Source organism: Mustela putorius, unplaced genomic scaffold (genome assembly GCF_011764305.1).
Source record: "Mustela putorius furo isolate JIRA1106 unplaced genomic scaffold, ASM1176430v1.1 tig00000738_pilon_pilon_pilon, whole genome shotgun sequence".
NCBI lineage: Eukaryota > Metazoa > Chordata > Mammalia > Carnivora > Mustelidae > Mustela > Mustela putorius.
In genome coordinates this window covers 6,081,689-6,139,433 of record NW_025421463.1, presented here as the reverse complement: position 1 = coordinate 6,139,433, position 57,745 = coordinate 6,081,689, and the positions used below count along the sequence as shown (strand labels likewise).

At 54.5% G+C, this 57,745-nt stretch overlaps 1 protein-coding gene and 1 pseudogene across 3 annotated transcripts; one reads left to right on the top strand and one right to left on the bottom strand.

Annotated features, from left to right (window-relative positions):
- The first annotated feature begins 2,147 nt into the window (after window positions 1-2,147).
- LOC101680525 lies at window positions 2,148-19,150 on the top strand (annotated as a pseudogene).
- Window positions 19,151-37,171: 18,021 nt separating this feature from the next.
- PDGFB (platelet derived growth factor subunit B) lies at window positions 37,172-57,494 on the bottom strand. 3 transcript variants are annotated; one of them, XM_004743279.3, is made up of 7 exons: window positions 56,418-57,494; window positions 48,413-48,509; window positions 46,021-46,113; window positions 44,616-44,821; window positions 43,146-43,290; window positions 39,110-39,263; window positions 37,172-38,743 (listed from the first exon to the last, which is right to left on the bottom strand). In XM_004743279.3, the coding sequence occupies exons 1-6, from the start codon at window positions 56,478-56,480 to the stop codon at window positions 39,136-39,138; spliced, it is 732 nt and encodes a 243-aa protein (XP_004743336.1). In that variant the 5' UTR covers window positions 56,481-57,494; the 3' UTR covers window positions 37,172-38,743; window positions 39,110-39,135. The 3 variants fall into 3 exon arrangements, with proteins under 3 accessions (XP_004743336.1, XP_004743334.2, XP_004743337.1); XM_004743277.3 differs by having other exon boundaries at window positions 37,172-38,600; XM_004743280.3 differs by having other exon boundaries at window positions 39,110-39,260.
- Window positions 57,495-57,745: the final 251 nt, after the last annotated feature.

Below are 57,745 nucleotides of genomic sequence, written 5' to 3'. Positions count from 1 at the left end.
GTCCCCATCTGACCTCCTGGGGCCCCTCCCGGCGTGGCCCACCTGCTCCAGAAACGCCACACCGCCCACGGGACTCTGTCCCTTTCCTGCATCCCGTTTCAACAGCCCCCACGAGGATTTCCAACAGGATTGGAAGACATCCTGGTCCTGCCCTACCCCCGCGGCAGGTGGGTGAGGGACACTGATGAGGAAGCAGGGTGTGGGCAGGCATGTCCTTTCCGGGGCGCACCTGAGGCCCTCAGGTGTAGCCAGAACCCCAACTGCTGTGTTCGAAGCTCAGCTTCTGGCTGAGAAGGCCGAGGGCCCAAGGGAGGGCTGGGTCTGGACCGAGATTCATTTCCTCCTGGCCTCCAAGCACACCTGCTCCTGCAGCTTGCCAAGCCCACGTCTCTGCTCCTTTTCCTGGGGGACGCCCCACGGTTACCTCATCTCTTCTCAGCTGCCCCTCTTTCCCTGGTCTGTCTCAGCCTTCCAGGCCCCCAGCCGGCCCGGGACAGCCTCCCTGCTCTCCACGGTGCCCGCCTCACCCCCCAGTGCCACAGCTCCTCACTGAGGCTGGTTGTGCAGGAGCTCGGCGGGACCCAGGGCCTCCTCCACCACCTCTCCATCTATGACTGGGCAGACAGAGACCGCTAACCCATGGGTTCCTCGGGGCATGGCTGGAGGTTGACCCTCTGTGTGTCCCCAAGACCTGGCATGGAGCCAGCACAGGACAAATTCTGCAGCATGGCCTGCCTGAGATGGCAGATGGAATCATCTGGGCTGGAATCCAGCTCTACTGTTACATGCTGTGCAGCCTAGGGCTAGTTCCTCAACCTCTCTGAGCTTTCTGTTTCTCCTGTGTAAAAACTGGGAAAAACGAGGCCTGTTTCATAGGGTTGTAGTGAGAATTGCTAAGACAATGTATGCAAACTTAAATATGTCAGTAGAAGGTGGTTATCTCTCATTTATTCAGTAAATACTGGTTGAACACTTACGATGTGTCATTGATGCTGAGTTCAAAAAGGAAGAAACCGAGTCAGCAGACCCCAGGTTCCCCAAACTCCCATTCTGGGCTCTTGCTGGGTGTGTCCCCTCCCCCTGTTCCTACTCTGTCTAGAACTAGCCTCCAGATGATCTAACTGTCCCGTCACCGGCCTGCTCAGAGGCAACCAGGGGGCACGGGTGCCTTGAGTGCCAGGCGCTGGCTCCTGGGGGTGGCCCTCTGTGCTTGCCTCCTGCGATCTGGCTCCCACATCTGTTTCCCACCAGGTCTCCTCTTCTTTTGTGACACCAAATTCCACTGCAGTCACGTGGGTCCAGTTCCCATGCCGGGAACACGGTGGGCTTTCCCATCAGCGAACCCTTGTGTGAGCTGCGCCCTGACCAGAACGGCCACCCACTTCATCACCTCCAGATAAACTCCTATCAGCTTTTTCCTCTTCCTCCGTGTGGCCTCCTTGATGGCCGGGGTCAGCCCTGAGCCTCCAACAGTCTCCACTAAGGGTCCTCCAAGAGCTCTCTTCGTGCAGAATCCCAGGGTCGGAGGGCCTGTGCTTGGTCTTGCACAGTCAGGTGCTTCCCCTTACAGGATCTGGGGAGGAACAACGGCGTGGGGAGACATGGGGATGACACACTAGCCCATCGGGTCCCCCTAAGCCTTCAGTGGAGGTTACAGAGCTGGGTTTGGTCAAGGCTATTGAGGGGAAGCAGGGGGAGCCAGGCTAACCTTGAGGGGGGCTCAGAAGTGGGGCGACTCAGCAGAGGCGCCATCGGGAAGGACTCTTCCTCCCCAGGAACCTTCTGCTGAGAAGGAAGTATTATTTAACCGACATTGTGTTGGGAGGGGAAACACGGGGTCCCTGGAACTCAGCCAGCCTCCTGCCTTCAGGCTGTTTGGCTTTGTTTGTTTTTTTGGCCTTTTTTTTTTTTTTCCTTTTTCTTCGGGCTAATTGTTCTCATTAAATCTTTTTGTCCTGTTTTGTTTTTTACGAGGCTGACAATGCTGCACGGTGCTCGGCGCTGCTTCCTGTGTTTCTGCCCCAGCACAGGCCTCCGTGGGGCCTTGCTTCCTGTTGTGCGCAGTCACCATGACGACTCAAGGCCCTGGTGGGCTCCATGGGGTTGTAGGGGGGGAGCCTGGCGGGGGGGGGGGGGTGGGCGCTAACATGGTTGACATCACCGGGTAAGGAGGCAAGGGTCCCATCCGGAGGGGGTTGAATGGGGGCCGGGCAGGCAGTGGCGGGAGCCTGGTGCATTGCTGAGGGGTGACTCACAGCCTGGGAAGGGGAAGAATGCCCTCACATTCTTTTGGGAGGTAAACAAGGTCAGGGAGTGCGGCTAGGATCCTGTTTACCTGACCCTGGCCCCCCGGGGGACCAGCAACCAGTGCGGGACAACACACTGGAACAGAACCAGCCAGACCTCGGGGGCTAAGGGAACAGGAGGGAAGGCCAGGAGAAGGTGAGGGGCCAGTAGCTCTAGCCCAGACACCCTTCAAGAGGGCTGGTGGGAGCCAAGGCAAGACTGGGATTCAAATTACAGCTCTGCTAAGTGACAGTTCTGTGCCTTTGAGCAGGTCACCTGGGCCGCCACCACCCCCAGCCTCGGTTTACCCTCTTTCTCACGGGCTAATCCCCCTGTGTCGATGGCTATGTTCTCCAGTCCCATGGGGGCTGGCATGGGGTGGCCCAGGGGCTGGGCACAGCCTAATGTTCTGCAGGCCTCTCTGTCCCCCACCTGCCAACAGACCTCCGTCCAGGGCTAGGCACTCCAGACTCCTGGGCCAGCAGAGGAGGGCTGCACTGCACCCTCGGGGTGATGCCCCCACGGTGCAGCCCCGCTGAAGGGCCAGGGACAAGCTGGGCTCCGGAAGGAGGAGGTGGGTGCATAGCGGCAGAGGTCGAGGCTCCTGCAAAGTCACAGGGCTGGAGTCAGGGCAGCTCAGGCTGTCCCCGCAATCACTGCATCATCTCCTTCCAGTCTTCCCAGAGCCCCACTTCCTATTCCTGAACCCCCCGAGGGACAGCTTCCCCCGCTCATCACAACAGGTCTGGAGGAGGTGAGCCATGGGGATGTACTTCTGTCAAACTCTGGGATTCACTGGTGCTGGGATCCTTCGAGGACAGCCAGCGAGAGGCCTAGAGCAGACCTTCCAGCCCTTGTGTCTCAGAGACAAGCCTCCACTGCAAAACAGACCAGCTACCAAGAGGAAAGGGCTGCCTTTCTGCAACATGCCCCCCAACTCCTGCAGTTGCAGGGGGGCGGCACCAGGAGATGGTCCCTAGCAGCCACAGTGGCATTGAGGCCACCTAGCCTCATGGCTGAGAGTAAGGACATCAGCGTCAGGCTGGCCTGGATCAAGTCTGGCTTTGCCACTTGCCAGCTGGGGCGCTCAGGCAAGTTCCTCAGCCCCTCTGAGCCTCAACTTCCAGATCTGGAAAACAGCCTCTCCCAGGGTTTTCTGTGAGATTTAGTGAGCGAATACACATGAGAGACTTAGCACATAGTAGGTCCTCAGCATCATGCTGAACCCACACAGACCCACTGCGTCCTGCCCTGCAGTGCCAGAGCCCTGGGTCCCTCGGCCCGGATGCCCACCCCAGGGCAGGAGCCATGCTCAGCACATGCCCTGAGGTTTTCCCATAAGGGGGTTGGACTTGGGCTTCCCTTGACGGGGAATATCCTGTTCTGGGAGTGGGGGGAGGAAGAGGAGCGGGAAGGACGCAGCCGCTCCACATTCCTGGCATTCTTGGCGACAGCCCCGTCCAGCTGCTTTGAGCTGCCACTGCCGGGCACTGGCTCAGGTCCAGGCTGTCTCGGCATGACAGGACAGCCTCCCACTTGGGGTGCCCTTGGGCTAGGGGCACTAGGGGACCCTTCTGGTCCCAGTCCCACTCACCCCATGCCGTCCCAGAAGCAGACAAACCCCCACTCTGTAAAGAGAGGTTTGGGGAGTCTGGAGACAGTCGTGTCAACAGGAGAGGGGTTCAGCTTTTGGTTCTACCTTCTGGGGTCCCCCCCCAGCCTGCGCCTTTCCCCCCAGGGAAGCTCTGGATAGTAGCCAGAGGACAGAGGTGGATGGGTGGAGAGGGGAGGGGGAGAGGGCGCCTGGCTTCCACCTCTTGTGGCTGGGACAGTCATTTTCCTTCTCTGAGACTCAGTTTCTCCATCTACAAAAGGGGAGGGCTGGCTCCCTCCTTTAAGCAACCTCGGCCCTGCTACACTGTGGTGCTGTGATCTAATGATCACTGCAGAGAACCTCTTCTTCTGACCAAGGGCAGAAACCCAGTCGATCCCTGCCTGGAGTCTGGCCTAGTGCAGGTTAAGTGGTTCTCACTGTTGACCGGGGACCACCTGCTGCTCCATCCGCAGCAACGGTCTGCAGGCTTCTGAGACCCAGAGAACGGGAAACAACACAGTCCCAGGGTGGCCTCGCTCCAGACCCTCCTCCCTGGATATGTCTTGGGGGTCCTAGGTGGGAAATAACTCGTCCAAGATCCCAGGCCCACTTAGCCGGACTGAGCTGACTCAGGACCTCCCGCATTTGCAGCTCCTCCCAAAGCTACCCAGAGCTGAGTTCATTCATTTCCATGTTTCCCTGTAAACAGCCTCTGGTTTCAGACCGTGAGAGCAAGAGCAGTCTGGGAAGGAGCCCGACAGGGCAGATCCCCAGGGGTCCACGTCAGAAATCTCCACTCCTAGGGAGACTAAGCCTGTGAGCAGGTGGCCTCAGACACAGGCACCCCCTCTGCTCCCTGCACTGCTCTCTGCAGTTGGGGGGCTCGGCAGAGTCACAGGGGCCCAGCAGGGAAGGCACAGCGGCTGCTCTGGGGTGGGCACGTCTGGGGTCCTGCCTGGGTGCCAGTCCCCCTCCCCTTCTCCTCTCCTGCAGCTCAAGGACCACCCCCAAGCCCCTCGGCCCCATCCTAGAGGCTCTCCACTGCCCTTGAGGCCCATTGCAGAGTTCAAGAGCTCACTCTGACTCTGGGGACAGAGACTGGGGAACCTGGTCCAGGCCACTTGGGGAGGCAGAAAAAGCTCTTTGCCCAAGTTAGGAGTCGGAAGATATCCCTACGCTTGGACCTCAGCCCTTGCATGACTGCTGGAGAGTTGGATAAGGTGGTCCCTCCGGGCCAGTCCCACTGAGACCCACAGCCGTCCCGGGATTCTGAGATTCAAATTCCCATGCCCCACCCCTCCCTGCAGACCCTTGACCACATTAAACAGAGGAAGCACCATTCTGTCACCTGCCCTTCCCCGGGACCTGCCCCTCACAGTGCAGCCAGGGTCCTGCTCCCAACAACCCCACCTTCCCCATCACTCGATCCCCCTGACGGCCCAGACACGCCCGAAGCCATTGCCGCCACGTGGCCGGGGCCCCTGTCTGCTTCCTGCCTGCTCGTCCTGTGTGTGTCTGTCCCGACATCTGTCTGTCTGAGGGACCACAAAAGGAAAAGGCTGGAACACACCCTGCTGGGTCCACGTGACCAGTGCACTCCTCACCCCCGCTGGGAAATCACCGCCATTGTGGCGACTGGGAGCCACGCGAGTGTGCGCCGGCATGTCTGCGGGCGTGGTGCGTGCATGTGGCGGGGGAGGGTGACACGGGGTGTGTGTCAGGATTTTGTGTGTGTGGAATAATAGGTGAAATGAATTATGATAAACTGAGCGAAATGGGCGGAGTACTAGGCAACCATTAAATATGATGCCTTTGAAGAATCGTGATGACATAAAAAATTGTCACAGTTTAAGAGTTAGTTAAAAAAAAAAAAAGTGCACCCAAAAGAAGAAGTGAAGCGAATACAGCAACCGCTAATAATTGTTACCTCTAGATTGCTAGATTATGAGTAATCTTGTCTTTCCTTTATACTCTTGGCTATTTTCAACATTTTCTGCAAGGCGCACTTGTTTTTAACCAGAAAAAGGAAAATGAGGTAATATAAAAACAAATTAAAGAGGAAGCAGAAAACAAACATGATTTAAGATAAAAGAAATGAAGGCCTAGTGGAAAATGCTAAGTTTAAGACAAAGCCAAATATTCAACTCAAGACAGCGAGCGCTAAGGGAGCACCTACTTGGTACCAAGGCTCTGCTGAGTGTGGAGTTATGGAAATGCTCAAGATATAGCCCTCCCTGGTGACAGCACTGTCCATCAGGAGGGCGGGACAATCACCAGTCACCGATAACAGACACAGATATATTGCAGTTCCCCCCAGCCCTAGAGGGTACCAGAGAAAGAGAGAAAGTGACAGGTGAATCAGGAGGGCTTCGGGGAGGAGGTGACTTTTTTTTAAATATTTATTTATTTGAGTTGGGAAGGAGTAAAGGGAGAGAGAGAGTCCTCAAGCGGACTCCCCACTAAGCACAGAGCCAAACTCGGGGCTTGATCCCAGGACCCTGAGATCATGACCTGAGCAGAAATCAAGTCAGCCACTGGACCGACTGAGACCCCAGGGCTTCAGGGAGGGCATGCAGTAATGGAGGGAAGCACAGTGGGTGGCCAGAAGACCACCCTTTGTCCGGAGCAGGCATGACACACAGGTAGCAGTTCACCCCAAGTCTGCGGTGCTGGGTTGAGCTCTGGGTTCAGAGATTCTGAAGCTAAGTGGGCACTCACAGGGAAAGAAGGCAAGGATTGATTAGCAATTCATTCAAGAACTAGTTGAAGACCTACTGTGTGCCACACACCATCGGGGAAATCCTGCAGTACAGCTTCCACCCCAATGGAGGAAAACAGGCATTTGAACAATTAGAGAATAAAAGATCCGACATGCCGGATGGTAAGAGGCGCTACGAGGAAGGACGAGGCCAGGGCAGGCGGGGGCTGATTCTATGTGACGGTGGGACATCTGATGGGAGGAAAAAGGAAGTGAGGTGTGGAATCTTGAGGAGGAGAGCTTCAGAAAAGGGGAGGGGGACAGCGCATGCAGGCCCCCCGGGGAACGCAGGGAACACGAGGTCAGAGGAGGACCCATAGGTCCGTGTGGGGCTGTGGTGGGGACCTGGGCTTTTCCTCCAAGCGACAGCAGGAGCCTTAGTCAGGGGAGGGCTGAACAGAGAAGTGCACAAACTGACTTGAGCTATAGTAAACCTGCTCTCTGGCGGCCTGGGGTGGGGGGCAGGGAGGGGCAGAGAGAGGTGGGGGCGCCAGGCTGGGCTGGCAGTGTGGGGGTGGGGACAAGGAACGGGAATCTCAGTGTATTCTGAAGTGGGGAGTAAAGGTGCTGGCAGATTCCAAGACGTGTGTCCCAGCTCTTGAGAGGACGGGGCTGCGACAAGTGAGGGAACAGAGGGAGGCAGCAGGCACTGAGGCTCGGTGGACAACGGCTGAGAACCCCAGGGACGAACCTGAGACATCCACCTGGTGTCGCAGAGCAAGCAACCAGACCCGGGAGTCTGAAGCCCAGGTCCCAGCTGGGGACACACATTTGGGGGTCATTGCCTTGTGAATGGCAATTAACCCACGAAATAGGAGATTCCCCCCGGGAAGGGATGGACACAAAGAGGAGGTCCGAGGATTGAGCCCTGGGCTCCCCCAACCACTTATTCTTTGGGGAGAAGGGAGGGGACCAGCAGAGGAGCCACGGAAGGGGTGCTCAAGAGAGGAGTGGGGCAAACACGGCTCCTGCAGAGAGGTGGGTGCGAGCCTGGTGGGAGAGGCTTAGGCTAGCAACAGTGGAGAGAAACTCAGAAAGGCGAGTCAGGACAACTCTTCCCAGGAGCCTGGCTATACAGGGGAGCCTCGGTGTCCCAAAACCCAAGCAAGAGGCTCAGGGGGCCCCAACGTCATCCTCCCACAACCCTCCCCAGCAGTGGCCAAGGGACCACTGTTTACTGGAGGGCGGGGGACAGTGGCCAGAGCTCTCGGTCTGGGCTGGTATCCACACACAGGTGCTCAGGGCCGGTCAATGTGCGGGTGGAGCCAAGGGTCAAAAAAGAGAGGGACCTGGGCCAGGGCCACGTGCCAGGTCATGGCCAAGGCTGGCTCCCCACATACCGCCGTGTTCCAGGAGTGGGAAAATTCTGAATCCAAACTCTTCATTAAGAAGATCGACTTCTCCCTCTCTGTCTTCTCTGCACTGGGGAGCGGCTCTTCTGCCACAGGCCTGCTTCCGCTGAAAATGGATGCCTGGGCCAAGCCGGCCCCCACCGCCTTCTTGGTCAGGAGAGCACCTCTCGGCTGTTGAGCCCATCACTGTCTACGGCGGTGCTAAAACCACCAGAGACACCGACCGATGAGAGCCTAGCAGCTTGGCCCTCCCAAAGGCCATGGCGCTCCTGTGCCTGCTGGTGGACTTTCTCCTCCTCTTTGCCATAGGAAGGAGCCATGCCCACCTCCCATAGGTCTTATCTGCCCTGTATATTCTTTCCCTATGCCTCCCCAGTTAGCCCGGGAAAAGTGCTTGGCTCAGGGTTTGACAGAGGGAAGACAATACTGTATGAACAAGGAAAAAAAAAAATAATAAGATCTGCTTCTCATGGAGAAAGAGCCTCTAGCCTCTTGAATCCCACAAGCCTCTATTTCACGCAGTTATGCCACTTGGATATTGACTTTCAGTACGCAGACTTCCATCTGGATCCTGGCCCCGGAGCCTGCCAGTGTTAGGGTTGTCCTGGAGCGGACAGCATGAGTCGTGGTGTGAAGACAGGGTTGTCTTTTGGTTTGGTTCAGGTTTTGTTTGGTTTCTAAGATGGGAGAAAAACTAGCATTCCCTCCCAAAGAGCGAACCCAGGGAGGGGAAACCCATGGAGCAGGTTGAGTGCCGACTGCGGGAGGGCTGGGGGTCCGGTGCACGCGCCCGTGTGTAGGATCGCCCCGCTGGAGACTCACAGGTACCCCACCCACGACACTAGCTGGGAAGGCAGCCTGAGCAGGTGCAGGGCCCAGCAGGAGGTGGGTGGAGCACGTTGATGTTCTCCCATGATTCCTTCTGCTATTTCAGTGCAGAAGGAGCGTCACCGTGGGCTACAAATAAGGGCAGAGGGCCCTGGAGGTTTGCGGAGGGAGGAGGTTTGAAAGAGCCCTTGTGTATGGAAGGGGAGCCAGGGACCTGAGAAATATAGCTGCTCTGCCCAACAGCATGCTGGCAGATGCATTCTCCCAAGAGGGCCACAGCAACATCTTGAATCCCACAAGCCCTTCTAGAACCTTCCACTCTCCCACTAAGGAGCAGAATCTAATTCCCCATCCCCTTGAACCTGGGCAGGTTGGTGACTCAGTTCCTGGCAATGAATGCAGTGCAAGTGATGCTGCCACACTTCTGAAGTGACACGGGAAACAATCGCATCGTGTAGGACACTCCCGCTGGAGCCCTGGGCCACCACGTTGTGAGGAAGCCCAAACCAGCCCATCCAGAGAGACCGCAAGGAAAAGCTCTGAGGTCACAGAGAGGGAGCGATGTCCTGCCAGTCCCCAGATGCTTCAGCCCTAGCCACCACATGACTGCCATTCTCTGAAACCCTGAACAACCCAGCTGAGCCCCCAGCCAACTCCATGACCCCCAGAATCCACAAGAGATGATAAAATCATAGTTGTCTTAAGCCTTTATTTTATGACCCAGAAATAGGTCATCAGAACAAACACTAAGGGCCAACTTGAGACCTACAGTCATGAAATTCAGGTCACCCTCCCTCCCTTGGCCTGATGGCATTCAAAACATTTCTGCAGGGACAGAAACACAGTGGCCCCCAAGCTTCCGTCCATGCCTCCAGGGAGGAGCAGAGGATGAAGAGGAAATGTCGAGGGCATTGGGTCCTGGATGTCAGGCTAAGGTGTTTGAACTTGACCCTGGAGGCTACTGAGAGTACACTTAATTAGAGGTATTTACCTTCCGTGCACCTGCCAGGCCCTCTCTGGTTTTATCAATACAGAGCACAGCCTCTATCCTCAGATGAAGCAGGAGCGGGGAAGAGAGGAGCCTTCCCAGAGGCCTGGGGACGCAGCAGGCTGGGTCTTCAGCCCTTTCCATCTGAGGTACACAGACAGTAGAGTAGAGAAGGGCTGAAGGGAGCCTCGTTTCCCCCATCTGGAAAATCCACTCGAGGCCTCTAAGTGGTCTTCTGCTTCTGAGACTGAAGGTGCCACAGGGACATGTTTCCACGGAAACCTTGTCTGCACTGCCCTGGGCTCCATCCACTGAGCCGGTCAGGCAGGAAGAGGAGGCCTGGCCGTCATTATGCTGTAGGCCTTGTTCGGGATTTTTAGGTTCCAAGTCACAGAAAACCCCACTCAAGGTGACTTTGAAAACTAAAATCTGTGGGCTGTGTAGTATAGTGAAAAGCACATGAGTATTTGAGGTTTCAAGCAAAGCTGGACCCAGCCCTGCAAACAGGGTAAAAGGACCTGGCTCCTCTGCCTCCATCTCTTGGCTCCATGTTCTGGCTCCTGTCCCACGCTGGCTCTCCCTTGGGGCTCTCAGTCTGGCCCCTAGTTGGGTCTGGGTCTACCTTGTCTTCACAGCCCGCAGAGAGAGAAGGTCCACCTCCCTGGGAAATTAAGTAGAGGTCTCTGTTCTGATTGGATGGCTTGAGTCACGTGCCCATCCCTGAGCCAATCACAGTAGCCATGAGATGCCCTATCGTAATTGGTTTAAGTCAGTCAGAGCCCACCTGGGGCAGGACTGCGTCCACCCCTGGAAACATGGGGTCCTATCCCGAGGGAGGGGAGGGAATGGGTGCCAGAGAGGGAACCACTCAGCTTTTGCTACGTAGGACAGATTCACGAGACTCACGATCAAAAGACGAGGACCTGGGGCGCCTGGGTAGCTCAGTGGGTTGATCCTCTGCCTTCGGCTCAGGTCATGATCTCAGGGTCCTGGGATAGAGCCCCGCATCGGGCTCTCTGCTCGGCAGGGGGCCTGCTTCCTCCTCTCTGCCTCCTCTCTGTCTGTGTCTCTGCCTACTTCTGATCTCTGTCTGTCAAATAAATAAATAAAATCTTAAAAAAAAAAAAAAAGACGAGGACCTGAGGCATGTCCCTCGGCCCGCTTGCAGGACCTCCTGGAGGGGGCGCGCTCTGTCAGAGAGGAAGTGGTTGAGCTCCGGAAAGGGGGGAATCTCCTATCAAGGCTATTTCCAGTACCATCTGCCCATCTGGCCAGCCTGGAGCCCCGGCATGGGGACAGCCACCGTTGGCCAGAACCCAGGGCCTGCCTGAGACACTTGGGCAGCTGGGAACTGAGTAAGCTGGGAAAAGTGCAGGCTCAAGAGGGCTGGGGCGGGGGAGCCATCCGACTCTTCCCTAACGCCAAAAAAGGGAACAGGAAAGGTCAGCTTAGGCTCCAGAAGGGATCCAAACAAGTAGCGTGACAAAAGCAGACAGCCCCGTCTGGGCTCAGCTCGGCTGGGTCTTTCCATACCTTGCTCACCCAAGTCCCCAGGGAGCAAGGCTGGGCAGGGATTACCCCATTGCTCAGATGGGGAGGCTAGGCTCTGAGAAATGTAGCTCACCCAAGGTCACTCAGAGAGGTGGGGCAAAGGCAGAATATGAACCTGAGCTCTCTCAGGCCAGCCTCCTCCCCCTACCCTCCTTCACGTAGCTCAGCTCTGGGTCAGGCCCATCCCACACAAGTAATGTGAGGAGGAGGCCGCTGGTTGTCCAGGGGGACGTTCAATCCTCCCATAGCCCCTACTGTCTGCCAGGCAGGAAGATAGAGAAAGGGAGGCTGCAGGGTCCAATTGGCCCAAGTTCAAGTCCACCCTCTAGCCACGCTTGCTGTGAATGTGGGCAAGTCAGTATACTCAGTACGAAATGAAGAAATGAACACTTCCCTTAGAAATCGTGGGGAGGAATGACTGACATCACGTATGTATAGCAGCTAGCACAGTGCAGCCGGTGGCAAGTGTTATATTCTTCCTCCCATCGCGGAAGGAGTTTGTAAGGTTTAATTACAATATCATAGCAGAAATGCTGTGATCTGCTGAGCCTGATGCTGCAAGATGGAGCCCGAGGAACTCTTCCAAGTAAACACTGAGAAACAGAATGGGGGTGGGACTTTGGTGAGAAATTAACCTGCGGTACAGACGCAGGGTTCCTCGCTTTCTGGGAGAGAGTCGGGCCCAATTCCAGCGTTGTCCCCCGCTGCTGGGCAGAAGTCCAGACACAGCAGAATCTGTTTCCACCCTTTCCCTGGGGACTGAGGACCTGAGCAGGACTTTCATCCCCTGAGCCTGGACTCAGCAGGGGTGAGTAGGCTGCAGACACGGGGGGCATTGTCTGCCCTGGCAGGGTTAGATCCCACCGCTGCCAACCCCTCCGGGGCATAGGGTCTCCATGGACCAGCCCAGCCATGCGGGGTTGGGGGGAGGTGGTGTTTGTCCCCCAGTTGCCACTGGAGACCCAGATTCTACCACTGGACACTCTGTCCAGTGTCCCGACGGTGACCCCAGAGCATCCCGGACCAGCAGGCTTGGGTGGGGCCTCAAAGAACAAAGCCGTCTTTCGCCGCTGGCAGCTGGGTGGGCAGAGTGCGTCAGCTCGTCGGCCAGCCAGCGAGACCTGGAAGTCAGCCTCGCTGCCCCTCCCCCACACTCCATCACCATTCACGTCTTGTTTTTGTCATGGCACGATATGACAGATGTTGCTTGTCAATTGTGCTGCTGACGTCTCTCTAGACCCCAGCCCTTGCCATCCAACTGCACAGCCGCTGCCCTGGTCAGCAACTCCACAGCACCCCCTCCCTCCTGGGGTCTCACAGTCTGTCCTTCCCTCTCAGCCAGGGGGAGCTTTTAGCAATGCAGTTCAACCACATCAGTCCCTGGTGTCAAGTCCAGTGAGTATCTGCAAAACATACAACGCATTTCCAACATATGTAAAGAACTCCTACAAATCAATAAGAAAAAGAGAGGCAGCAAGTGAAAAGGAGCAGGAGACTTTGAGCAGGCTCTTCACAACAGAGGTTCTGCAAGTGACCCATGAGTCCACAAAAACAGCATTAATCATCAGGACAATGCAAAATGAAACTACAACGAGGTATCACTGCACACCCACCCAAACTGCTAAAAGGAAAAGTGTAGAAACTATCAAGTGTTGACAAGGATGTGGAACAACTGGGACTTCCCAGAACACTGGTGTAAAAGGGAGGGTATCTGGTACAAGCTCTTGGGAAAGTGGTTTGGCATTGTCTCCCCTCGACCCAGCAATTCCACCCCCGGGTTTAGGTTTAACAGAAATGCATGTAGACGGCCATTGAAAGAAATGGACAAGGGGCGCCTGGGTGGCTCAGTGGTTTGGGCTGCTGCCTTCGGCTCGGGTCATGATCTCAGGGTCCTGGGATCGAGCCCTGCATTGGGCTCTCTGCTCTGCAGGAAGCCTGCTTCCCTCTCTCTCTCTCTCTGCCTGCCTCTCTGCCTACTTGTGATCTCTGTCTGTCAAATAAATAAATAAAATCTTTAAAAAAAAAAAAAAAAAGAAAGAAAGAAATGGACAAGATCAGGGGCGCCTGGGTGGCTCAGCGGGTTGGGCCACTGCCTTTGGCTCAGGTCATGATCTCAGGGTCCTGGGATCGAGTCCCGCATCGGGCTCTCTGCTCAGCAGGGAGCCTGCTTCCCTCTCTCTCTCTCTGCCTGCCTCTCCGTCTACTTGTGATTTCTCTCTGTCAAATCAAGAAAATCTTTAAAAAAAAAAAAAAAAGAAATGGACAAGATCATTTGTTGCAGCTTTATTCACAGTGGCCAAAGGCCAGAAATAACCCGGATATCCATCAACAGTGGAAAGGAGGAAAAATCAATGAGGGACAAGTACAGCAGCCACATGGACACATCACAAAAAGTGTTGAGAGGCAGAAACTGGACACGACAGCGGCGTCCGCACCGTGGGATTCCATTTATGTGAATTTCAGAAACAGACAGAATTGAACAAGTCAAGATGGTGGTTATCTTTGTGGGGAAAGGAGATACAGTGCCTGGGGTGGGCGGGGGGGGGGGCAGGGGGGATTTCTTGGATGCTGATGATGTCCTGTTTCTTGATCTAGGCACTGGTTATGCTGGTGTGTTTAGGAAAACTTATCCAGCTGGACACTGAGTGATGCAGGCATTTTTATTTACATAGTTTGCTCTTCAATAAAAAGTTAAAAAAAAAAATTCCTCCATCTATACGGCCCAAAGTCCCCCATGGTGGTTCCCAGCAACTTAATGTCCGTCCCCAGGACACGCCATGCATCTCTCTGTGCCTGGAACTCCCTGATCCAGTTGGCAAACATTCTGCTCTGGGATTGCCACCACCACCAGGAAGCCCTCCCTCCCGGCCCCAGACAGAGGCGATTTCTCTGTCCTCAGAGAGCCATGGGCACCTTCATTTCGGCCCTTATTCTTCTGATGGTCAAGTCACAGCATTTACCAAACTCTTGTTGTGTGTCAGGCACATAACGCTTTGGATAAACAGTCATAAATAATAGGTTACACCAATAAAAATTAAATGATTGTGGAAATAGACACTGACAAATAACATGTATGCTGGGGAGGGAAGTCCAGGAAGTCAGCGGAGAATAATGCCCGGGGGGCTGTGGGGGGGAGTGGTTTGGGGGTGTTGCAGGGGGGAGTCTCTAGGCTGAGGGCACCCTGCAGACTGAGAGCTCTAACCCTTGGCTGTCTGAGGGGGACATATCTACGTCCGTGACTTCTCCTGGGGCCCAGGAGCATGGCACAGGGTGGGGCCCATTAGGTGTCTGGCAGAATTTTAGGGATGAATGAGGCACTGACTGAATGTTGAGAGGCAGGGGTTTGGGGGCCTCCAGGACACCGGATTCCCCTTTACAAATGCGCACCTCCAGCTGGAGCGTCAATACCGGAAATAAAGTTTGGGGTTCCGGAAGCACAGACCCCACCAACGCCAGCAGTGAGCGTGCAGAGGCCTGGGCCGATCCTTCCTTCCTTGGTTGGTTCTCACAACTGGTAAATATTAACTAAGTATGAATTGCGTGCCAGGCTCTACAGGAGGGGCTGTTCCCTTCACTGCTCATTCATTTCCATTTCCCAGGGACTATTTCAACTTCTGGGATTTCTGGGCTTTAGGTCTCTCCCTGCTTCTGGATGCTTCCCCATCCCATACCCCAGTCCCTATTGCACTGGACCCGGCAGGACTCTCCCGCAATCACCAGGGGAAATCCCAGGGAACCTTGGGTTATACTGCCTGCCTGGCTGTTTACAAGCCCAAACATGATTTACAGGGTGGTGGTTCACCTCACCAAAATAATGTCTGCTTTACCAGAGAATTCCCAATGCTATATTCGTCTTCCCCACGGGATGTCCCAGACACTGGTGGCGGAAGCACGAGCAGGTACTGTCCTCACAGAAGCAAGTTAGGACAGCGTGTGCCCCCCGAGAGACAGCCAGCCCTCCCCTTGGGGTAACGCTCGGAGTGCGTTAGAACCCAGCCCTCCGGGGACCATGCCCGAGATGTTTCCCGTGACCCTGCTTGCAGCAATTGTGAAGTGAAGGCACCCGGGCATCCCTCACCAGGGAAATGGCTGAGGAATGTGAGGGATGCAGGTGGAGGGGAGAAGACTTAGCCCCATCTGTAAAACAACATGGGTCAAACCCAAAGACCTGGTTTTGAGGGAAAAAAAGGAAATAAATAAAATGGGGCATCAGACATGATCTCACTGGTGTAAACTTAAAATGGATATATACTTCCCCAAAGCTGCCTGCTTGCCGAGGGCATGTATTTATTTAAGAACATATCATGGGGCGCCTGGGTGGCTCAGTGGGTTAAAGCCTCTGCCTTTGGCTCAGGTCATGATCTCAGCGTCCTGGGATCAAGCCCCGCATCAGGTTCTCTGCTCATTGGGGAGTCTGCTTCCTCCTCTCTCTGCCTGCCTCTCTGCCTACTTGTGATCTCCGTCTGTCAAATAAATACATAAAATCTTAAAAAATAAAAACAAAAACAAAACAAAACAAAAAGAACATATCGTGACTACATTTGAAGAGGAGTCTTTGGAGGGAGGGGAATAGGGTTTGGTTCAGGGATGAGGGGAGACACACACACACACACACACACACACACTTTATATAAAATTTTTAAAGGCCCTGCATGGACAGTGAAAGCATATGAAGAACAAAAGATTTTAGTTAACGGAACAATCTCCACTTGACATAAAAAGTAAAATTATATTTAAACTGGACTGCTTCTGAGAGGAAGTAGAAGATGTACTTTTTCGTATTCCTCCCACTAAGTGCAACTAAAACCCTAATCACAGTATATAAAACAAGCCCGAGGAGGCTCTGAAGGGAGGGAAGAAGAAGGCAGACTAGCGAGGGATCACGGGACCCGAGAAACAACCCGATGAGTTTCTGTTGTTGGAATTTTTTTTTTTTTTTAATTTGCCTCATATAGCTCAGACTTTAAGCTCAAGAAGCCAGCAATCTGGAAATGCCAAGGGGATTGGATATTCACACACACCCCCCAAAAAACAACAAAGCCTACTCTATCTAGCCAAAGAACCAGAAAAGAGGCAGCTAGCAAGACAGAAAAATTTTACACAATAATTGATGTACTCCGGCCAAACCCTTCAGAAAAATCTGTGGCCCCATCCGTGCCAGCAAGACCACGTGGGAAACCTAGTCTTCTCCCTTCAGCAGTGTATAAGGTGCTCCAGTCTCCCTGCCGGGATGCTATCAGGGAAGGGCCAAGAAGGGGACTGGGACTTGCCTCTCCACCTACGCAACAAGAGGGAAACTCATCAACTCTAGCACGAACAGAGGTCAAGTGGGGAATTTGGACTTCTAACCCTATTTGGCAGCAATGAGGCAATTCTCCCACTTCCCTACTCCAGAAGCATCCCGGGCAACTAGCTAAAGCAGAAGGCTGCACAAGATACAGAGTCTCATCACATAATGCCCAAAATATCCAGGTCTCGCTAGAAAACCACTCGTCAAGCCAAAAGCCAGGAAGATCTCAAGCCGAATGAGCATAGATGCCCACACTAAGATAAGCGAAGTGTTACGAACACATCTGAAACCAATGAAAACAAAAGTCTCAGCCAAGAAACAAAAGATATAAACATTTAAAATACCATTTACAATTGCTCAAATAAAATAAAATGCTGAGGTGTAAATCTAACAAAACACGTCCACGGGGCTTGGCATGCTGAAAACTCACGGAAAGCGGATGAAAGAAATCAACAAAGGCAAAGGCATGGAAAGACATACTATGTTCGTGAAGACTCAGCAGAGTAAAATGTCAGTTTTCCCCAAATTGGCATATGGACTTCATACAATTCCTGTTAAAACTCCAGTAAAATGTTTTGATGATAGAGATAGACAACATTATTCTAAAACTGGTGTGGAGGGGAGGTATTTTCCATTCTGGTGAGATTTTGGGGGAGGGGAAAAGGTGAAGGGTGGAAGGTGGCTGGGGAAGGGGGTGCGGAAATATCTGGCAGAATTGGGGTCCCGGAGCCCCCGGCTTAGTCCAGAGGAAGCGAGACTGTGCTTACTGGTCAGTCGAAAAGGACAGACGGGACCTTCTTCCTGGCCTCAGGTGCCCGCAGGTGAGGCCCTCCCACATGCCCAAACTGATCTTATAATCAACAGATAAAGTGAGGAAGATGCAGAATCACTTTAAACACAGGTGTCAGAATCTCTTTGGTCACGAGGGAGGGGGAAGATGTGGACATGAAGTCCAACAGATGTTTGTCTGTACTCAGCTCCCTAACAACAAACCAGCCCCTTAGGAGAAAACCTTACCTTGCAACTGAGATTAAGCCCTTCCGAGAATTCTTCAAGGAGAACCCAAAACTGTGCCACCGAAATTGCTAGATTGTTGAAGTAAACACTGAAAAGGGTAGTGATTCATGTGTCACCCCAGGAAAGAGACTTGCAAGAAGAGATCTGCACTCTGGACATGCTCCATGGGGTGGGAAGAGAAAACATTCCTGTTCTACAAAGACATAAAGTTCATTAGATGCTGATAAAAAGTTGGGTAGAACTCTGTGGACTTCAAAGGAGAGAGCGGCAGTATGGTGTAAGCTCTGTCCTCGATGTGGACAGGTGTCCGCGGAGCCGTGGGAAGCCACTCTCTGAGACAGAGGTTGCAGGACACTGTGAGCTTGTGTTTCCTCATGAGAACTTACAGTCAGCAGTCCAGACCCTCTTCTCTAATAAAAAAAAAAATTTTTTTAAATACATGTTTCTGAATTAAGTCTTGAGAAATGCCCATTTCCTGCTGGCTCAGATGTAGCTCCCTGATGGCATTTGATTAAACAGCACAGAGCCCCTCGTGAGCCCACACTCAACTTTTTTGATCTGTTCGATCCATCATTGGTTTGTACAGGAGATGAAGAAGATAGGCTCCAAGAGGGAAGATGGCTTAGTATCGAAGAGCGGGTTGACCCTCCTCCCAAGCACAAAGACACACATTTGAAGGCACCGTACAGGTTAACCCATTATGTAAATTGGGACCAAAGTCAGCTCCTGGAATGACTGAAGTAAATGGGGACATTACTGCGATTCTAGAAGGTAACCATGACTCAGAAGAGGACAGTCACTCTGTGCCTGCAGTCACGTAGGCAGAAGCCATATCAGGTGTCTGGAGACAGCCATGTCCAGGTTAGCAGACCAGGGGTTGGAAAGTCCATCCGCAAATTGACTAGGCATTGCCACGTGCCGACTCGCTTTGGATTCGAGGAAATCCCTGCTCCTGGGGAGAGATGGACCGTTACGAAACAGAAGCCTTCCTTGAAGGGAAACTGAAGGCAGGTTCTTGCACCTTCTAAGCAAGAGGACAACCTCTTGCCACCACAGAACCTCCGTGAGCTTCCATGAATTGAACACTGGAGTCCCAAGTGCAGTTTGGGCGCCAGTTACCGTGTATATTTCAGGCCTCCGCAGTCACAGGACTCTGGGAACGTTATGAAGATCCCAGTTCTTGCATGGTTTTTTGAACTATTGCTTACTCTAACCTTAAATAGGACTTTCCCTTTCAGCCTGCCATATATCTGCTGGGCAGTGGTCTGTAGGTGTCCTGCATGGGATGGAACTGATAGCTCCCTTTACCATTCATGCTGCAGGATTTTTTTGAAAGAGTATCATTATGCCCCAAAAGTTAAGAGTTCACTGGTTAGAACGAGAACCAGTCAAGGCAAAGAATGCCCCCGAAGGGCATTCACTTGATCTGCTTTTATGTGCATCAGACCATGTGCTATTACATAGCAAGGACGCATATCCGTGTTAGGGTTTTTCCAGTACAGTGTATAGGCTTAGTGTTAGTATCTGTCAGGTGCGATCTGCTGTTACTTACTCAGATAAATGTGGGGCCCCTTGAAACAACAGAAGACAGAGTGTTCAGTAAGGCTGGAAAAACATTTTTTTGTCCATTGAGCGAACAGTTTGGTTTTTAATGACTGTAGTAATTGAGTGAAACAACTTCACAGCAAATGCTATTTCCTTTTTTTTTTTTTTTTTTTAAGATTTTATTTATTTCTTAAGAGAGAGCATAAGCAGGGGGGAGGGGCAGAGGGGGTGGGAGAAGCAGACTCCCCACTGAACAGGGAGCCCAGGAAGAGGGGCTGCTGGATCCCAGGACTCCGAGATTATGACCTGAGCCAAGGGCAGGCACTTCACCAACTGAGCCACCCATGTGCCCCAAAGAATTCTATTTCTTACTGAAGAACAAATTATTACTATTGGATGAGTATTTCAACCGTGTGACTAATCTTTGAAATTGTTATTTTTTCGAAGAATTTTTCTACAGCCTTCCAACAGTAGTGCTGTTTCTAGTTACTATAAATCAAGCTTTGGCAGTCCAAAAGATAAAGACTGCCTTCCTTTGAGAAAAAAAGAAAAATGCAATTTCCTGGCCATAAGGGCACAGTGAAGTTCACTGAAGTGTTGAATTTGGAGTCAGTCTCGTGTCTCTTCTGCAAAAGGTACTGTTCAGTAAACCAGGTTTCCTAGACAGTTGCTCCTAAAAATTCAGGCTTATAAATCTGGTAGTAGAATTTTATCCCAAGGCCTTAGGTATTAATTTTTTTTGAATGAGTGTTTTAACTTAAAACACACTGGGAAGAGCTGCAATGTGGTCCTGTGTGTGATTTTCTTAGGTTAGTACGTGCAGTCTACTCATTGATGAAAGCTGGATCTTTTCCTGTGCCCGTGATGCGTTTATGAACCATGAAGAAAGTGAGACTAGAAGATGCCCAGACAAGTCCAATGGTAACAGCAGTGGTTGCCGAGTTGAGATGATTGTTAAACTGCAATGAACAGTTTGGATGGCAGGATATAGCTCTTAGCTGTAAACTCTCATAGCTGAATTGCTTAAGTACAGTTTGTACAATTTCAGGGCAGTTAATTTCTAATGGAAAATCTGAAACTCTAATTGCAGGCTTCAAAGATACTGTGTAATCATTGTATCTATAAATAACTTCACTTAGCACCTTTTGGTCACTTAGAATAGTATGAAATACTATTTCAGTGAGCTATTTTGGAAGTGATGCCAAGTGCTAGTGTTTGCTTCTGAATATCGAGCTGAATTTACAGTTCTCTCCCAGACATTTTGCACTCGTCGAATCCATTCTTGTGTCTTTTTGTTAATGTACTCTGGACCACCGGTCAGTACTCCTTGGTTTCCTTACCCTGCTGTGACAGAAAGTTCTTTTATAAGCTGTTGGCTACTGCCAAGGCTACAGAAAGGAAAAGCTGTATTTGTAGGCAACATTAACTGTTTGACCGCTAATGTATGTTTCTTCTCACTGTGGCTTCTTATGGCTTCGTTTTTTTGTTGTTTTTTTTTTAAGATTTTTTATTTATTTATTTGACAGACAGAGACCACAAGTAGGCAGAAGGCAGGCAGAGAGAGAGGGGGAAGCAGGCTCCCCACTGAGCAGAGAGCCGGATGCAGGGCTCCATCCCAGGACCTGGGATCATGACCTGAGCCGAAGGCAGAGGCTTTAACCTACTGAGCCACCCAGGTGCCCCTATGGCTGCTTTTTTGTGCTAATAAAGTATGTTTGACATAAAAAATAAAATAAATAAAACTGATATGGAAAAGCAAAGGAACCAGAATCATCGGAATAATTTTGAAAAGGAATGAGAGGATCCAGTCCATGAACTTTATCAAAAACCTGATATAGAAAGCAGGTAAGACATCTTACATACTTATAGTAAGAAGGACTTGTGATACTGGCAGAGCAAGTGACACAGAGATCAGTGGAAGGAATTAGAGCACCCGGAAACAGACCACACAAATATTTGCATTACAATATGCAAAAGCAATTTGAGGGAGGAAAGGCAGACCTTTAAGCAAATGGTGTGGGAGCCACTAAACATCCATAGCTAAAAAACAAACAAACAAACAAACAAACAACCCACAAAGACCCTCAACCTTAGTCATACCTTACACAAAAATCAATCCAAATAGACCAGAGGCTTAAATGTGGGAGGTAAAACTAGAAAACTTAGAAAAAAACTTTGGAAAAAAAATTAATTAAAAAAAAAAAAAAAGAAAAAAACTTGGGGATCTAGTGCTAAGCAACCAGGGCTCATACGGAGTACCAAAAGCATGAGCCATAAAGGGAAAGATTGATGAATGGGACTTCATCAAAATTTAAAACTCTTCCTTCATGAAAGGGTCTTTGAAAAAAAAAAAAAAGATTTATTTCTTTATTGGGGGGATGCAGAGAGGGAGAGGGAGAGAGAATCTCAAATGGACCAAGCAGACCCCCTTTCCCCAAGCGCAGAGCCCAACCCAGGGCTCAGCCTTACCACCCTGAGATCATAATCTGGAGTTGAAATCAAGAGTGGGGTGCTTACCTGCCTGAGTCACCTGGGCTCTCCCATGGAGGAGTCTCTTAAAAAGCCGAAGAGCCAAGGGGCACCTGGGTGGCTCAGCTGGTAGGGTGACTGCCTTCAGCTCAGTTCATGATCCTGGAGCCCTAGGATCGAGTCCTAGGATCGAGTCCCAGGATCGAGTCCTACATCGGGCTCCCTGCTTAGCAAGGAGTCTGCTTCTCCCTCTGACCCTCTCCCTTCTCATGCTTTCTCTTTCACTCTCTCAAGTAAATAAATAAATTCTTTAAAAAAAAAAAAAAAAAGGCTGAAGAGCTGAAAGCTCTTGATTTTGGCTTGGGTCCTGATCTCAGGATCATGAGATTGAGTCCTGCGATGGCCCACACTCAGAGGACAGGTTGCTCAGGATTCTCTTCCCTCCCCCTGCGCTTGCTCACTCTCTGTCTCTAAAACACATAAATAAATCATGAAGAAAAAAAAAGCTGAAGAGAGACTACAGGCTGGGAGGAAATATTTGCACACCACTTTTCTGACCAAGGACCAGTGTCTAGAACCCATGAGAACGCTCAAAATTCAACAGCGAAAAGAAAAAAAAAAAAAAAAGGAAAGAAAAAAATCCAGTTAGAAAATAGGCAAAACACATGAAGAGACATTTCACTGAAGAGGATATGCAGATGGCAGATAAGCCCATGCAAATATGTTCAACATCATTAACCAGGAGTGAAATGCAAATTAGACCCCAATGAGCTATCACTCCACAGCGATCAGAATGGCTTAAATTAAAAAATGGTGACAAGACCAAATGTTGGCGAGCATGCAGAGAAACCCATCACTCACACACTGCTGGTGGGAACATGAAAAGGTACAGCCACTCTGGAAAATAGTTCGGCAGTTTCTTTAAAAATTAAACATGCAACTGCCATTCAACCCAGCAATTGCACTCCTGGGCATTCGTCCCAGAGAAATGAAGGCTTCTGCTCACACCAAAACCTGTACAGGGATGCTTATAGCAACTGTATTCGTAATAGCCCAAATCTGGAAACAAACCAGATGTCCTTCGACAAATAAATGGCTAAACAAATTGCGTATATCCATTTCATGGGAAACGAACTACTCAGTGACAAAAATGAACAAGTGACCCACACAGCAACCTGGATGGCTCTCCAGAGGTTATGCTGAGTCAGAAATACCAATCCCAAAAAGTTACATACTGTATGATTCCATTTATATAATATTCTTGGAATGACAAATTGCAAAAATGGGAAAGAGATCAGTTTGGGAGGGAGGGGTGTTAGGGAGGGGGCGGGTATTGAAGGGAAGTGGGCGTGGCTATTAAAAAGGCAACAGGAGGATCCTTGTGGCCATGGAAACGTTTGGTATTTTGGCTGCATCCATGTGAACATCCTGGTTGCGATATCGTACTATATAGTCTTGCAAGATGCTCCCAATAGGGGAAAACAGAGAAAGGACACAGGGGAACTCTCTGCATTATTTCTTTAAATTGCATGTGAATCAACAGTTACCTCAAAATAAAAGAAAACTTTCAGGGGTGCCTGGGTGGCTCAGTAGGCGAAGCATCTGTGGGATCGAGCCCCGCGCCCATAGTAGGGCTCCCTGCTCAGCGGGGAGCCTGCTTCTCCCCCCCCCCCCCGCCCCCAACTCCCCTTGTGCTTGTGCTGTCAAATAAATAAATAAAATATATATTTTTTTAAATTTTGTTTTAAAGTTAAATTTGCAAAAAACATTAGCCAGAATCACCTCCCTCTTCACCTCCCGAGCCTACACTGCATGAGACCTGGGGCTGACGTCCCGTTTCCGGAGACTGAGCTGCCATCGAATGTCCAGCTGTGGCCAGGGAACCAGGGCACCAGCCCCACAGCCATCACCACCGAGGGAACCTAGAGAGGGGAGCGGGGACCAGATGCTCGCAGCATGCAACAGTCGTTTCCCGTGTTGACAAGAAGGGAAAATGTGGATACCAGAAAAGATGAACTGGTCAGCTAGACATAAACCGTGGCAGACCTCCAGGGTGGACAAGGCCGGGGATGGTGTGCCAGGACGAAGGAGGAATAACTAAAGCGCCTGAGACAGCGCGGGTTCTCCAAGGGAGAGTCATGGGGGCTGGCCAGATGCTTGGGTTTGTCCAGGCCAACTGGCTGGGGACTCCGAGGAAAAGCCAAAGACCCTACATGTGGAAAGAGCACACAGTGGCCATGCCACTCAGACAGCCTCGTGCTAAGACAGGGAAGTGGGGTGGGGCTGGGGGCGTGGCCACTGGTGGAGTAAGTGGGTGGGTTTGCGCGCGGTTGTGATGCGCCGTGCATACCCGTCCACGTGGGACCACACGCGTGCTTCTGTGACTGATCACTAGAAAACGCCTGGGTCTGCGAACTGCTTTGGGTTTCTTAGCAGTGTCTCTCTGTCCTTTCTGTCGCTGTGCCCCTGCCCGCCCGCGGCTCCACCCCCATCCCAACTACTTCCAGAATTCTTCTTCCCCAAACCTTCCCTAGAGCTAGAAAAGACCTCAAAGGATTGTCTGGTGCTGACCTTGAGACCCCGAAGGTGACATGGCCTACCCCTGTTCTACAGCCCAGGGAGCTGTCGCTTCGAGACAGGACCTGGTTACCCTATTGCACAGGAGGCCGGGATCAGAACTCAGGCACCCAACTCTCTGCCCGACTTCACTTGGTCAGGATTGGGAAAAAGAAAATTCCCACTGCACCCGGAGAGAGGATGGTTAGAGAGCCCTGCCCCGACACCTCTCTCCTTCCCCCACAGCTGGCTCAGTCACATTCAGCCAACAGTGCAGAGTGAGAGCCTGTTGTATGCCAGGCACGGCTACAGACTCAGAAAATAGCAGTGAGCAAAGCAGACACAGACACCCTTGCCCGCTTGGGCTCAGATTCCCACCTGCACCTCTGGCCTCTCCACCCATCCTCTACCCTTCGTCCGTGGCCATCCGAGACTCCTGGAGACACAGGGGGCACTGTCGCCTGCAGGTCTGTGGGCTTGAGTTCCTCTTCATGAAACACCTATAATGAATTGTGAGGTTATTTCCAAATAGATCCACATACAGTCACTGAATGGTATGTTGTGTTATGTTAATTTGATCGATGTAAGATTCTAAAATAGCACAAATTTGCTAACCCTATTTAGGTATTTCTTCATACTTTGAATATAACCAAAAGCCTCAACAAAATGGAAGTTTCCAGGCCTCTCTGGACCTGCATTAGGTTCAGGGACAGCAGCCTGATCGGTCCCACAGCCTCCCCTGCCATAGGCCCCTGATCCTCCCAGTATGCTCCTTTCTAGAATGGGGAGGAAAAAAATCCTGTCCTGCGAGTAAGAGGGCTAGGGTTCGAGTCCTGACCCCACAGGTTACTTGTAAGACTTTGAGTCTGTTCCCTCTCCCTTTGTGGCTTCAGTTTCCCCATCTGTGAAATGGAAACAGTATGATGACCCTTTCAATACCAACCTTATGATCTTCCCAACTGGCCTTCAGCTCCCCAATGTCTGTGTCTCTCCCCAACTCATGGTCCTCGTGTGCACACAGTAGGTCTTCAGGAAACAGGTAGGATGCAGTTTCCAGGTCGCTGACCCTGTGGCCATCAGGACCTGGTCCTAGAGCCAGCAGGTTTTCTCTGGGAGCTCTGGCCACCTTCATGGCTCCTGGGCCAGGACCCCTGAACCACAGGCAGGAGCTGTGTGACCCCATCACACCGTTCTGGTTCAGGGCGTGCCCAGAAGATTCACAACCGGCTCGGGACCAGGAACTCTGCTGAGCTGACCCCGAGGTTTCCCTTCTAAACCCTCCTCCGTTCTTGCCTCTCCCAGTGTGGCTCTTGGACCCACAGAGCTGGCGTCACCTGGGGCTTGTTAGAACACAGAGAACCCAAGTTGGCGCTTGGAGTTGAAGTACTCCTCCTGAGTCCTCACATACCGTCTGTGTCCTTGTCTGCCCTGGAGGTCTGCCAGGGATTCTGTCCAGCTGTCCAGTTTATATTTTCTGGTATCTACATTTCCCTTCTTGTCAACATGTAAAACATTTGTCTGCTACAGCGTCTGGCTCCGGCCCTCTCAGAGGTGACGGCTGTGGTTCTGATGCCCCGGCCGAGTCGGAGGCTGCCTTCGGACAAAGCCCCTAGGGGATTCTCCCACACATTTAAGGTTCGAGAAGTGTTAGTTCGTAGCCAGGAAACCCAAATCCGTCTACCCAGCCTGACATATTTGTTCAGTCACTTAATTAATCCAACAGTGATAGGTTTGCTATGTGAATTCCAGCACTTTTTACTGCCGGGCTGTCCTGTTGGGGGGAAATCTAGTATCTCCCAGATGAGCATCCCAGTAGCTGCTGGGCTCCCCCGTTTGCAGGGCCAGCCCCCACGGGGTCAGTCCAGACCCAGGACTCAGGCCCTACCCATCTGCTCCAGGGGACTGACCCAACCTGGCTGTGACCAAGCGGTCCCATCAGTTGGGGTCCAGCTGCAATGAGCTCAGATTTTTAGAGAACGAGAGGGAAGGAGAGCACGAGTAGGGCAGAGGGAGAGGGAGAAGCAGTCTCCCCACCGAGCTGGGAGCCCGAAGCGGGACCCTGAGCCAAAGGCAGACACTTAACCGACTGAGCCACCCAGGTGCCCCAAGCTCTTTAAAGGCCACAAAGCCAAGACATGTCTCCCCACCTCAGCTGAGCCTTCTTGCCTCCCAGTGCACACACGCACACACACACACACACCTACGCACGCACGCACGCACACACGCACACCCTCACACACCAGGCCCTGGCTAAGCCTCCTGTGAGTCAGAGGGTGACTCACAGGCACGCCCCTCCTCCCCTGATCCTCAACGGGGAGACTGGGAAGGTGGGAGGGGGAAAGAGGTGTTTCGGAGCCAAACCTGAGAAAAGAGACTTTGGACCCAGCTGGGCTGTGACCCTGCCAGGGCCAGGGTTGGGGGTCTGGGCGTTCTGCCTGTGCTAGCCTGGGAAACAAGGCAAGTCACCGAGTCAGCAAGTCCTGGCTCACGAGCCCCACAGGACTGTGCTGGGGAAGTCCCTGCAGTGCAAGGTGGCGGGGGGAGACGGTGTTGGGTGGAGGGGGTATGACATGAGGGGGTGTTGGGTGGAGAGGGGATGACATTGGGACAGGCTTCAGCCCCAGCTTCACAGGGAGTTCTTGGTGTGGGAGCCATTCTGACTGGCAACCCACTACCTCCAGTGAAACCCTGGACACTCCCATCCCAAGCCTGAGGGACAGAGTCCTCCCATAAGGGCCTGTATCCACCCAGGGAGGTGTTTGTTAACGGGGCAGAGTCACTGTCTCTCCGAAGATGAATGTCTACAACCTTAGGCCTGCCAGAGGCCGGACCACACTGGTTTGCATGTCCTATTATCCGCCACGCCCCCTGCCCCGCCCCTCCCAGGACGTGGGATTCCTAGAACAGGGGAGGGGTGGGCTGGGGGGAATGTGGGACCCCAGGGGGGGGACCCTTGGAGTTGGGACACCCACACCACTCACCCCCTTGAGACCAGGGACCACCCCTCCCCTCCATTTTCCTCTCTGGGTAATTTCCTGCCTTTGCTGACTCTTTGGGGCTCTTAAACCCGAGCATAGGGAAGAAAAGGGGGGTGCCCTGAGGCTGCCCTTGGCAGGGCTGGTTGGAGACAGGCATCAGGAGGAGGAACCTTGGGAAAATGGATGCTTCCTCTTCCTGCCTGCTCCCCAGCTGCTGGGACAGATGCCTGAAGTCCCACTCCCCCACTGAAACCCCCCTCCACACCCAGGGTCACGTTCTGGGCTGAACCCTGGACCCCATTCTCCCACCCAGCCAGGCATATCTGGGGAGCAGGTGAGCCATGCCTGACTGGAGACTCCTGGGCAGGCAGAGGTGGGCAGTGGGGTCGCCTGGGTCTGGGAGCTTCTCCCTAGCATTGCCCAACGGCTTCCCCGGCCCCGACAGGTGGCCGTGGAGCAGGGCTGAGCGGGGGGCCTCAGGCAGCCCCCACGCCCCTGCTTTCCGCTTGATTAGCAGAAACATTCCTGCATCTGTCTCGGGAAGACAGCCTGCTCCCATCGTCAATCACCCAGGAAACGCAAACACATTCCGGCTGCGCCCTGACCTTCTTCCCACAAAGTCATGGGCACCCTCAGGGCTCCCCACCCCCACCCCAGAGCCAAGGGGACAGGTGTGAGGGAGAAGCCCGCCCCAACTCCCGCCCCACCAGACCTCAGCTTCTGCTAGAGCAGAGGAAGGTCTGAATCAGAGCCTTCACTACCTCGCCTCCCTCCTTACACACACACACACACACACACACACTCTCTCTCTCTCTCTCTCTCTCTCTCAGGAAAACACAGGGCTGCCAGCTAAGCACAGATCCACTCAGCCACGCCCACAGACAGCTGTACGCACACAGACACGGACCACCGAGCACGAACCACAGAGGAGGGGCCAATGCACATACAGTTTTGGCCCCTGCCTGGCTGAGAGACTAGAGGGCAGCAATCCCAGCTCTCCTGTATCTGGCACACAGTAGGTCTGCAGTGACTGGCACATGGCACTGGTCACATTTGGACCTTCCTTGGGTTGTACCTATTTTTTCCATTGTCTTCTCTGCCTCCTAGGATATACGTTCTGCCTGGATAAGATCTTTCTCCCATTCACAGATGCACCCCAGCACCCAGCACGGGGGCTTGGCACATAGTAGGGACTCGAACATTTGTGAATGACTGGGCAGCCCTGCCTGGACACAGCCCCACCCACTGTCCTGCAGTCACCACCATCTGACCCTACAACCCTCTAGCCTCATCTCCAGTCACCTCCTGACCTGTGTCCTAGGATGTGATCCTGCCCACCCCACCTCTGGCCCCTGCTGATCCACCACAGGCTAGCCTCTCTCAGGGTCAAGTTCAAGGTGTCCTCCAGAATCATCCTGGGTCATGCCAGTCTCTCCCGACCTGTGCATGGAACAGGATACTCTCAGTCCATGTTAGTTAAGCTTCTACATACACTTATTTATTTGACACCCCACTCTCATTATTCCCCCTTTTTCAAAAGACGAATCCAAGGCACAGAGAGGCTACCGAGTGCGTGGGGGAGAGGCAGAGGCAGCTGGGTCCTAGAGTTTGAGCGCTTGACGGCTTGACCAACCTGTGGCATGGCCCCCCAGGAATCCCCCTCCTTCCCCGGGATGGGGCGCTGGGGCTGGGGCTCTGCTCCCCAGTATGTCTCCTTGCTTTCTTTTCTCTGGCTGCAGCCAACTTGTTCCTCACCCGGGGAGCCCTGGTCTCCAGGAGAGAGGCCCACAACAACCCTCCTTCCCAGCCGAAGCCCTCATGGTCCACAGAGCAATTTCACAGACCGTGTCTCATTTAATCCTCCCAAGAGCCTGGGGAGACAGCTGTCTCTCCATCTTATACATGATGGGACATCCAGAGAGTCGCACGTCTTGCCCGCGGGTGGAAGAGAGTAGGAGATCAGATCCAAGTGAATATTTACTGGGCTATGAGACCGTGTGTGCCATAGGAAGGCATCAGTTGCAAGTACAAGAAACGAAACTCCAACTGATACAGGCTGAGGGAAGAAAGAAAGGGGTTTCATTTTCTTCCATTCCAAGAAACTCGGATAGAGACCTTGGCATTGCCAGGTGGCTTGACGATGTCAGGGCTGGGGTTTCTTTAACGTCTTTATCACCTCCTCACTGCAAAATGGCAGCTGATCCCCAAAGCATCGTGACTGCATTCAAAGCAGGAAGAAGGGAGAATAGGGAAGGGCCATGTCCCTGTAAGTATCTGCCTTTTTATTGAGGAGGGGCCCTCACTGTCACCTTCCTTCCGTACCCAACGGATCTCCTCTTGCTCCCCCTCAGTAAGAGTAGGGTCACGTGGCCACACTTAGACCAACCACGGGTCCGAGGGAATCAGATGTTCATGAATGGGATGGGCCCCTCACGGTCCATCTTCCGATGCTGAGATCACAGCATTTCTTTTCTTTTCTTTTTTTAATTTTACTTATTTATTTGACACAGAGAGAGAGATAGCAAGAAAGAGAACACAAGCAGGGGGAGTGGGAGAGGGAGAAGCAGGTCCCCTGCTAAGCAGGGAGCCTTGTGCGGGGCTCCATCCCAGGACACTGGGATCATGACCTAAGCCGAAGGCAAACCCTTAACGACTAAGCCACTCAGGCGCCCCGATCATTTCTGCTGGTCCCATAAGTAGATCAGGGTTCTGTTTATCAGGAAAAGGGAGGATGGCCACCGGTCACGTGGGACAGGCAAGGTGTGCTCCCCCAGATACCATGCTAAGCAGTTCACATGTATCATCTCAGTGGGGCCTCACACAACCCTATAAATCTAGGACTCTTTATGCCAGTTTTACAAATGAGGACACAAAGCTAGTGAGCACAGAGCTGGTCTGTGTTTTTAAACCCTTCTACCAGACCGCCAGGTCGTGAAGGACTCAGACCCCCGGAAGCAGGAAATTGTTTGTAGGGACCGCTGTCAGGTCCGGCTCACCACCCACCTCACCACACACCTGCTGCCCCTGGCTATGCATGGGGAGGGTCGGAGCGCCCGAGTGCGCTTGTTCAGACAGCCGACTGCGCCGCTGTCTGGGGACCGTGGGCGTGTGCTCGCATGGTGCTCCTCGAGGCCACTGTGCTGGAGGGAGCTTTGGCCAGGGGTGAGGGCTGCATCCCCACTTCTTTTTCCTTTATCCACCCAATGTCTGCTGGTGCCAGGCACCAAGTCGGGCGTCAGTGGGAGTGATGAGGTGGGTACAGATCGGTGGCTCAGGCACAGAACCTGCCCTCAAAGAGACATCTTGCCACCCGGCGTCTCCTAATTCAGGGAGATCTGGGGTGGAATGTTTGAAGAGGTTCAGAGGAGAGAAAGCTCATTTCTGATCCAGAAAGCTCCAAGGGCAGTGGTTTTTTTGCTCCTCCTCTTTTACTGGTGAAATACACATAACCTGAAATCTACCATTGTAACCATTTTTAAGCAGCAGGTCAGTAGCAGTCTTCTGCGCATTGGTATCCTTGTGCAATATCAGCACCATCCATCTCCAGCACTCTTTTCATCTTGCAAAAGTGAAACTCCATGCCCATTAAACACGAACTCCCCATTTTTCCATCCCCCAGCCTCCCGGCGACCCCCATCCTGCTTTCCGTCTCTGTGAATGTGACAGTTCCAGGGACCTCACTGCAGCAGCATCAGGCCATCAGGCAGCATATATCGTTTTGTGTCTGGTTTATTTCACTTAACATCACGTTTCCAAGCTTCAGCCATGCTGGAGCAGCTGTCAGAGCTGCCTTCCTTTTTAAGGCTGGATAATATTCCCTTATAAGAATATCCTACAGTTTGCTTATTCATTCATCCATCAACGGACAACTGGGCTGCTTCCTCCTTTTGGCTACTGTGAATAATGCTGCTATGAACATGGGTGCACCAACACATTATGGAGACTGATGATTTCAGTTATTTTGCATATATACTCAGAAGTGGAGGGGCTGGATCATACGGTAACTCTGTTTCATCTTTTGAGGAATTGCTGACTTTGAAGAGGGGCAGAGATCTGGGCTGGTCGACACACCCTGTACTAACCTAGAAGAGATGAAAGAAGCCTGCTACGAAAGGAGACAGGCATTTGGTTTTGGTGTTTTATTTTTTTTTTTTCATCGTTTTGCCATCCCCCCCTTCTGAACCCCACTTCATAGGTCTTAGACCCATGGATCACCCTCCTGCCTAGAAACCAGAAGGACCAGCCACCCATGTTCTCTGACTCCCTTGCAGATGGGGCTTCAGAGCTCACCAGCCCAAGAACTGGAAACAAAACTCATGCTGGGAAGGAGCAGAGCACCTCCCTGCTGAACCCCTAGGACAGCAGTGCCCCGTGCTGGGCTTCGGGTGTGGGCTGTGCTGCTTGCAAGGGTGTCCAGAGTGTTGACCTCATGGGCTGTCTGAGAGGATTGTTCCTGTTTGCAGACCACAAGCCCAGGTCTTCTGCTCACTTATGATTTATGAGTCACCCAACATCCTTTGAATATCCTTTTTGAATATCTGTTCTTTGAACATCTTTTCTGCGTAAGTTAACGAGAGCTGGTTTCTGCCACCCATAAGGAAGAACGGTGCCTTATATAGAAATTGGTGCCCAGAGTGGTTGCAGGCGATGGATGTTGAAAGAGATTCAGAGAAGCTGGGATTGGGCATGTGTACTGCTTGGGAGCCAAGACACTAAAAATTCAGCACAGTAGAAGGGATCAGCTCTGGAATACTCTGGCATGCAGAGGGAAACAGGAATTCAGAGTCCCCACCAAGAGTCACCTGGAATGAAGATCCTGCCAAAAGCAAGACAAAGACGGGGTCCATCACCTTGCAAGAGGTGAGGATGAGACTGTGCGTAGGGGCAGCTGGCTCTCATGGGGCTGGACCACTGAGGAAAGAGAAGATAAGCCCCCAAATCCTAGACTCTTGGCTCAAGATCTGGATCACACACCAGAGAAGACCCTGAATGTTTGCAGCCCCCGTGCTGAGACAGCAGAAAACGAAACCCTATGTTTGAGCCTGCAGAATGGTGAGCTACCTCGGTGGCTGCGGCCACGGCCTCACCGGCTCGGCTCCTCGGAAGTCGGGCCCTTGACAGGAAAAGAGTGAACTTGGCATTTGCATGGAGCCACGTGGGAGAGTTTGGGGTTATCAGGAACCCCCGATCCCCGCCAAGACCCCTTGCAGGCTGAAGCAGCCTGTCTTCACTGTCCGATAATGCTGATCTTGCCTTAACGGGGCAATTCACATTTAATCCCCCCATGTTTTCAGACCACAGTCCAGTCCCCAGACTGGGCAGGACTGAATATCAACCCCAAACCAAAATCTGGGCAAAACGTTGCTATTTCATAGGATCAAAAAATCTTTCATAGGATCAAAAATCACACACTGAGACAGTGTGTGAATGGATCCATTGAGCTCAGCTTATACCCAGCGGCCATTCTGGATTCCGGGTGTGGGTCTCAGCTGGGGGTGCCTCTCATTGTTTCCAGGGCTGGTGTTGGGTTGGCAGGTATGCTGCTGAAGGCTGACTCAGCGGCGGCCTGTGCTCGCTGGCATGGAGGAGACAGAAGTGCCCAGGCATAATGGAGAGACAATGCTGTGGATTAACCACGGGTGACCCACTGCACCGAACCACAACCCTTTCACCAAGACACCACAAACGAACCGCCTTGTGGCTGCAGCCCAACAGCTTTCAGAAGGCCTCAGGGTCCCGACTCCTCATTTCTCAGGTGGAAAACCAAGGCCCTGGGAGGTACAGACTCCGCAGCAACAATGACTGCCAGGGGTGGCATGAGGGTGGGGGGCACATCCTTCTAAAAGTAGCAGGACCAAGCAGCCATCCCAATGGTCTGCCCGGCGGGGACTCATGGGGCTAATGGATCACAAGTTCCCCAGGACAAGAATGGATCAGTGACCCCCAAGGACGTGTGGCTTTTATAACCAGAGAGAACTGGATCTGGTAAGTAGGAGCCTGACTTGAGCCCCTCCCCCACCCAGACAAATACATGCGATCCTCTCCTCCACCCCCAGACTGAGTCTGTCCGCTCATCTCCCTCACACTACTCCACAGAGACTATGGCCATTTTACAGGAGAACCCAGCTCCGGGGAGCAGGGGGAGCGGGCTTCAGCCTCACTGAGTCTTTGTTTCCTCATCTGTAACACGAGGACAATAACATCTGCCTGAAAGGATTGTCGGGTTAATTGAGCGGAATAACGGGACAGTGGCTGGAATATAAACTCACATTGCCTGCAGCTGAATTTTAATCCCTCTGTGATTTCGTGTTCATTCTTTCGTTGTTGCCACTGCACTATCATCAGCCCTGTGCCGGGCACTGTTCAAAACTTACAACCCCTACCAGAGACTGAGGGAAAAGTATGTGGCCAGGGCAGGGCTTGGCCTCGGGGTCTCTAACCTAGTCAATAGCTCAGCAAGTTCGCACCATAGGAGGTAGCAATGCTGGGATGGGGACCTAGTTGTGTTCTCTCCACTGTAGCACCAGGACCCTCAGAAGTTAATAAAATGAGGTGGTAAATACAGAGCTTAAGACAAGGTGAAAGTGATCAAGAAAGAAGGAGGGGTATGGTTCAAAGAGTGGGTGGATGGATGGACGGATGGTAGATGGATGAATGGATGGATGGACAGTGGGTGAATGGATGGATGGATGGATGGACAGATGAATGGATGGATGGATGGATGGACAGATGAATGGATGGATGGATGGATGGATGGATGGATGGATGGACAGATGAATGGATGGACAGATGAATGGATGGACAGGTGGCTGAGTAGATGGATGGGCAGACAGATGAATGAATGGATGGGTGGATGGATGGATGGATGGATGGATGGATGGATGGACAGATGAATGGATGGACAGGTGGCTGAGTGGTGGATGGGCAGACAGATGAATGGATGGATGGATGGATGGATGGATGGATGAATGAATGGATGGATGGATGGATGGATGGACAGATGAATGGATGGACAGATGGCTGAGTGGATGGATGGGCAGACAGATAAATGAATGGATGGGTGGATGGACAGATGAATGGCTGGTGAGTGAGTGGATGAGGGGAATGCATGGAAGGCGGGTAGGTAGATGAATGGATGGGTGGGTGAGTGGATGGATGCATGATAGAGAAACATAGAGCCAGAGAGAGATAATGACTAGATAGACTTAGAGGATGGATTTGACACGACCTCTAGCCCTCAAGGATCTTCCAGTCAAGAAAGAGGCAGTGCTAAGCATGGACCTAACTGGGAGATGGAAACATGCACAGTTAGTGATGCTGTCGGGGTCTGCCATTTTCCAGCCACAACAGAGTGTGTGCTGCAGGTCGGCCAGGCAAGCTGTGACTTGGGGTGGACACACTCGATCACCCCAGTAACAGACCTTTTTGTTCATTGGTTCAACAGGCATTCACTGAGCCCCTAGTCCCAGCCAGTATCCTCGGCTCTGGGCATAGAGCAGTGCTCAAAATAGCTCCATGTGGAGATTCCAGCATGTGTGGGGTGGACAACGATGACGTACGCGAACAGTGAGCCCGATGAGGGTAAACACCATGAAGATAAACAAAACAGGGCAAGAAAGGGGGGCTCTGGAGTTCAGGGGCAATTCCGTTGGAAAGGCTGACACCTAGGAGACCTGAGGGAAGGGATTGGGGTCCAGATCTGGAAGGAGCAGTGACTGTCCCAGGATCACAATAACTTAGGCGGCTGAGTCAGACTAGAAGCGAAGTGATGCACAGGTGGTGGGGTTCTGGGGTTCCTGATCTGATACTACAGAATTCGGGAAACACACCAGACCTGGTGCCAAGCAGAGGAGAGCGCTCTTGGAATCCAGCCATGAGCTCAATCCCCTGAACCCCTTTGCTATCATGTTACTGTTCGTTTTTCCCTCTGGTCCTTGAAACAGGCCTGTATTTTCACAGATATTTTACTTGATACGCTGTCAATGTTCACTTGTCCGTTGCTTTCTGGAGGCAATAAATGCTAAACTTCTAAAGAGGGTTCTGGTTCTGCTCTAGCTGAGGGAGGAGAGCTGCTGCCTGGGACACAAAGGCTCCTCGGGAAAAATGAGATCCGGGCAGGCCTCAAATAGAGGAAAAGCCTTCATACGTGAAGCCAAATGCCCAGGCCAGCCTGGTGGCCACATCCTCTCTTTCCCAGAAAAAAGGGGGCTATTTAACAGGATTAGGTTCAGTTACAAAGGACAGAAAACCCAAGATATGAGTAGCTCAGACAGAAATTTCTTCCTTTCTTATGTAAAAACTCCTGGGGCGCCTGGCTGGCTCAGTTGGTAAAGCATGAGACTTGATCTCAAGGTCATGAGTTCCATGAGTTCCAAGACCCATGTTGAGCATAGAACTTACTTGGAAAAAAAAGTGGGGGGGAAAGCAAAGAATAAGAACTCCTAAGCTAGGCCATCAGGTGGCAGGGACCCAGCCCCTTCTATCTTGTTCCCCCAATCTCAGTATTTGGCTTTAACCTCATGGCTCAAGATAGCTGCTTGAGTACCAGATATCGTGTCTGTATCACAGCCAACAGGACAGAGGAAGGGATAAAAAAGGGAATGTCTTCTCCCCAGCAGAGGGGTTTCCAGAAGAATGCCATTCTAGGTTAGCAGCTCTAAGACCCAGAGTGGGCCCACCAGGCCCCTGGAAAGCCCCCAGTGTTGGTACTGCTGCTGTCTGAGATAGCATAACGGAGGGAAGAGAAGCAGGCAGTCCTGCCTATCTCCAGGGATGTTCCTGCAGTCATCCTTGGAACAATATAGCAGTTGGCCGCTTCCAAGAAACCACACGCGTTGGGCCCTCCAATGGCCCCCTAACTTCCACCTCCTACTGGAGTTGTCCCCCATCCCCCCAGCCAGAGTTTTCTCTGGTGCCCTGGGAACCCAGAACCTTGAGGGCTTGGAGGAAAGGGAGGATCCTACAGAGTTGGGCAGGCAGGCTAAATTTCCAGCTAACCCCCTCTGACCTGTGCCTCCCACCACCATCACCACCACCACAGATGGACTCCAATTCCTCAAGTGTGGGACTAGGAGTCCCAGAAGAATTTAAACTAGATTGCCGTAAAAGCCCTTACTAGGGACAGACACAAGGTAGGGGCTCAAGAAGGTGAGCAAATGAGTGAAGGAAAAAATGAATGAGTCAATCAATTAACCCATCACTCAATCATGGTGTCATTTAGTCTAAGCTCAGCCAAGTTGTCACCCAGCTTCCATTTGCATACGTCCAGTGATGGGGAGATCACTACTTCCAGGGGCAAATGGTTTTAGTTTTAGACTGTCCTTATGACCAGTCAGATTCAGGACCCAAAACACACTTAGAGGACCCAAATCTCTGCAGGCAAGGGAAAGTACAGAATCTCACAGCCGGACCTTAAAGGCCACAAGCCTCTTGGTCATCTTCTAGTGTTTCAGAGGAAGCTCTGACCAGAGAGGGGCTGGGACTCACCCAAGGCCACACAGCAGGGTAAGGACTGAGCCAAGATCGGACCCCAGATCCACCTTTCAGTTGTGTCCCTTCTGAATTTCACAGCCCCTTCAGGACCTCCTCCAGCTTTTCCCACATGGGGTACACCCTTCCCCACAGCCAGCCCCGCCCTATAAGGCCAAGGATCTGGTGCGCTTACAGAGAGCCTCGTGCTGGCAGAAACCGTCTCGTCACTGCCAGCGACAGGCACAGTGCTGAGACCTGTGGTCGGGGATCAGGAGCTGCTGCAGGACCAAAATCTACAGGCCAGGCTGTTTGGCTCTTCCCCACCCCCGGGACAGCGGGCCCACGTGTGTACATGCCCACGTGTGAGTGTGCGCACGAGCGTGGGCTTGCGCTTCCCAGAGCCAGAGGAACACGTGACAGGCTGTCAGTAAATCCTGCCAGTTTGGAAGGGTGATTGTCGCACACAATGCCAACAGACAGAACTCCAGTGGATTCACTTGATTTTCTTTTGTGGTTATTTTTTTTTTTACAACTTTAAATACGGAATATAAATAAATTTACATTTAAAAAATAAAAGGAAAGCCCCCCAAAAAATATAATCACCAACTTTACAAACTGAAGGAAGCAGAGTTTGGAGGATGGGAGTAGGTAGGAAAGTGCAGTCGAAGGTGGGGAGGGAGGTGGGAGTTCAGACCCCACTCCGGGGAGCCCTGGGCATCTTTTCTCCCCAACTTCCAGCCCATGAGCTGGTTTCCTGGAAGGAGCCACCAGTAGTGGAACTCAAAAGAATCTAATAGGGGGGGAGTGTGCAGGGGGAGAGAAGGGTTGCCCCTTCCCTTGGAGACTTGCTCTTGGGTTTTTCACACCTGCCCGGAAGGGGAACTGCTTGAGCTGAGGACTCAGGAAAACGGAGACCAGATGGACAACAGTGTTGCCTCCCCACCCAATGTGGGCTTGCTCTTGTCCAGCCACTCCGAGCCATTGGCCAAGTCAGGGCACAGCCAGTTCATGTGGAGCCTTTGTCAGTTAGGAAAAGGGTCCCTTCCTCCAGACGCTTTTATCTCTTTCTCCCAGAAGACGGTCCTAATAAATACAAAAACTGTCCACGTTCTACAGTGTGAACCATGATCCCTGCAGGCAGTGCCCTTGTGCAGTGCACACCCTGCACAAACCTACATGGCAGTCTTGGCTGGGCTTGGATATGACAGGCAGGCCCCCTGCTGCCCTGACCCCTGGCCTTCTGCCTGATGGAGCAGAAGCATGGGGTCCAAGAGACCCTTGGTGGAGCAGACTGATGGCCAGGACAAGAGGAAGATACAGGGTGGAGGTAGAGATAAAACAGAGAAAGTGAAGGTTGGGGGAGTGGAAGGAGGCAGTGAATGCCCAGGTCACCATCCGTGTCAGCTCCAGAGCAAACTTCGTCTCTAACCCACCTGAGGGGGCACCTGGCCGCCTGGTGCTCGGGTCACGCCCACCCAGAGGAGTCCACACCATCAAAGATCTCAGGTGTGGAAAACAAAGCCACGGTAAGCAGAGGCGACCAGGGAGAAGTGACTGGGCCTGGGCGCCGTGGGAGGGCTTTTCTCCAGTTCCCGCTCCCCCGTGTGGTCTCAGCCACAGGAGTACGAGGTACCCTGGCCTGCCTGAGGGGTTCCCTTCAGAGCTGGCCGGGGTCCTGGGACCAGGTAGGCCACCCACATCTAGAGGGTCTTTGGACCTTGTGCAGGGCTTCGGGCCAGTCCACAGCACACAGGTGTGACCCGGGCGGGAAGCCAGGGAACAGCGGGCCCGCTGGTCTCTCTTCTGCTTCTCTCCCAGGTGGTCGGGCTTGGCGGAGGAAGACAGCCATGGAGCTCAGGTCCTCCGTTTCCTTCTCGAGCTGCTGGGCAAGGCGCTGGAGGCCAATGAGTGGACCCGCTGGTGGGTGGACGGACGCACAGAAGGGGGGGAAGCACCATTGGCCGTCCGAATCAGGCATCGAGACAGACGGACGAGGGGAACAATATTATCACTCCAAGGACCCCATGGGGGCGATACAGCAAATACCATATTAAATAACCCTGTGGGCCAAGCAGAGGGACACGGGGGGGTCAGAGACAGCCTAAGGGTTCCATCCCACGCTCACACGCCTCTCTTGCTGGAGATGGGGAGCTGATTTCTAGCAACACTCAGGGCTGGGGGAGTTGAGGCTTAGACTTCCCATTCTCATAGGGCAGCTGGGACACATTTGGGCTGGGGTCCCCAAAGCCCCTCACCCAACTTCCTATGGGAAAATTCAGTTGAAACTGGGCGGAGGGCATCCAGGCTGAGAGCTGGGATTTTGTGTGGGGGAAATACCTCTCCCTGTCCCCTTCCACAGCCCAAGCCTCAGGCCAAGGAGAAGAAAGGCCTGGGGTCCGGGGCTCAGTTTCCCCACCAGGCCTCACCTGCCCACACTCTCCTGCAGATGCCCCTAGGCTCCGAGGGTCTCCTTCAGTGCCTTCTTGTCATGCGTGTGCTTGAACTTCCGGTGCTTCCCCTTGGGGGGCCGGCGGACTCGCACTGTCCGAATGGTCACCCGAGTTTGGGGTGTCTTGGCTGCTTGAGAGAAAGAAAGGTCTTGTCAGCAGGCAGACAACCTCTGGAGAGTGTCTATCGCTCTCAACTGACACCTGCCACAGACCTCTCCAGATCTTCTGGGCTGAAAGAAGGGGCAGCAGCCTGAGGCCAGCCCTCCTTGGGTTCAAATCCCAACTCCGCTGCTTACCAATTATTGAACCAGTCTGCGCCTCAGTTTCCCCACCTGTGATATGGGGATAGTAAGACCACCCCCTCACAGGACTGGTAAAATGAATAAATGGCAGTTCATTGGCAAACACAGAAGGGAGTAGATTGCTATGGCTTCAAGTTCTTTGTCCTTATCCCACTGACCTTCCTAATTTCTATGCCCCTTGAGCCTGGCGTGGACTTGGATCTATTAACCAATAGAAGCAGGCAGAGTGGTGCTGTGCTGGTTCTGGGCAAAAACCTTAAGAAGGCTCGTTGGCAGCTCCCAGAGTGCCTGGATGGTTGAGTTGAGGCTCAGTTGGTTGAGGCTCAGATTTCAGCTCAGGTCATGATCTTGGGGTCCTGAGATCGAGCCCTGCGTGAGGCTCTGTGCTCAGCGGGGCGTCTGCTTGACAGTCTCTCTACCTCTTCCTCTGCCCCTCTCCCTGATGACATGCTCCTTCTCTCTCTCTAAAGTAAATAAATACATCTTTTTTTTTTTTTTAAAGAAGACTTGGCAGCTCCCCTCTTTTTGCCTTGGGGAGCCCTGCGCCACTGCCTAAGAAGTCTGGCTACTCTGCTGGGGAAGGCACGTGGGAAGGAGACGCCATGGACTAAGGGAGAAGGACATGGGCCCAGCTGCCCCGCTAGGATCGCAGGAGACACCAGTGGAACTGCTGGGCAGAGCCCAGTCAACCCAGCATCAGGGAAAGATGATAACGTAGGGGTTGTGTTAAGCCACTAAGATCAGACTAAGGAGTCTGATCAGCAAAGGGGGGCTGCTCTTCCTCACTTCTTTCTCATTCCCTCGCTGGACTCCTGTTGAGGTTTCCTCCCACCAGCCTCCCAGCCCCTTCCAGTCCTGTGATGGGGGAGCCGCTGGGCATCGGGCCAGAACCACATACTCCCACCGTGGAGCTGGGCCTCCTCATCCCTGTGCCTGTCCTCACCTGGCCCTCACCACTCCAAGAAGAGGGTTGGTGGGGGTGGACCAGGGCTCTGGCTGTGGGCCATACCACCTGCGCTTGAATCTGAGCTCTCCCAGGTATTAGTGGCATACTTTGGGACAAGTCACATAAATTCCCTGTGCCTCAATTTCTGTATCTTTAAAACTGAGTGGGCAGCAGCGCTGGTCCTCGGGTTAGGTAATAACATGCGGAAATCGCCAGAAAGCCTTGGTGGCCCTTCCCGTGCACCTGGCAATGTTCTCATTTATCCTCACAGCAGGTACAAGTATCTACATTTAACATATAGGGAAACTGAGGCAGGGGCACTGGGATTTTAACTTAGGAGTCGGCCTCTGGAGCCCGTACTTTCAACCACTGGCCTGTAAATCACAGCACTCATGAGCCTCAGGCAAGGTAAGCACTTACATCTCTTCCTCCCGACCCCCCATGTCAACACCCTGCTACAAAAGCTTTCTCTGCCAAGCTCAAGGCCCATCTCTTCCTGGGAGCCTTTCCTAGCACCCCCAGCTCTTCGGAGCCAAAGCCGGCTTCCCATCTTCCAGACACAAGCTCCCATGAGACAGCCCATCTCTGCCATCAGGCAGTATAAGGATGCAGACAGGTCTCAGATCTCCCTTGGAGGAGGGACACCTACAAGGGCCATTAAAGGGCCTGGAGTTTGGGCTCCAGAGATGGGAGTCATCAGCAGGACCCAGAGCTGGGCAAGTTCTGACCAGGCTCAAGGTCGTCATGCAGCTCATGAGAGACAGAGTCAAGTCTCGAGCCCAGGAGGTCTGACACAGGCATCACACGGGCAACAGTACCAAGCCAAAGCCAGGCTGGGGCCGAACTGCTGAAACTGACACGGCAAGACTTTACGTAATCTACATATCGATCAGCTGAACATGCCTTCCAAAATCTGGCTTGAAAAATCACATGAAGCCCGGGCACACAAAAGAACACCATCCTAAACACAGAGGAGAATATGATCTTTCCTGACTAAATGATTCCATGTTCATTCTTATTATTCCATGCTATTCGCTACCCCATGTGCTCTGTGTTAACTATATTAATTACTGTATTAATTATATGTATTATTATAACTATATTAAATAACTGTATTAATTAACTGTAAATTTACAACCGGTCAGTTTGGAGCTGCCAAATTATCAACCCTCCCAGGGCATCCGGGCCTCAGCTTGGCTCTCAGATCAGGACAAAGAGGCTAAGAGGTAGGCCTGCCTTCAGAAGACTTCTAAGGTGTTCTTTCCTCTACCAATAGTAATAGTAACTGAAAATCAATAGGTGATTTTTTTTTTAATGCTCATCTAAGCATACTAATTTGATAAGTCTTGATCCTTGGGGTTCTTGGCTGGCTCAGTCAGTAGAACATGAGACTCTTGATCTCAGGGTTGTGAGTTCAAGCCCCTTGTTGGATATGGAGATTACTTAAAAATAAAATCTTAAAATAATAATTCTTGATCCTTACTGCAAACATTCGAGGGAGAAGAGGTAGCAGGACAGCCTAAAGAATGCAGAAATAGACAGTACAAGATCTGGGCTCTGGGCTAGACTTCACCACTATGCAACCTTCATTAAGTCCCTTAACCTCTCTGGGCTCTAGGAGCCCCTTCAAGAACACTAAGCAACTGACTTGTAGGGTCATTTCTGTGGACCGTTCTAGCTCTAACAATATTAAATTCTTTAAAAAAAAAAAAAAAAAAGAAAATGACAAGGCAGGTAAGAACTGGTGACTGCTGTCAGGGTGAGGGAAGGGCCAAGAATAGAAATTCAGGATCCCTAGACTCCCACTGCACCCCTGCCTGGGACTGGCTGTGTGACCTTGGGCAAGACCCTAGCCTCTCTGAGCCTCAGGCACCTCCTCTGTAAAATGTGAACCAGGCCATTGGATCAGATCATTTTTGGGGTCCCTTGAGTCAAACTATGCTCCTGAAATTGTGAATTCATGAAGTGTAAAGAGTAAAACAGTACTCCATTTCCAATTAACCATCTAGTGTTTGAATTCACATCACTGCTGCACAGTTGCCCAGTCTCTACCTACACATCTTCAATGACAGGAAACTCACTACTGCACAAGGCATACAATTCCATCTTGGCCCCCTGACTGATCAACAGCTTTTGGTACATAGAGTGAATCTCTCTCCAGTGGCTTTTCCCCACTGGTCCTAATCCCCTCTGAAAGCCACAGGAAATGAGTTTGATTTCTCGTCCCCAGGACAGGTTGTCAAATATCTGAAGATGATGTCCGTGGAGTCTTCTCTTGCCCCATAATTTCATGTACTCATTCAACAAAGTAAGGGGCTATGGTAGCGAGACGGGGATGGGAGCCACTCTGGACTAGGTAGTCAGGGCAGACCTCTAGGAAGAGGTGACTTCTGAGTTGAGACCCAAATGAACACAAGTAGGCTTTTGAAGAGTTGAGAGCAATGAATTTCAGATGGAAGGTGACATGTGCAAAGGCCCTGTGGCAGAAATGTATCTGGCCACTCAAGGAGGTCAGGCTGGTGAGGGGGAGTGGGTGGGCAGCAAGGCTGGTAGGCCAATCAGGGGCTAACATCTTTGTGTAAAGCCTTGCAGGCAGGGGAGGAATCTGGATTTTTCTCAGTGAGATAGAAAGTTCCAAATGAATGTAACCAGGGGCATGCCTGATTCAATTTCCACCACCATCACCCCCACCCCGGCAGCTGCCACAAGAAAAGGGAGCTGCCCGGCTGAGCAATTCAGAGGCAGACCTTGGTCCAGCGGTTACCTCGCTGCTCTTGGGTACTCCCCGGGCTTCTGGTCACGGGTCGAGTAGCCACCACTGTCTCACACTTGCATGCCAGGTGGTCCTCCAGGGTCACTGTGGCCTTCTTAAATGTTGGCTTCTTCCGTACAATCTCAATTTTTCTCACCTGGAAGACAGAACCATCCAAGTGCCTCTGTAAGACCACACAGGCAGGGGCTGAGGGAGCCTGCCTGCCTGCTCCTCCCCCACCCCACTGTCCCCCCACAGGGATCTTTCCTCGAAAGCCAGGAGTAGAGAGGCACTGGCCCAAACAATAGCAGGACCTTGCCCTCTGCCCTTCTCGTAGCTTTTCCATCAAAACAAGCCCTCCCGACCTGGCCTCCAGCTTGGCCCCATCCCCCTTGGAGCTCCCAGAGAGGGAGAAAGGCATTTCCGGGTTGAGTCTAGGGCTTGTGGTGTCCTCATTCCCGGAGCGCCAGCCAAGGTCAGGGACTATGGCAGAGGCGGGAGATGGTTGTCTGGAAGGAAGTAGGGGGAGGCTTTATCCAGGAGGGAGGCGGGAAGGGGGAGGTCAGCTGTCAGGTGTCCGTCCATGGAGCTGGAAACACTGTGGACAGGAGATACCCTGACAGTGGGTGGTGTGGTAGCCGTTGACACTTGTGATCTCGGGCACAGGGCCCAGGCCTGCGATGGATGGTGGGCATGGGGAAAAGCCACAGCTGACCTCAGGGAGGGGAGCGAGATGAAGCAGGTGGAGCAGGTGGCGAGAGCAGGGCTCATCAGCCGGTGCTGAGCCCTAGGTGTGCCCAGCAGCTCTGCCCCTCCTGAGTTGCTGTGTAGGCGAGGCTGACCCAAGGGGCACAAAAACCTTTCCACGTGAATCAGAAGACAGCTGAATCTTCTCTGGCCGGGCCCAGCATGAGACCCGGAGCTCCCCAGAGCAGCCTCTATTCTAGAATTTGCCTTAAGTCAGACTGCATACCCCATCTCTCCAGAAAGAAGGCAGGATTCCGCATTCTGACCCTTTGCTGGGGCTGCCCCAGCATTTGCTGTGTCTGTTGCCTGGAGGGACTCTGTACCCTCCTTGTTAAAGACAGAGCAAGGAACCCAAACCAATTTGGAGGAAAACCGAGCAGCCCAGAACATTCTAGGTATACAGTAAATGCTTATAGAAAGGTGTCTTCAAGGGACATTTTGGGGGTTGATCCCTGTAAAAGAGGAGGCAGCACCCTTCACTTAATGTTCCACACCCAGCCCTGCCTGGGGGTCTGTATGCGGCTTTAGCGTACAGCGGCCTGGGTGGTCTTGAGGACTCACAGGTGGCCTCGCACCTGCCCAGAGAGCCCTAAATGGACAGAGCCCAGTATCCTGCCAGGAACGCCTCTCCACCCCTGCGGCAGCGGGGCCAGCTAGTCCGGGAGGGGAGCGGGGCGGGGCCCGAGAGAAGCCCCGCCCACAGCTCACAGCCGGGGCGGCGGCGCGCCTGCGCACCTGGACGGGCCGCAGCTGCACCTGGGTGGGGCGGCACTGCACGTTGCGGTTGTTGCAGCAGCCGGAGCAGCGCTGCACCTCCACGCACGGCGGCCACACCAGGAAGTTAGCGTTCGTGCGGTCTATGAGGCGCCGCGAGATCTCGAACACCTCCGTGCGCGTCTTGCACTCGGCGATCATGGCCGGCTCGGCGACTGTCGGGGAACCTGAAGGGAGAGGGGACCTCCGTCAGGAGGGTGGGCCGGCTCGGAGCCCCCACCAGGCCCGATCCAGCAGGGCAGCTCGGGCACTGCTCTCCCCGACAAACGGCCGGCCAAGTCCCGCTTCCTTCCACCCCCGGGGTAGAGGGAAGCGTGGGGCGGGGGGGGGGGGGGGCGTCTGCGCGTCCTGGTTGTTATCAGCTGTGGGACCGGACAGGTAGGTTGCCGATGTGCCCTGAGCCTCAGTTTCTCCATGAGACCTACCCCCAAGAACCGCTGTAAGGATCCAGTGAGATCACTGAGAAGGCCGGTCTGTCGTAAATGTCAGTTTCCTTCCACCTGCCCTCAGGTTCATTTGCGATTTCACACATTTCTGGGCTTCCCTGACCCCTGGCTCCTACTGGCTTATTATTTTGTAAACAATACAATGTTACCTACTCTGACATCCTTGCTTCTTTCAAAGACTGTTTCCTCATCAATGGCCTGGGGGCTAACAGCGCCTATACCCTGCACTTACAGATCTGAGTAATGGGAGCGTCCCACAGCAAGCCTGCTGTCCATACTGGGGCTCTGCCCTCGTTCTCCTGGAGAGACACTGAGGTTCGACTAGCTGCCCAAATTCATAGAGGTCCCCCTAGCCACTGTCTACAGTGTTTGAGGGAACTAGAAGTGGGCAGAGAGGAGGAGGGACTTAGAGCAGGCTCTGGCCTTCCCTGGGAGGCCTCCATGGGACCCAAGCAGGTACCAAGCTTTGCTTGCCGTCCCAGGCTGCAGCCCTAAGCCACGGAAGAGACACACACCCCACCAGGATGGCACTGGGTTCAAGTGAGAAGAGCTTCTGGGATCCCAGCCCTGCCCCTGCTAGCTGTGTGACTTGGGCCATGAGGGCTTCACCCTCTCTGGGCCCCACTTTCCAACTGTATAAAATGGGGCCAACAATCTCTATCTCTAGGGTTGGAGTAACGCACAAATGAGTTTAAAAGCACTATATTTAGGAAACTGTGTCGGGGGATGGGGCGTGATGACTCAACTCCTCAATATAGTGTTTTGAAGGACAGTTCTACTCTCTTGAGTTAGACTCAGTCCTCAGTGTGGGAAGAATGGGACGGCCTGGAGCTGGGGGCGGGCGGCTGCCCCAGGTCTCTGATGAAGTTCTAGACTGGCTCCCGCCCTGGGGCCATCATCATTCTCATTTGCAGCCTCACCTAGGCTCCTTCTCCCTCGGGATAAGCTCTCCTCCAGCTCGCCACCAGAATGGGACTGGGTCAAATTCAGGTCCAACTCGGCCCCGTCTTCATCTGTAAGAGAAGGCACAGTCAGATGCACTCGGTTAGCCATTGGCTGCTCCGATTGCGGGGTGGAGGCTCCCATGGAGGATCTGGGGCAGGCAGGAAGGCGGCCTCTCTCCCTCACTGGCGCCCCACTCCAAAGAACAGACTCTCCTTGCAGGTCCCTATAAAATGGAGGGTCCTCGCTCTGACAAGGGGCCCTCCAGGCAACCCCAGGGTGGTATTGGGGCTCAGGGGGTAGCGGGGCCTGGACTGCATCCTGGGGCGGCCCTCAGCCCCACTCTGGGCTTTTCAGCCACATATTTGGACAGAACCCATGTCAAAGGAGTTAAAAATAACCCTTCCCTTTTGCTACTGTAAGCGAACCCTCCTTAGCCTCCAGGGCAGGGCAAAGACCCAGAGCTCGGAAGGCCAGTTTCCAGTGCCCCTCCGCCCAGCGTTCCCATAGGAAGTGCTGAATGGAGAAATTCCCAGAATCCCCGGGGGGACCAGCATGCCCTGGACACAGCCCCTCTGGAGCCCCGGACAATGGCCCAGCTGAGCTGGAGAGAGGGAGGAGGGACAGGAGTGGGGGTGGGGGCTGAAAGCAGAGAGGGGTGGGGAGCCAGCCTGCTGGGATGGGGGCGCCCATACCCCGAGCCCTTCCAGGCCTGGGTCTTGCTCCAGCTCCCGGAGTGTCATGGTGTTTGCCTCTCCCCTCTAATCTTTGACCCGGTACCTGCCCTAAACCGTCCGTTGCACCCTCAGGTCACAGACTACAGCTCCCTTCTCCAGCCCGGGAGGCCCCTCATCTTGGTGTCATCCTTGGTGCTCCTTGGAGCCATCCCTCTCTCTAGAGGCAGCGGACACCACTGTGGGAGGTGAGGGCCAGACCGGAAGACTTTGAGTTTGACACTGAATACTGGAGAGACCCTTCCAGCTCTCTGATGGCTGAAGAGGGAGCAAATAGACCGAGGGATGTTGGGGACAGACTCCCGCCCCCTCCACGCAGCCCTCTCTCTCGCAGCTCTTGCTGTCTCCCCTTCCCGCTGGCCCTGCCAAGGACAAAGCTCCTTCTCTTCTGTGTGGGCTCCCAGGGGTCCTGTTTGGAAGAGGACGGTCCCCACAACGGGTGCCTTTCCGTCCAGCCTACTGCTCCCGCGTCAGCGTGTCTGTCTGTCCCTCTCACTCCCCTCCTTTGTCCCCGTCATCTCTGGAATGTCTCTGGTGGAGAGGAGATGGGGGAAAAGATGTGCTTTGTGGAAAGGTTAAGTTGATTAGGAAAAAATAGCCACATGGTTGCCTCCAAACAGGCCCGCTATTGAAAACCTCTGTCTCCAAACCCGACCCCCAGCCGGGGTGTGTAGGGGCTGTCCGAGGGTGGGGGCCAAGGGCCTTGGAAAGAAACTGCAGAAAGGCTAAATTTGGAAGTTGCCCCATTGTGTTGGCCAGGGCTGGCCAGTCGGGCCTGGGGTGGGGGGTGTGGGAGACGTAGGGTGGGGGGCCTAGTGAACAATAGGGGGGCCAGCTGGGGCCCCCTCCCGCCTGCCTCGCCAGCCCCCGGCACAGGCGGGTTTGAAAGGGCCCGGGAATGCTTTTGAGAGGGAGCCAGGGGCCCAACGGGGAGAGGAAACAAAGACAGGAAGTGCCGTCCCCCGTAGATAGGAGTCTGGGCAAGGATTACAAAGTGACAAAGAGACAAAACCCTAGAGGGAAGGGGAGCTGGGGGTGCGGGGGCAGGGGGGGGGGCTGCTGACCAGGGCTCCAGGGAACAGGCCAGAGGTTAGAATAGAATGGAATTTGCTCTGAAGACAGCGTTTATAAATACATTCCCGACCCAGCCCGCCAGCCCTGCCACGTGTGTGCCACCAAGCACGTGCCCATTCGCTGAATGCACTCTTAGGCTAGGGCATGACTGCCTGCTGGTCTGGGCCAGGTGTCCCCGGGAGACCTTACAGACCGGGCGCTTGGCCAGAGGGGCCAGGATATGGCTCCCTCGCCACCACCCTCCCTGGCTGAGTCCACACCTGGATACACTTTCAGCCTATGCCCTGGGCACCTTCTCCCTGCCCCGCCTCCTCCCGGCACCCCACCCCATGCACCAAGCCAGAGCCACGCGTGGGTACTTCTGCCACGCCCCACGTCCCAGGTACCAACCCGTCCACCTACTCAGCCCTGCCCTGGGCAGGTGTGGTTGAGCCCTTTTGGGGCTGCCACAGGCCTCTAGTTCTCTGAAAGTCAAGAAAGTGAGGCTACCCCTTGCTGGCCCCTCCCGGCTCCCCCAAGGACTTGGTGGAGGCCCAGAGCCCTGAATGAGGGTTCAATTTACCTACGGAGGCTCCGTGCAGCAGGCGCTGGAGGTCATCAAAGGAGCGGATCGAGTGGTCACTCAGCATCTCGTAGAGCTCCTCGGGAATGGGGTCCCCCTGCCAGGCAGACGCCGTGAGGTTAAGTGAACGGGAGTCGAGGCCTTTCCAGCCATGGTTCCTCTTCCCTGCTGCACACTCACACCATCCCATGGAAAAGCCCCACAGGGCCTCCCGGCCATGGGCAAATGGACAGCCGGGCAGGGGGCAGATTCCATGGCAACCAGAAGCACAAAGTTCTCAAGCTTCTAAGACCCAAATCAGAGGCCCATCTCCCATCCCAAATGAAGCTGCGGCTTGTTCCGAATGAGACCGGCTGGTGGACCCCCGTCTCCCGATCGCATCACAGGCTCCTGGAGACTCCAACACCGTCTTTCTGCTTTTCCTCCCTACCTGACAGCCAATGACAGCCAGCATCTGTCATAGGAGATCTAATTGTCCCCATTTTACAGATGAGAAAACAGAATCCTCTAGCCAATTATCGGCAGAAGCTACACTCAAATCCAAGGCTCTCCGATGGCAGAACCTTGTGCCCCTAGCCTCCTGGGTACATGAGGGGGTTCTTAAGTGCTTGTGGAGCAGGACAGGCTCAGGGGGCCCCAGGTACTGACAGATTTATTTAGTCTCTTGCTCAAAAGAGGAGAGAAGGGAATCCTTGGATGCAGACACGAAACCTGAAAGCTTACCCATGCCCCATGCCCAACCAAACCCTATTTTTAGAGCCCCTCTGGCCTGTTACCAAAAACACTTGAAACTTAATAAGTGCTTTAACAGGCCCCACTCGGAGCCGGGCTTCCTCCAGGGAAACCGCAGGCCTCACAATGACATGAGAGTGGCCCGATAGGAAGGTCACGGCCACATCCCTCATGGTCCGGGGAGACCTAAGGGGCTGATGTCAGAGGTCTGGAGGAGGGTGGCCCAATCTGGGCACCCAGCGCCTCAGGGCAAAGGAAACGAGTGAGACCCTGCTTCATGTCCGAACTCCCAGCCGTGCAAACACACACACACATGTGCCCACACAGATGCAGGATGGCACGGTCCTGGGGAGGGAGCCCTGGAGGGGGCGCCGGCAACTCCGCTTCAGTTTCTCTGGGTGAGGAGGCGGGAGCTCCAGTTCTAGTGAGTTCATGGAACACTCCAAAGGGCCGGAGTTCTGACTGGCTTTGCAGGGGCTGAGTCTCTGCCTGATGGAGGGAGTGGTGGGTAAGGAGGTCACCTGCCCCAGAGCCAGCCCCGGGGGTTCTCCCCAAAAGCTGTTTGGAGCTTGGGCATAGATTGGTTTCTGGCTCCCCCAAAGGTCCGTTTCCTCAATGGTTATCATGGCATCTGGGAACACCTCCTCCAGGGGTTCTAACCCGTCCGATCAGCCCTGGCCACCTAGATCGGCCTTAAAGCTGGGGTGGAGTGTGGGTATGTCCACTTTTAAAACAAATTCCTTGAAAGCCCTGAGCTCAGTTTTATTCGTTTGTTTGTTTTTTCATTTGAACACAGAGCTTGTGATCCTGCCTGGTGTCTAGACCTGCTGGCAGGTTCAAGGCAGGAAGGCTGGGGCCTGAGCAGTAAGCTTGTAAGTAAGCAGCAAGTGCCCCCCCCCCATCCCGCAACACCAGCAGCTGGGAACTTCCCTTCAGGGTCCAAGTCTATGAAGCTGGGGAGTCAGGGGCTGTGGGCACAAGAGGGCAGGGACACCAGCTCAGCTGCCCCTCGCTTTCCTCCCCCATGCCTCTGGTGTCCCCAAATGTGGGCACAGGGCCCTACCCACAGACGGGAAAGCAGGCGGCTGGTCCCCAGTTAAGACCAAGGCAGGCTACTTCCCCTGAGGGTTTTGCCAAGCCCAGAACTGGTAGTCCAGGGAACTAAATTCTACCCTTGTTCTTCCTAACCACCCCACAACCTCGGGGGGCTCACTGCCCCCTCTTTGGTCCTGGCCCTCATCTGTGCATCGGGGATCACAGACATTTGATTCCATTCTATTTCTGCCTGTGGTGGCAGGAGAGGCAGCAGAGGAAAGCCAAGGGTGAGGGTGCCTAGCCCTGGCCCCCAGGCTATCTGTGTGTTAATGATCCAATTCACCACCCCCAGGAGAGGGCCCAGAGGCCCAGTAGCAAATGGCATAGGGCACTCATGCCAAGACCTCCTTGCCCATTGGAGAGTTCGCTGCAGCTGCCAGCTGGGGCAGAGGAGGCAGACCCCCAGACAGGATGAGCAGATGCCCCAGACCCAGCCTGAGATCCAAGAGATGATGTTACCCTCCCAAGCTTAGTGGCGAAGAGCCCAGGACAGCCTGGGCATGTGGGAGAAGTACACAGTAGGTGCTCAAGACGTACTCATAAAATGCATGAAGGACTCTGCACTTCTCCCTGGGGTTCTCTCCTGTGTGATCCTCCTACCTCCTCCACCAGGAAGACCTCCTGGGTTCTTCCCCCACCACCCTCCAAACAAACTACCTCCTCTTCTAAGCAGAGAGGCCTTCCCTGCACGTGTTTCTAGTAACTTGGCCCCTGGCTGCCCAGACTCACTAAGAGCCATCTGGATTCGATAATGAGACCATAGCTAACTTTTATTAAGTGCAGATTATGAGCCAGGCACTGAGCTAAATGCTGTACTGTCAGTCCTAAGCAGCTGGCTCTCTATTTTCGTCCCCATCTTCCAGGTGAGGAAGCTAGAGGCTTAGAGAAGGGAGGAAAGGGTTCCAGGTCTATGCCACGAGGAGCAGAGTCGTGCCCCTCCCTCCTCCAGCCCACCATGGAGCTTTCTGGTATCAGGTGTCCCAGAGCAAGGGCTAGACAGTATGCAGGGGACACGGGCCATAGCTGAGGAGGTCACTACCAGAGCATAGCTGGGGTGGTCACAACCATCTAGTAGGTGGCGACCAGTGGTCCTAATGGGCACAGGACAGTCTTCCACCATAAAGAATTAGCTTCCCAAGATGTCCAAAGGGCAGATGTTGAAAAACTCCAGTACAGGGGCGCCTGGGTGGCTCAATGGGTTAAGCCACTGCCTTCGGCTCAGGTCATGATCTCAGGGCCCTGGGATCGAGTCCCGCATCGGGCTCTCTGCTCAGCAGGGAGCCTGCTTCCTCCTTCTCTCTGCCTGCCTCTCTGCCTACTTGTGATCTCTGTCTGTCAAATAAATAAATAAAATCTTTAAAAAAAAAAAAAAAAACTCCAGTACACAGAAAAGCAGCGACTTCAGCTGCCAAGGAAACCTGGCCTCTTGGATTAAGCCTTTGAACAACCTTAGCCTCTTCATCTTTTAAATGGGGCGAAGAACACCTGACCTTGGAGGTATAATTGCACCTAGCAGAGCAGCGGGCAAGTAACGGTGCTTAATGAGCTGTCACTGGCCAATTCAGTCCTGCAGCGGCTCCTTCCTTGAGGACAGCAGCAAGCAGGACAGCAGCAAGCAGCACACACGCCCAGGGCCAGCAGGCAGGGCATTTTTGAGGAAGACAATTGGTGGGTGGAGAGCCGCCTGCCCTGGAGAGTCTGTGGCTTTGCATTAGCCCCCCTCCCCCCCCACCCTGTGCTGGGCCCCAGGAAACGGCACCCTAGCCCCCACTGGCACTGCCCAGGGCCGCGTGGGCTGGCGTGTCCCTTCCGGGGCTGGGGGCGGGTGAGGGATGGGGGAAATTCAGCCTGTGCTCCGCTCCAGGATGCAGCGCCCTGGGGGAGACTCGCCTGGGCACCTGCTGGGGGTCAGAGGCTCTTCTTGGTGTGGGAGGGTGAGCAGCCCGGGCCCGGGTTTCCTGGGCATACGTTCTAGAACCCTCCTTAGGTGGGCAGGGCAAAGAGCATGGCATCCAGATGAGGCTGCCCCAGATCTCAGGCCTGGGGTTCCTGACAGGGCAAGGGCGCGGTGAGAAGGCAGCTGGGGCGCAGCCAGCGGTGGGAGCCAAGGCAAACAGCCTCCTCCCCAGCCCGCCCCGCCCCCGACACCAGCTGCAGAAGGTAGGGAGGGCAGGAGCTACTAGCGTGAGGCCAGGTGAATTACCTGCTCCCAGCTAGGCTGGCAGATCAAAGGGGCGTGCACCCCACCCTCCCCCAGGGCCCCAGCTGCACACACAGATACGCACTCCCCAGCCCCTGCTCCGCCGAGGGAGATGACAGGCTCAGCCCAAGCAGCCAGGGGCGGTGGCTGTGGCTGGCAGAGAGAGAAGCCGGCAAGGCCTCCAAGCGCCCGCCCGCCTGCCTGCCTGACAGTCTCGGGCCTGATTTAGATTCAAATGCCAAACCAAGTCCTTTGAAGAAGCCTTCTCTGGGCAGACCACAGAAGCCATTCAGAACCAGACTTTCCCACCTAGTATTTCCCTTCCCTGTGGCTCCTGGGACCCTCCCGCCCCTCCTGAATGTTAGCCCAACCCCACACTGGGCTGTCCACCTCTCCCTGGAGCAGAAAAACTCTTAGTGCTGGAAAAGGGGTCAGTGTGGCAGTTACCACTGGGACAGCCCATCTCAGTCACTGCCCCCCCCCGCCCCCCCCGCGGGGGGTCCTACCCTCCACCCCAGGCTGGCCCAGCTCCCAGCACCGGGGCAGGGCGGAGCAGGAATCTGCATTTTCGAGAGGCCAGGGAATTCCACTGCACCTGGGTAACTCTGAGCCAATCCAACCTTCACATTTTGGGGAGTGGGAGAAACTGAGACCCAGCGCAAGACACACAGAATCTGTGCAGTCCGATTTCCCTTCTGTTTCTTCCTCTGTCCTGTCCGGATCTTGACAGTCCAAGCCCCAAGACATGGAACCGAAAGACAAGCTTGTCTCTCAAGATGGGGCCAAGAGCTCAAATGAGAAAGTCGGCCTGAGGGCCGAGCAGGCGGCATTGCCCTGGGGCTGACTGAGGACTAAGGCCATGTTTATAAAGCACTTAGCAAGCGCTAGACAGACGTCTGGTCTGGTCCTTCCTCGACACCCACCCCTCCCCACATCGACTATCCTTTCCCCAAATATTTACAGATTATCCACCTTGGACCAGGCACTGTTCCAAGAATGGGAGACGTGGTGACCAAGATAAACTCTCTGGAGGAATATAGACCAGTGAGGGAAGACGGACAATAAATAAACCAGAAAATGGAACAGCTGTCCTAGATGAGGCATGGGAGGAGGAGGAGACTGAAAGGGACCCAGGACGCCCATGGCAAACACCTCTTTACCACTATCACTGAATCAACCCCTCCTCCACACACACACACACACACACACACACACACACACACACGTATAGGCACCCAGTTTAGGTCTTGCCCCAGAGCCTCAAAATTCTGTTCAGTCCTAAACTTGCAGACATTTCTAGGGCTGGGAGAGAGAACCCAGCAAGCTGGTCCTGCACCACTTTAAGGCCATTAGCAAGCCACTCCTTCCCGGCAGAAGGGTGCTGAGGCGGGAGGCGTCACATGACAATGGGAGTTAACCTCCCCGAAGCCAGCTCAGCTGATGGAGATAGGACCTCCTAGGCCTCTGCAGACCCTCTGCCAGGCCCCCCATCAGAGGTCCCACCCCTCCTGTGCACCTGCTCGGGCCTCTACCTGAGGCTCCGGGCCAGGGACCAGACCGGCCCCAAGGCCATCTCCACAGCAAGCTCTCCTGTGGTCTCCCCTCCCCGACTGGCCCCCATGTTGATGGGTTTCCCCTTTATGTCTCCTCCCCCAGAGCCCCGCCAAGGCTTAGCTCAAAAGTGCTTCTTTCGGAAATTGTGGCTTCCGGAGGGCCTTGTGTTCCAGGTCTTGTGCTCCAGGCCACTGTGATTACAGTGGGGAGCAAGGCACCAGCTTCGGTGTCACAGCGTTTCCCCAAACATATCCATGGAGTTGGGGGAGGAAGCTGGAAATGAGGAGGGCAGGCCTGCGAAAAAGACTCATCCAGCTGTCATCCAGCCTCTGGCTGGGATCCGCAAAGGAGACAGAACAGCCAGGGGGAGCCCCTTCAGCGGAGAGGGTCCTCCAGTCTTGGAGACTCAAAGAAGGGCCTATAGGAAGGGAGACTGCTCTGGACATCACAGCGCCCCCGGTCGCATCACTACTTTCCGCCTCCCGGGTAGTTGGAAAAAAGCAGTCACGGAGTGGTAATGCTGGAGCGGCGGCAAACTGACCTGAGCCAGCAAAAAACAGTGGGTGCTACGGAGCCAGGACCTGATGGGAGGTCAGGGTCCCGGTTTCCCCTCTCTCCTAGGGCCCAGCAAGGAGATGTGGTCCCCACAGAGACTATGAGGTTTCAGGGCCCACGGTGAGCCCACCTGTTGCGCGGGGGTGGACTCCTGATGCCGGGTGTATAGGAGCCGTGCGTGCCCGGGTGCGTGCGTGGGTGTGCGCGCACGTGTGTTCAGGTCGCGTGTTCGGGGGCCAGGCGTACGTGTGTGTGCGGCGCGCGCGCGTGTGCCCCGCGTGTGCACGGGCGTGGCGGCGGCGGGCGCGCGACCCGGCCGCGGTAGTGCGTGCCCGTCGCTCTGCGCGCCCGCCCGCCGGAGCGCAGCATCGCCTCTGGCCAAGAGTGTGCGTGCGTGGGGTGAGTGAGCGAGTCCGGGGGCCGGGCGGGGTGGGCTGCGGAGAGCAGCGGCGGGGGCGCCGGCGTTCCCAGGACGCCCTGGCACCGGCCCCAGCCCCCAGGCCCCGCGGCAAGGCGAGGCGGCAGCTGGGGCCGGCCGGCGCCCCCCTCCCCAACAGCTGGCCGCGGCCCGGGGGGCTGCAGAGAGGAGAGGAGGGGGCGTCGGGAGGCGCCTGCAGGCTGCTGGGCCGAGCCCTGCGGCCTCCCTCCCGGTGCGGACCGCGGGGGGTTGGCCGCGGAAGGGCGGGGCCCCAGGGCGGGCGGCCGGCGGCCCTCGAGGAGCCCCGAGAACAAAAGGAGACGGCGACGGCTCTGCCGTGGTCAAAACAACCTGCGCTGGCGGCGGCCCAAGGTCTGGCCGCTGCCTCGGAGCCCTTCACCTTAACCCCTTCGCCGCCGCCGCCTTCCTGCGCCTCGCTGGACGTCAGGAGGGGCCGGCCCTCCTCGGGAGCCGGCGAAGTGCCGGCTCCCAGCCGCCGCGGAGCGGAGGCGGGACGGGACCCAGGCTCGCCGCGCTCCCGGCTGCCCTCTCCTCCCCCCAACCTCGCGCTTCCTCCCTGCCCCGCCCCCTTTCCCACCTGGATTCCGGGTGGACTTGCCAACTCACTGCTACGTGAGGCTGGGAGGGGTGGGGGTACTGATCCGACCTGATCGCTCCCGCAGACGCTTTTACACCCCACCTGCCTTGCAGCTACGCTTTTCCTGGCGCGCTCCGCACCCCGCAAGCGGGGGAAAGAGGCGCTCCCTCTCGCAGGGCGCGGGCGCAGGTATGGCGGAGCCTGGGGCACACACCGCCCCGAGGGCTGGATTCTTTAAAAGCCTCTACTCCTCCCCAGTTCCCGAGTGCCCAAGACCTCTCTCTGGGCAACCCCCGCACCCAAGACACAAGCTGCTGCAGGACTGCGCTCTAGGGCTGAACATGCCCTGCGCTGGCCCGAGGGCGCCCGTCCCGACCGGGAGCCAGAGCCTGGGAGGGGAGGCAAATCCCCGCGGAAGGCTGGCGTAGCTGCCGCCGGTGCGCGAGCTCACACCTCCCATGCAAGCCGGCTCCTGGACAGAACGAAGCTGCAACCAAAGTGGGCTTGGGAGAACGCGCCGCCTTCTGCACCCCGGGCGCCACCCCCACCCTCTCTCCCTTCGGGTTCCTGAGGGGTGGGTGACAGGGACACACACACACCCTACCCCGACGCTGAAAGGGCCGGGGATCTGGGATCAAGCCCTCGGAAAGAAAGCTGCCCCTGCCCCCTCCCCTTAGAGCCTGGCACCTCCCGGACCTCGCGTCCCAGCCCTCGGAGGTCACCTCGCGCCCGGCGCTAGGCCCGTGGGCTGCAAAGGTCCGAAGTTCACTGCAGGGAGGGGAGGGAACGACTAAGGGGCGAGGGTGGGGGTAATGAATGAAGCGAACCAGCCCTGGCAGCCGTCGCAACTCACCTCGGCGCTGACCAGACGCAGGTAGCAGCAGAGAGACAGGAAGAGCGCCCAGCAGCGATTCATGCCGACTCCGGGCCCGGCCCCGCGGGGCCCCGGACAAGTGGACCGAGCGCGCCGCCCCCGCGGCCAGGGCTGGGGGCGGGGGCTGGGGAGGGAGGTGGGCTCGGCTCGGGTCTGCGGCGATCAGGCGCTCAGGCCGCTGCAGCCGCCGCCGCGGCTCACCCGCATGGCCCCCGGGCGCCGCCGCCCCCGGCCCCGGCTCCGTCGTTGAGGGGCTGGGGAGGGCCTGGGCGCGGGACCAGGGTCCGAGGCCGCTACCTGGGCGTATCCCGAGCCCGAGTGAGCATCCACGGCCAGGGGTCTGCGTCGCCAACCAGCCGAGGCGTCTAGCCGTGTGGGGGCGCCCAGGGGACTCCAACCTCCAAGAGGAAAAAGAACACGGCAGTCGATGGCTCGTCTTCACTCGCCGACTATAGGCGTTTTCCTCTGCCCGCCGGCTTAGCTTTTTTGCAACATTTTCTGGAAAGGCCCCCGAAGTCGGAAAGTGCAGAGTTGGGCACCTCACGGCCAAAGTCTCCCCCAAAAAACTTTTACCAAAGTTGGCTTTGCAGCGGCGGCCCGAGTACCCGGGCAGGGAGAGGTGCAAACTCCCGCCCGGGCCGGGTTGGGGGGGGCCGGAGCGTGTGCGCCTTGGCGCGGGGCCCGCGCGGCGGGCACGGCTGCTCCGCGCTCGCGGCGTGCCCGCTGCGCGCAGTGCCGGGCGCGGCAGACAGGTGGACGCGGCTCGGGTCCGTCGGTCCGTCTGTCCGCGCGCTCGCCGCTCTGGGCGTCCTCTGCGGGCTGTGAGCTGCGGCTGCTCCGGCTTCTCTTTGCAACGAGGCTGGAGGGTGGGCCTTTTATTTCCCCCTTTTTTGCGCGTGTGTGTATGTGTGTGTGCGCAAAATATCTCTATCTCGGGAATGAAAGATGGGCGCGGGCGGCCAGAGGGGAGCCCTCAGGGAGGCAGCGGGGGAGGCTGCGGGCGCGCGGGGAGACAGGCGGGCTGCTCCCGGCGGCAGGAGGAGAAGTTGCCACCCTTTCAGCTGTTCCGGCCTTTATAAAGGAGAAGGGAGAGCGCTAGAGGTGGGTGGAGACTGCCTTTCCTCTTCTGGCCCAGAGTCAGCACCGGGAAGGGGGGGGAGCTCTGGGAGGGCTTGGGGTGGGGGGCGGGGCGTTCAGGGGTCTCTAAGAGCCCCGCAGCCCCTCCGTCCAGGATCTGGCCCGTGGGACGGGAGAACTAAGGACGACCGAGCGCCCCGCCCCTTAGCACAGTGACCGTGGCCTGATTT

Excerpts from the sequence above, each read along its gene's own strand:
- PDGFB (XM_004743279.3), bottom strand. The coding sequence starts at position 56,480 with ATGAATCGCTGCTGGGCGCTCTTCCTGTCTCTCTGCTGCTACCTGCGT. Across the intron at positions 44,822-46,020 it reads CCGAGGGAGAAGGAGCCTAG|GTTCCCCGACAGTCGCCGAG; the intron begins GTGAGGCTGCAA and ends CTCTCCCTTCAG. Across the intron at positions 39,264-43,145 it reads GAGTACCCAAGAGCAGCGAG|CAGCCAAGACACCCCAAACT; the intron begins GTAACCGCTGGA and ends CTTTCTCTCAAG.